The sequence below is a fragment of the Akebia trifoliata genome, chromosome 16, assembly GCF_017979445.1.
Source record: "Akebia trifoliata isolate Shusen 1 chromosome 16, ASM1797944v1, whole genome shotgun sequence".
In the NCBI taxonomy this organism is placed as follows: Eukaryota; Viridiplantae; Streptophyta; class Magnoliopsida; order Ranunculales; family Lardizabalaceae; genus Akebia; species Akebia trifoliata.
Window position 1 is genome coordinate 12,653,894 of NC_141390.1, and position 72,089 is coordinate 12,725,982.

Genomic DNA, 72,089 nt, shown 5'->3' on the forward strand with positions numbered 1-72,089 from the left:
AGAGAAGAAGTAAGTCTAAAGAATGCAAAGAATCTGAAGAAGAAGACTCAGTTTAATTGCTTGGAAATAGTTTCTCGAGTCCTCAGTTTGTAATCAAGCCTGTTGTGGGTAATTGTCTTTAGTTTTTTATGAGTCTTTAGTCCAGTTCTTTCTATCAATTTAGTAATTAAGTCTGTCTTTTTATTTCTTATTTTGTTCTAGTCAAGTTAGTTTGTCGAGTCTGCAATGGTGTCAGTCGCCCTATCTAAATTTAATTGAATAAAGAAAAATTTTGAATACCTTGAGCACATTAACGAGTTAACTAATAACTGACTTCAAAGAGAAATTCCTCTAATAAGGAACTCCCTCTTGAATGAGAAGATAAATGTTTTGCTCGAGGAATTAAAGGTCATTGACCTCGGAACAAAAATAATTCCCAAGAAATTCAGATTAGAACTAACTTATCCCTAAAGGAGCACAAAGAGATGATGAATTTATTCAGAATATTCAAAAGACTTACTTACATGGTCCTATGAGGATATGTCGATTAAATTTGGAGTGTTGTTTAACATGAAATATATACCCATCCTGTGAGAACACCACATATAAAAAACAGAATTGACTGACATAGTCAGAGGAGGGATTATAAAATGTATCAGTGCTGAAATTTTAAAATCGATGGAATAGTTGAAGTAGCCAGTAAAAATCTCAAGACAATCATCGTGAAAATGTGTCAATCACACATCACACCGGGATTGGCCAAAGAAGTTACCATTCGTATTATGGACATATTACACTTCAATACAGTCTTCTACTAGAGTCACTCTAGTATGATATGGAAGCAATCTTACCGGTTAAAAGGGAAAATCCTGTATCTCAAGGTCTTGATGGAAGTTAATTGTTAGAAACAGATTGGGCATGTCAATGGAGAGGAGTCACTCGCATGTTTGACAAGAAAGTCAAAGTTCATCACTTATAAGTCAAGGATCTAAGCATCAGACTACCTAAAAGAATTTTGAGTACTCTTCCTCGATCATAGAAAGTTTGAACTTAATTGAATATATTCAATCATTAAGGAAATATTATCTGGAAAAACTGTTAGACTTCAAGATCATGATGGAATCGAATTACCAGAGTCAACCAACCTTAACCGGATCAAATGGTACTACATTTAAGGAGGCCATCTTTGACCGAATCAATTTTCTTATTACCTAGTTCATTATCTCATTTCTCAGTCCTTTGCAGTCTTTTAAAAAAAATGATGTCTTTTTCTTTCTCAGCCCGATCACCTAACCTAGGGAAGGGAAAATTCGAACTACGTTTTGGTCTGATCCCAAAATTCTGTGGTACATAGGCAACCTGAGAAATTACTTCAGACCCGACTACATCAAAATAAAAAAAATAAAAAAAAGATTCCCCGACAAAGAAAAAATCTAAAAATAAAAAAATTCAAAAGAAAAAAATTGTCAAAGTGGGAAAGAAAATTCAAGGAAAAAGAAAATAATTTAAAAGAAAATGCCACACAAGGGGCATTTGGATTTTTGAGCCTCAAGATTCCTTTCTTTTTATACTCAGTCCTAAGCTTACCCATAAAAGTCCTCCTAAGTACCGTGCGAAAAGTCAAGGAAGATAGCAAAGCATGATCATACAGCAACTCCAGAAGTTCAGACAGGAAGAAAAAAAAAGAGCCTGCTAGGTTGAAAACCCAAAAGGGCAACTTAGGCAAAAATTAAGGTAAGCTTACACGGTTAAAAATCTGAAATGATGACCTTGGCAACAATTAAAGCAAGGAAAAATGAAAAAATTGTAAGCTCGCTAGATCGAAAATCTAAAAAGGCGATCTAGGCAAAAGTAAGAGCATGCTCGCTAAATTGAAAACCTGAATAGGCAATCTAGGCAAAACTTAGAGCTATCAAAAAATAAAAGAAAATCTCTATTGAGTTGAGAAGCTGAAAAGGTAGTCCGAGCCGAAATATCAGAAGTCCGAATGATCAAGTTTCAATACCTAGTTTGAACCAAATATAGATTCAGTGGATACAAGTATCTCGTCTATGATTGATCTGAAGAGTTTCATGTCCCTAAGCGAACCAACGGGGAGAAAGAACAAATTCTATGATGAATTTCAGAAAGAAATATTTTGTTCCAATTTCTTTGAGCCTGACTCAAAATCTTCAATATAAAAAGTCAAAATTAAAAGTTAAACCTTTATTGCGTTTGCAGTAATTAAGGATTTCAAACCTTCATAACAAGGACATTTCCTTTTTCTAAGAATACAGTTTCCCCCTTACACTAGGGGCATTTATTTTCAAATTATGTTCAATTATCCCTAGTGCAATGTTCCTTGTCAAATTAGGGGTCATTTTGTTATGATGCCTGGTCAATTTCAACCCCAAAGGATAAGGTTAACTTTGAATTAAAGGTTACTCTCTTGATAGCAATTTTGAAAACTCCTCATATTCAAAGAGAGTTAAAATGTTTACCGGACCTTCATAAAATCCAACTTTTTATTAAAAAAAAAAATCAAATGCGAGGTTAATCCCCCGTTTGTTTCCTCAAAGCTTAGTTCATTATTCTTGCACCCTGGGCAGATAGAATAGAACTTCCTAAAAAAGAAAAAAAATTAGTTCATTACTCTTTCACTCCGAGTAGGTAGAGTAGAACTTCCCAAAAAAATTTAGTTTATTACTCTTTCACCCTGGGCAGGTAGAGTAGGACTCCCAAAAAAATTAGTTCATTACTCTTTCACTCCGAGTAGATAGAGTAGAACTTCTAAAAAAAATTAGTTCATTACTCTTTCACCCTAGGCAGGTAGAGTAGAACTCCCAAAAAAATTAGTTCATTACTCTTTCACCCTGGGCAGGTAGAGTAGAACTCCCAAAAAAATTAGTTCATTACTTTTTCATTCCGAGTAGGTAGAGTAGAACTTCCCAAAATAATTAGTTCATTACTCTTTCACCCTAGGGAGGTAGAGTAGGACTCTCAAAAAGCTTAGTTCATTACTCTTTCACTCCGAGTAGGTAGAGTAGAACTTTCCCAAAAAAAATATATTAGTTTATTACTCTTTCACCCTAGGCAGTTAGAGTAGGACTCCTAAAAAATTAGTTCATTACTCTTTCACTCCGAATAGGTAAAGTAGAACTTCCCAAAAAAATTAGTTCATTACTCATTCACCCTGGACAGGTAGAGTAGGACTCTCAAAAAGCTTAGTTCATTACTCTTTCACTCAGAGTAGGTAGAGTAGAACTTTCCAAAAAAAAAAATTAGTTCATTACTCTTTCACCTTGGGTAGGTAGAATAGGACTCCCAAAAAAATTAGTTCATTACTCTTTCACTCCGAGTAGGTAGAGTAGAACTTCCCAAAAAAATTAGTTCATTACTCTTTCATCTTGGGCAGGTAGAGTAGGACTTTCAAAAAATTAGTTTATTACTCGTTCACCTAGGGTAGGTAGAGGAAGACATTCAAATTTTGCTCAGATTATGCTTAGTTTTTTTTCTCAATCTTTGCTCAGTTTCACATAATACATACACTCACACTTGCACTTTTTAGTCAGGGAGAATTCTCTAAAATTCAAGGATCTGACACTGTCAGTGAGAGCTCACGCTCAAGGACCCGATAACTTTTTAGTTCGGGGAGAGTTTTACGCTCAAGGATCTGAACATCCTGACGAATTGCTAAATCAGGCTGCAAAATGAACTGTCACTGACTTTGACATTCGGATATCGCACTATCTACCAAAATAGATTTGCTATCTAGTTTGCTTCAACCCTCTGTCAAAGAGGGACATCTGTAGACACCTCATTTTTGCACTCGCCTGATTAATCAACTCGTCAACCCGATCGCAACGGTTCCCAATGATGCATGTTTATTCCATTACTTTATTTTGTTACCAGAAATATTTCAGAAATCCAGATGAGGTATCTCGAACTGACAAAACTGTAGAAACCACACTACGCTAGGAAAATATAATCCCAGAAGCTTAGAAATCATCATTTTTCAGATAAAAAAGAAGTTTTACGATAAAAATCACTAAAAATGACTAAATTACCAAAATACCCCTAACATCAAAATGACCCTAGAGCCTACGTTACGCTTAAGAAAACTCTCTCAAACACATAAAACAACAAATCAAAACCAAATAAATCATTTCGTCAATTTTCATAAAATTTGACAAAATTATGAAAATACCCCTCATAAAGTTCACGACCATTTCACACAAAAAAATTCATAAATGACACAAATCAATATTTCCATCGAATTCCTTACAAAAAATTGATTCTAAAATATCCTAGAACATAAAAAATCGACTTAAAACGCGAAAGGTCCTCTCCAAGGGCAAAACGATAATTTCACAATTTTCATAATTAAAATTTTTTAAATTAATAAATAAAAATTAAATAATTAAAGTGAAACATAAATTAAATTAATTTAAAATTTTGAACTAAAAAAATTGATCAATCAGGATCTCAGGAAAAATTGTTGAGGGTTCGCAAGATATTTCTTTAAGGACCCCTCTATTTGGGGGTCCAAAGAATTAAAGATATAATAGAGGGGGGTTCTCCAAAAAATTAAAGTCAATCAAGAAAGACTAAAGTCAAAATCTTAAAGTCAATCTAGTAAGACTAAAGTCAAAATTAAAGTCAATTAAGTAAGACTAAAGTCAAGATATTAAAGTCAATCAATTAAGACTAAAGTCAAAATCTTAAAGTCAATCAAATAAGACCAAAAGTCAAAACCCTAATAGAGTTCCAATTAAATAATAACTCTATTTAGCTCAAAAGACACCTAGAAGTCCTTCAAAAATACCCAGAAACTCATAAATAAATCCGAAGAATTCAGATCTAAGAAAGAGATACCTTAACTTAGAGATCAGAAATCAGATCCGGTGAGAGAACGAAGCTAAGAATATTGTACAAGAAGTTATTCTATCAGATCTGAGGGAAACGAAAATCGTTGCGTTTGGAAAAGGTAAGTATTTTTATATTTTTATTGATTAGGTCTTTTTAGCAATGTAGTTCTACTTGAGAATTAGTAGAGATCGGTGTTTGCCGGGCGGGGTTGGTGCCTATAACCTTTCAATTCCGTAACATGATCCCCGGACTTAATTTTTTATTTTTAGTAGATTAATTTCTTTTGCCTTTTAGAGTCAATGTTCGGTTCCTAGACCGTAATAACTAGGTGGCGGCTCCCAAACCTCAAGAGTCAAAAGCGGATCCGCGCACCCCGCGGATCGAGGGCGCTTTCCAATTCAATATTTAAACATGAGATGCTTGGGTTGCGCGATACTCAACTCAAATATTACAAATGATTAAGGGCTATCGATAAAAAAAAATGGACTAGAGCTTACTTTCCTGTCAAACGATATTGCATTATGACGACGAACATATCTGAATGTATGAACAAGGTTCTAAAGTTAGAAAGGAAATTTTCAACTACAATTCTGTTCATACAGTACATACCAAGTTGTTTAAGTATTTCTTTGAGCGGTCTGAAGAATGCAAAACATTCAAAGATCAGTTGACTTCTTTTGTTCTACGTGAAATTAAGATATTTGATATTCATCAAATTATGTGGATGTTCGTCAAACTGGAACGCATATTTACGAGATTGGTGTACTTAAAAATAGATATGTTGTCGATCTGGAAAGCTGAGTTGCACATGTCGTCGTTATGACCAGCTTAGTCTCCTATGGCTTCATGCCATTTCTGTCATCGAGTAAGGAAAAATGTCACCGTATGATTTCTCAGATGATTGGTTTACAGTTGATCGATACCGAGAAACATACAAAGATTCTATCAATCCCACGGTTGATGAAAGTCAATGAATTGTTAGATGTGATGATGTGATCGTATCCCCTCCAGATGTCTTAATTCAGCCTGATAGGCCAAAGAAAAATAGGTTCAAAAGTCATTCTGAGAAGTATTTATATTATAGATGTGAAAATTGTGGATGTCGTGGCCACAATCATAGGAGATGTGTGTACCCTCCTGCTTCATAATTGAGGTTGATTTTTACTCAAAAAATAGTTATGAATATTTTTGTACAATCATATTATATAATGATATAGTGTCAAGAGGATCTTTCTGACATTGTATAAAAGATATTCTAATATAATGTCAAAAGGATCCTTCTAACATTGTATAAAAGATATTCTGATATAATGTTAAAAAAATCATTCTGACATTATATCAGAATAATTGTATTCAAGTGTCCATAGGATGAAATGTAAAAAGAGATATTTTTGAGAAATAATGATCTTTTTATTTTACTTGAGGTGTCCATATGAATCATTATGATAAAATTAGTTATTTTTTATGAATTCAATGTCAAGAAGATCTTTCTAGCATTGTATTTATTCATTGTATTCAATTGTCCATATGATCAAATATTTAAGAATTTATAAATGGCTAAACATCTATTTCTTTTCAATCAATGAACATGTTTAAACAAATTTATATGTTTTTTGATCAATGAACATGTCTAAATAATCACTTAGGTATATGATTTTGATTTATTTTGTAAAATTATAAAGATATTTAAACAATCAATTGGATTATGATGGTCCATCATTTTGTTATAGTATAAAGAATCACTTATAAGCGTTTTGCAAACATGAACTTATTACTATATTTATGTATATTTTGATGGTTTAAATTTTGAACATTGTTGTGTAGGTATATTTGAATAGCTAAATACTATGTTGTGTTCATTATAGGTAAGTTTGGAATATACTCTACTTGGAAAGAGTGTCATAGGTATGTCGATGGTTATTCCGGAGCATGTTATAAGTCATTTAAGACCTTAGAAGATGCTAAGAAACACTTTCTTAATGATCAAGTTCGTGGTATTATCTGAATCAAAAGAAAAATGATAAGTTGGAAGCTTGTATGATGTCTTGTGTTTTGGTTGGTATTAGTATGATTTTATTAGCAATTATGTTTTTAGGTTTTTATGTAATATGATGTTATTAGGAACAAACTTTTAAAATGGTTGTGAATGATATAAGTAGATGTTTTATCCCCCCCAATAGTTAAATAATATTCAGTGAGGTGCCTCTATAAAAGGTAATTTATAGAATTTTTTAAAATGATGATACGACCACCCTCTGTTTTACACAATTCTTGAGTTACTAGAATAGATCTTTATCTCTATAAACCATATTACATTATCTAAAGAGTGATTTTTGTCCGTTTCTCCATTCTTTCATTGCTATGACATTGTCACGTACCTTTCATAATGAAATAAACTTGAATTTAAATTTGAGTTATAGGCTTGCATTGTCACTATCACTTTATTAACAAGGAAAAATAATACGTAATTACAACAGTTGAAGTGAGTTATATTAATAAACTTTATCTCCCATTTCAATAGTTGGTTCGTGTTAGTGAAATAATAATTGAAAAGTATTTAACCATTTTTATTAATAAAAACAAAAACATTTTGATCCCATTCTTTAACACATAAATAACAAAAAAATCCACATTTATATCACGCTCATACATCCTCTTACAAACATACTAGTGATGAGACTATCGTTGTTCTTCTCACCGGAGTTAATAATAATCTTACTTTTACCTTACTTGTGGGGCAAGTAGGGGATCGAACCCAAGAGAAAGGAGGAATAGAGCTAACCTAAGAAGATAAAATCTAAATTAACTAAAAGGAATTAAAATTATTTTTCTTTGTATTTTTGAACTTATAAGAAGATGTAAAATTGCTTAGAAAATAAACTAAAGTAAATGAAATTAAAAGTAAGTAAACTTATGAATTAAAACACCATTGGAGGTGGATCTACCAAAAACATGGTAATGAGTAATCCTAGTCTCTAGCATTTTATAACTTAATCATAAGGGCTTGGTGTTAGCTCCTTAGATTGAAAAGTTTTGCAAATAAAATGAAATAAGGAAACAAAAATAAAGTAGAATTCTTTGAAAACTTCTTACTACAAATTATCTAATTTAAGCACATTTTATCTTGATCTAATCTAAGCATAAAGTATCTATATTAAGAATAAAATGTGCAAGAAACTTAAAGAGAATTCATAAGCATTTTAAATAAAAGAAAGGCATAAAATTAGAAATAACACAAGAACTTGCTCTAGATTTTTTCACTCTCCAATGGAGGGGAACTTAGCCTAATATCATTGCGAGAGAGGAAAGATAAGAGATGAAAGAACTTTTCTTCATTTCATGGAGAAAATTACAACTTCTTCTTTTTCTACTTCTTACAAGACTATTTAATCAAAAGAAAATAACTAGAAAATGAAAATACAAAAAATAAAAGAATAGGCTAAGAGCCTTAGATTAAAGGAGTCTTGGATAAGAGAACCAAGATGGGACCCTTTCTCTAGAAATGAAGGCTCTATTTATAGAGAAAATATGTGTAGAAAAGTCTAAAAGTAGCCTCCACTTTTCTTTACACAAAAAGACAAAAGAGGAGAATATGAGTTAAGGATTAGGGCATTCCAAAGTGGGCCCAAATGCTTTTGTCTTGAGATTGTGATTCCAATTTGTTGAGATTGTAAATGAATTTATTTATATATAATTAAGCCTAATTAATATGCAACGTGGTGATTTGAGGCTTATCATGATTATTATCTTAATATGGATAAATAGGTATAAAAATCAAGATAAATATCCAAAAAATGTGTGTATAATTAAGTGTTTGGAAACATTCATTAACTAGGGACTACTATCTTGATTAATGTCGTTCTCCATATAATATGGAGAACGAATATTGTTACTTTTTAATACCTCATCTATAAAATCAAAGTTCACATTTGGATGTTCCGCATAATCAGATCATAGAATTTGTTGTCTACTTTTTGGATAAACATCCGTATATTTACATCATACATCTTATTAATGACACTTTTATAGTTGTCTGGGTTCTCCCTACTCATATACTCTCCTATCATTTTCGGAATAAATATGTACAGACTTCTCATCGTACGCCTTAGTTTCTTACCATCATCGAGCAAATCTTGTCAGAATACATTTTTCCTAGCCTTCTCATTTTTATCGATTGATTCGATAAGTTTCGTGTACATCTCAGGCTCGTAATAATCAAGTTTGAGCTCATCAACCTCATTCGATGGCATATTTGCCATGTTAAAACTTATTTTCCTTTGTAAAAATAACTCTGAAGGTGTTTGTATTTTTTAGGTAAAAACACCTTCTTATTTATAGAATCTTAGGCCCGTTTATTGTAAAATCATATTTCCTTTAATACATGAAAAATATAAAAAATAAGATATAATGACTTGACTTGACATCCGTGACACATTAATTATTTTGCCTAGTTTTGCAAAAAAAATTTTACAAAAAATCTGTGTAAATCTAAGTGATTGAATGACTTAACTTGAAATCTGTGGCACATTGATTCTTTTGTAAAATTTTGAAAAATTAATTTTTGAAAGATGTGTAAATCTAAGTGAGTGAATGACTTGACTTGACATCAGTGACACATTGATTGAATGACTTGACTTGACATCAGTGACACATTGATTATTTTGTAAATTTTCAGGGAAAAAATATTTCTAAAGATCTATATAAATCTGAGTGAATGAGTTGAATTGACATCTGTGATACATTGATTTAGGCAATTGAAATTTATAAATTTTTTTAATAAAATTGAAACATGTAGCTCCAAGTTTGAAAAAAAGGCAATGTGATAAGTATCCTTCTAACATTAATTTTTAAAAAAATTTAATTTATTATATTGAAAGGATTTATATAAACATCTCAGGTACAATAGAAAGATGATCATTTCTCATATAGGTCCTTCGTACATTTCGAGAAATTTTTTAGTTTCTTTGGGATATTTTATCCCTGAACATTGATTTCCTGCAAATTTGTATCTAGTTGACCATCATCTATATCTGCACACAATACAATATGACAAGAATGTTATAAGTAGAAGACGTTAGGGATATTCAACATATCTACAAATATTACTTATATTGATAGAAATAGTAAAATTGACATTTGCTTTTGACATTAGATTAGAAGTATTTTATTAAATGTCAGAAGGATTATTTTGACATTAGATCAGAAGTAATTTAGTCAATGTCAGAAGGCGTCTTCTGACATTAGATCAGAAGTATTTTAGTCAAATGTTAGAAGGAGCTTTCTGACATTAGATCAAAAGTATTTTAGTCATTGTCAGAAGGTTCCTTCTAACATTAGATCATAACTATAATAAAATTGACACTTGTTTGTATTTGTACCGATGTATGCATATCAGAAATGAAAATCTTAATTTATCTTTATATCGGTAGAACTTATTTGGTCCGGTTATAGTCTTTTAGATTGGTGTTAAAATACAAAAAAATTAAAAAAAAAAGACTTATAGCAAAAGGATTCCTATGCACATTTATACTCCGTTTGGAAATGCCATGAAAGGCTAAATTCATATTCATAAATAGGTTTTGATTTTGGAATTTCAGTGTTTGGGATCGATAAGAACTCGTTTTAGTTACCGATTTGCTCGAAAAAAACACCCAATTCTCTCGATTACCAACACTTCAACGAGCCTCCTCAAAATCACACATTGATAAAACTCTACCCAACTCTCCAGCTCTAGTGTTTGCAATCCAAGATTTAGATTCTTCAAAAGAACTAGTCTCACAAGTTGTTCGAAAGATTTTGGAAGCTCATCTACTGATCTCTGCAATCCATTTGGGTAATTTTGTATTTTATTTGTTTCAATTTTCTTTATCTTTTGTTTAAAAGTTGTGTTTAGTTATTGAATGAGCTTGATTCATGAACACTGAGATCTAACATACAAGGAGATTTGACAGAAATTGTAGCCATTGTTGATGTGGTGGGCAAGTGTGAGGAGTTGTTACGATTAGGGGAAGTGTACTATAGAGACATTGACTATGGATTACCACAGAGGAGCTAGGGTTGAGGCGAGGATAGCTAGGATCTTTAAAACCTATGGACTTCGTATGTGCATCAACGATAGGTGCGTTGTTAGTCATTTTGTTGCTCAGATGAGTTCTAACTTTTATTTTGTTTATTGATAATTAAACAACATTTTAATATTCAGCAAGTTGTTTCAGCAATAGCAACTTTACATACAGTTTTTCCAAACAGAACATTAATCCTATAGAGAGTTGAATACAATAAAAATTATTGCTAAAATAATTACTACCTTGATGACTAAAATAATATCCACAAGTGCATTAGTCTGCTAATTATAGAGCTAGCCAGTATGAGTCATATGTTGACGGCTCAATGTTGGCCACTGAAAAAAGCTTGTACCTGCACTTTGTTTTTCTCTGAAAATTTTGAAGGCATGTTTTTAAGAAAATGTATGGAAATTGCTTGGCAAAAAGAATCGAGTGTCAGTACTGTTAATCGTGGTTTATTTATATACTAAATTGAGAAGAATTTTGATAGAGATGCTGAAATGCATTTTGTTATTTCACTTGATTTCTATTGGATTGTAACCTTCTTTTAGTAGGTACTTGTGTCCGAATGATCCTCACATTTTCTGTTGTCTATTACTTGCACAGATATAAATCATTCATTGAATGATAAGTTGCAATCTTATGACTTTTTTATCATTTTATGACACTTCTTTCCTTGAGAATTTGTTGAGTTGTATCAAAAGATGTTACGATAAGAGTTAGTTTTGGTTTGTGATGCTTGTGGTCATAATCTCTAGTAAGAATTTGTTGGGTTGGTTTCAGCATGGCATTGAGTTGTTCATTTGCAAGGTTGATTATGTCCAATGGTTATAGCCATCTGATCAATGGAATATTGGATTGTTATGCCCTCTTGCCTAGAATTTATATGAAGGTTCTTGTCTGAATGGTTATTATTTAGTCAATGATATGCATATTTTAAGCCTTTTGACATTAGATGAGAACTATTCATTAAATCTGAGGTACGTTATTCAATATTCAATTGTGTTGTTTGAGATTCAAGTCCTTTGTGGGATTTCATCTTTGTAATTGCTAATTATTTTCTATTAGACATTGATAAAATTGTTATATTAATAACTAGCAAAAGACTAAATGGTGTTCTTTGATCCTCTAAGTAGTTGATATTGATATTGAAAAGTGAATATCAATATAAAGATTTTGCTTAGTATACAAATCTTTTGTAGCTTCAAGTGAAATACTTTGTATATCTTCAAGTTTAAATGCTAACATTAACGCACTTTATATGACTCACGTTATTTATTGTAATAGCAGGTTCCAAAACAGGCAAAGATGAACATTAATTTTATTTTCGAAGGTAAGAGCTAAGGAGACCAGAGATATATAGGTGCATTTTAAAGGTTGCTCTTTGATCATCTAATCTATTACCCAAGTTACCAATACAACGTGAAGCAGATGAGGGGTGTTGTTGTAATTATCATTATAACAATTTTTTATATGTATATTAATCTACATATACTTGTTTTAAGGTTTGTAATAGATGGTAAAAATAGTCCCTTATTAAGTCCATTTGAAGGACTGGTTAGACCAATCAATATATTATTATGTTTTCTTTATTATTAGCTCTTAATTTTTCCCTTATTTTCTATGCATTTTATCTTTGAAAATTTACACGTCTTATTATATATTGGATAGTAAAGATGGGTAGACTAGTCATCTTCATTTTGTTCAATGCTTACCCGATTGGTGAATTGTTGATTTTCAGTAGTAAAAGTATGACATGCCATGGAAAATAATAAAAAATATGTTCTCCACCAAGTACGAGCTCAAAGATGGTATCAGTTATTACAAAAAATTAATTGTGTTTTCCATCAACTTATGTGGTGGTGCCCATAGGCTATTTGAGAATTTCCAAGAACTTGTGGGACAATCTGGGTCCAACTCGTTAGTAGGGAAAGTTGGTCTATATTTAAATATTCAATAACTATATGTATTCAATCTCATAGCTCTCATTTTATGCTTTGTAGTAGTCTATAAATATTGAGGAAAAAAATTTACAAAATTTCTTTGGAAGGTTTTTCAATATTTTTGCGAAAAAATATGTCAACTTCAAACTTTTATTGTCAAATTTGAAAATTGTGACATGAGTTCCTTTCTTTTTATTTTATTTAGATTAACTTTAAGAGAAGTTACTTAAAGATGATGCCTAACATAAAACTAATAGTACATTAGTTTAGAGTCCTTACAAATATAATCTTTAAAATTAGGTTAGAATACTTGTACAAGTTAAAATTTAAAACCGTGTAAGTGAATATGCCACATGAATAAACGACAATGGCTATAATCCTCAAAGGTATATGCAAAGAATGTTCCTCATTCCAAAAGATACTAAAAAATACTGTCATATATGGAATAAAGTTACATATTTATTTTCTTCATTAAAGGCGATAATCATTATAAAGTATCAATTAATAAATATTATCAACTGTACTAACGACCTCTCTCCGATGGTCTCAAATACAAAATAAAGGTAGTATATGCACATTGTAGCAAATATAAACAACTATATGTGCATAAATCCACTCATTTTTGATCTCACATAGAAGTATAAACAATAGTTATATATGAAAATTGAAGTTATGGATTCACATAGTACAAATCTGCATCAAACAATTAAAGAAGATGAGTCAGTTCACTTATAAAAATAAAAACATTAATAAGATGAGTGAGTTCTAACAATTGTCAAATAACACTATTTCATGTGCTTATCAAGTCATGTATTTTAGTCAATGTATGAAGGTGTCTTTTGACATTAGATCATACGCTATATATAATAAATTTATAATTATAATTTTTTAATTTTAAAAAAGTTTATAATCCTATAAAATACTTCTGATTCTATAAAAATTTCGGCGGCATCTTCTCTTAAATATAGACATATGAAATTTTTCTGATAAACATAATACGTGCATAGTAAAATTCAGAATGGTATATACATAATACATTCATATAATAAATATCTGACCGATCAGAAGGCACTTTTTGACATTAGATCAGAAGTATTATAGTCAATGTCATAGGGTGTCTTTTGACATTAGATCAAAAGTATTTTATAAAATGTCAGAAGGCAACTTTTGACATTAGATCAGAACCAGTTTAATCAATGTCATAAGGAGATTTTTGACATTAAATCAGAAGTATTTTAGTCAATATCAAAAGACTCCTTTTGACATTAAATCAGAAGTAAATTCTTCAATGGCAGAAGGCACCTTTTAACATTATATCAGAAGTATTATAGTCAATTTTAGAAGGCATATTTTGACATTATAGTGAATGTCATAATGTGTCTTTTGATATTGGATCATATCTATTTTGGGAGATGTCAAAAGGCTCCTTTTGACATTAGATCAGAATTATTTTATTAAATATCAAAAGCCTCATTTTGATGTTAGATCATAAGTATTTTAGTCAATGTCAAAAGGTTTCTTTTGACATTGGATCAGAACTATTTTAGTTAATGTCAAAAGGCTCTTTTGATATTAGTTAGATCAGAATTATTTTATTCAATGTCATAAGGTGCCTTTTAACATTAGATCAAAAGTATTTTATTCAATGTCAGAAGGTAACTTTTGACATTAGATCAAAATTATTTTAATCAATATCATAAGGAGCCTTTTGACATTAGATCAGAAGTATTTTAGTCAATGTCAAAAGGCTCCTTTTAACATTAAATCAGAAGTAAATTCTTGAATGTGAAAAGGTATCTTTTGACATTAGATCAGAAGTATTATAGTCAATGTCATAAGGTGCCTCTTGACATTAGATTAGAAGTAAATTCTTCAATATCAGAAGGCACCTTTTGACATTAGATCAGAAGTATTATAACTAATTTCAGAAGGCATTTTTTGACATTATATTCAATGTCATAATGTGCCTTTTGACATTAGATCAAAACTATTTTGGGACATGTCAAAAAGCTCCTTTTGACATTAGATTAGAACTATTTTATTCTATGTCAAAAGCCTCCTTTTGACATTAGATCATAACTATTTTATTCAAGGTCAAAAGCCTCCTTTTGACATTAGATCAGAAGTATTTTAGTTAATGTCAAAAGTAATATTTTATCATTAGATCAGAACTATTTTAGTCAATATCAAAAGGCACCTTTTGATATTAAATCAGAATTATTTAAGTTAATGTCAAAAGGAGTCTTTTTCATATTAGATTAGAACTATTTTAGTCAATGTCATAAAACTAGCATAAATTGAAAAACTGACATTTCATAAACAATTGCATGGAAGAAAAATTTAGCAACATCTTCGAATTATACATGCTAGAAATTTGAGGTAGAATGGACATTACATGTCAGGTGTACATTAGAAGGCACCATTCAAAGATTTTTAATTGTCTTCCTATGTCACTATTATTTGTATGTGATACACTTGTATGCAAAATATGTGCATTTTAACAAATCACTGAAACATAGAGCTGAATTATACATATTTTAAAAATCAGAAAATTGACATCTTACTTGGATATAGGAATATTACACGAACTTCGTAGGTAGGATTCTCCCTAGTAATTTGTAACCGTACGTCCATACTATGGGATGTTATATAATGAAAAAGATCATATATGGTCATACACAACTGGATCTCATATAGGGACACACAACTGAATCACATATTAAACAATGCAAGTGCCACCCAAAACAACAATAAATAGACAAAATCTAGAGCTATAGCAAAATAGAGTAGTTACAAAAAGAAAGGCCGAAAGCCATATCACGGAGTACCATCCACCAATGTTCCTCACGAACAGTACGTCAACTCTGTTATGTCTTTAAAGTGCATTCTTATAGGCCCCACCGATGGTGAGTAGATGGACATAAATCCACACTATCGCCACCGAGCAATTTCTCCACAAATCGGTCAAATGTATGCCATTTTGAGTGTAAAACATATGGTACGTACTGCAATTAAGCATTTGAAAATTGATGCAATTAGTATAATAAATATCAATCATGCTTACATAATATTATAAAAACACTTTCCATAACAACTTAGTAAACACATAAGTAGAATAACACATAATTAGCAATAGAGTTGACGTTTTCCTCGTTAATGGATGAAATATGGCTGTCATCAAAGTTGTACCACCTATTCTCATCTAGAAGCTGCAAGGTGAATAACATATAGATTAACATATAGAAAATAACAATATATCCATTTCCCTTCACAATTATTAAAGTACACGTATATTTCACCTCAACTTCTGGATCTGCAAAGTGAGGGACTACATTTATTCATAGTTTTAGAGTTGAGGTAAACTACTTTGGGAACCCGTATGAGAACCTTAAGCATGATACCAACTACAACAATCCATGCAAAAAAGTGTCCAAGATGTGAACTCGATACGATCTGAATTATCTAAGAAATATAAGGTTGAAATTAGGCACTCAGAGTAACCAGTCCACCAAAATGTTAAGGAAATATTAAGAACTGTATCACTTGCCAGTGTGACTTCCTATCTCAACAGGAAACTCCGAGAGACGATCAGATTGACAAAATCTCTTTAAGTTACCTAAACTGTACAGACCAAAGGTGCAAAGCGAAAGAGATTAGAAGCGAAACTCCTATGTTAGAACTTAGACTAATGATAAACTGACACTCTAAAACCTGACAATCTTTGTATGCTTTCTGACGTGGTGTACATAGAACCATAGATCTTTTCCTTATGTATCTCGAAGAAAAAGATCCATGGCTATGCACTGCTAGGACCTCAAACAGAGTCAAAGACTCCAAGCACTTTATGGCTTCTTGAAATCCATTAATGGCCACATTCGCATCTAAAGTCGGAAGCCACAGTACAACTTTCAAAAAAGGAGGGAGTTTTTTTTTTATTTTCTTTCTTTTTTAAAGCAAACAAGAGTGGGTAGCAATAAGTAGGGGAAGGTAGGTCTTGAACCCAGATCATGACTTTGGACCATGACTTAACCATTAATACAACATCCTTGGGTAGACTAGCACCTGCTCAGACTACTGGCAGACCAAGTGATCATGCTGGATCTGGTGGAGGGCATGGAGGTCGAGGTCCTTCCTGTATGAAATGCAATACGACAAATTGGAGTGGGAGATATGAGATCGAGGACTGTCTTGTATCAATCGACGGGTTGTTTATCTAAATAAGGAGCGTATAAGATGGGTGTTTTGAGTACTGTGGCAGCAACAAAATAACAAAAAGAGCAAGAGTGTTGTGTGCCAACAACATAATAAAAAGTAAAAAAAAAAAAAGGTTGTGTGAGTTGATATGCTACCAGCAACATATAAAAAAGGAAAAAAAAGGAAAGTTGAGTTGTGTGTGTCATGTGTTGTGGCAGCAATATATACCATTTATATTCATTTACAAAGAAAGGCATGCCAACCATGACAAGTAGTCTACGGTGTATCCAGAAAACTCAACTGTATGGAGCATTCTATACTTTGTTAAAAAAAATGGGCAGACTACTTCAAAATGGCATTCTAACCCAACTTCCACAAGTGCCCTCACACTTGTATGCATGCTCCACTTCTCAAACATTTTTCTTAACAAAAGCAACACTTGTGCTATTTACAGAAATTCTTCAAATCTTCAAAATAAATCATTCCGAACTAAAATGTATAATAACGACTATTTAAATTTTGGATGGAATCTGAAATGATGTGAACTATGTTTTTCTGATAAACTTGAGCATGAACAGAGCTGAAAACCAACTAAAATGGGGCTGAAATGATGCTTCAAATGCATTAAAACTGAATCTAAGATGCTTTCTAAAGCAAACAAAAACCCTCATATGCCCGTGCATGATTTAATAGAAGTATTTTGTATTATGCTTTCTAAAAATATACACTATACAGCTTTAATAATTAAGAGAACTTAGTTGTTAGTCTGTTTTAGACTGAATGTAACACACACAAACAAAAAAAATAGGCATTAAAGTAAGTGAAACTAACCATAAAACTATATCAGTTTCTTCAAGAGGGTGGTCCTTCTTAACCCATGTGGCCAATCCCTCACTGCTCGGTTCGATTCACAGTTCTTGTGTTCCTGACCTGAAAATATGTACAGCGTGCATCATCAATCAAACAATTACACTTCTGTCCCAAACACAAATAAAGAGCACGCATCTCATCGTTGAATAAATGGATGAAAGATAAAAAACATTGATCCGATCTATATGAATCCAAGAGGTTCATCTATGAAACATAAACAAACATTGATCATCAATGGAGTGATCTGCACCGAAGGCTATGGAACAAGGTGTAATGCAGCCATATCCAATCAGCATGAATGCAAATGGAAAGAACAACACAAAAACAAAATACAAGAAACGAAGCATACCTGGAAACCAAAAACAAGTGAACCAGCAAGAACCCCAACGAGAGTTTCCACCCCAAACCTACCTGCGAACCTCTTCCACCATCTTGAGAGTTGCACTTTCCACACTCTTCATCGTCATGGCTGAAAACTAGTATGGAAGCATGGTTCCCATGATTAGTCACAATTGAGTAGTGGAATATACCATAAGCATGATAGGCCAGTCTTCCAATCGAGGAATGTGTGTCACGCCATATACATGCCTGTAATACAAGATTAAAAACAAATAGGTATCCCCTTAAGATTAAAAACAAAAAGACACCAACAAATTATTATGAAATCCAAAAGAAATTTATGATAAAATCTTATTTATTAACATTCCCAAAATATGAATCAGATCCAATAAATTTATCTCAAATCAGGAATAGCATTCACCTTGAATTTCAGCAGAGGATAACATGAATATAGGTTGGAGTGAGGATTTTTCAACTTGTTTACACATTCTTGATACCTCAGCTCACAATCTTATAACTGCCGCTTGGAACGAATATAGGTTATGACGCGGCATCGAAATCGCACATCGTTTTGAGATAGGTACTTGCACGAGTTTGGATGCTTTAATCAATTTTTTAAATCCCTCACAAGTAGAATCCATTCGCGTTCCAGCATATGTTTTCTATATGCATCTCCCATCCGAAATTCACGACGTATATTCTCATCATGATTCATTGCAACTTCTAAGTAAGAATAAAATTTGGATTCATTCCCTGAATAAGACTATATAATGAAGGTGAAGTCGTATTACTTTTAATAGAGCTATTAAGTGCATTTACATTGAAATTTAATACTTACAAATGATATTTAATTCCTCATGAATGCTCATGTCACCATGTTTCCTTTTGCCCACCTAACTCCCTATACAAAAATTAATCAATTTATCACTTTATTTATTAGGGTTAATAAATGCAGATTAACACTGCTACATACATAATACATATCTCAAAAGGTGAATACTATGTTTAAGATTGATTGGACGTGAACTAATAGTTTCAAAGAATAGATATTGCTTACCAAACAACATTTAACTCATCATGAATGATAGTGTCACCATGCAATTATATTATACTATTTAATTTTACCAACACAGCTCCCTACCAAAGTTTTATGTAGAATCTATAATTTTAATAGGGTCAATATACGGAGATTAGGATTTCTACCTTAAACGTGAAGACCATAACTTTGCATTTTCCAACATCGACGGACCAACCACCTAATTGGTTATGACTTCCAAATCTTTAAATTCACGCACGATTACATTGTCGATAATAATGTAATGAACAAAAATAAGAACGAACAACTTTTAAGGTAATGCCATCTGTATAATCACCTCAAGAATAGTTCGCAACCTGAAATAGGACATATCTTCCTACAAAGAGTGATGTGTAAAATAATCATCAATCTTATTGATTTAATGTTTATAAAATAAGTTAAAAATAGATAAATGAGATATAGTAGTACCTGATTGAAATTAAATTCAAACCCGCGGCTTACGTAATCAATACATTTCAAAATAAACATTCCACAATCCCATGTATTAGATTGTTTGAAAATGTTTTTATGATCGTAACAAGGCCAATATGAGATGTCAATCTTCGCAGACTTTGTTCGAGCATTATCAGGAAGAATTCTTTCTACGCATTAACAAATTATAATGTGATAAGTACTCGTTGAAGTCCTAACTAAATTATCGTAATAATTATTAAAAAACTTATTAATACATACCAATACTTTAATTTCAACTTTATAGACTGACATACAGTCCTTAAAGAAGGAATCCAATTATTTTAATTACTTATTTTTTATATCCAATATTACAATGGCCCAATGAACATTTGCGTGAATGAGAAAAAATACCTATCGATTAATTACAATGTGAGAATGCTAGGTAATTTAACAACAACAAAAATATACGGAGGCACGAGACAAGAAAACAACATACCTTATCACAAGATGTTATATAATATTTAAGATAGTCAGGTCTGGTAAACGCTTTGAGGTTTTTATTTAGTTTGAATTTTTCGCCCGACACATTCTCAAAATTATTCAACAAGACCTTACCCACTGACCAGGTAAAGTAATCTTGTTGAGCTTCTTTAAGTAATCCCTATATCAATTAATACAAAATATATTATAAAGATATATAGATCTAACTTAAAGATATGTAGAGGATGTGTCTATGTCAATTGGACGTACAATATATATCGAACTAAAGAAATGACATTTGAGGAAATGATCTGGATGTTGCAACTCTCTCCTTTTAAGAAACTTGCAATATCCATCGATTATCTGTGTGTGACAACAAGGTTAGAGACATATTTGATCATTTTAGAATTGTTAAAACAATTAAAATTTAAATATAGAAAAATATTTCCTGATCATCCAACCACGCAACCCCCTTAAGTGAATCAATAAATGCACTCTGAATACAAAATCCGTCCTCCAAATTTATATCAACGTGATGTGAATTTATCAACGTTAATTCTTCATTGGAAAAGGGACGCTTAGGATCATGAAAACAGTTATGAACGCAGCTCTACAAATTAGTACGTAAAATAATTACATTTATTCATAATAATACTACAACAAACATAATCAAAATAAAATCTGAATCACGCATACATCCCATTTTAACTCCTTGCATATCTTTTTTTTTCATGTATCTAACGGTGCATAGGGTGGCTTCAAATATACTGAAGGTTTCACATCCCTCTTAGGCTTCCCAGGGTTCATGGAATACCTAGACTTCCCAGGATTCATGGAATATTCACCCTCCTACAAGAAATGACAACATTGCATAAATTACTAGTACTTGTATGGTACTTTACAACTTTAAAATATGAAGTTAACAATTGCGTATTACTAGCCGAAAGATTATATTTAAATTGATCATAACATAACATTTCAAATAATATATTTTTCAAAATTTATACACCTTATTCATTATAGAAACCAACCTATACGATAATTAAAAATTTCATTTCATCCTAACAATTTAAACGACATTTAATAAGAAATTGTAAATATACATAGATAAATATTTTAAACCAACGAAATTGATTAAAATTCTTACAGCATAATAAATATACCGGATAGATTTTAAAATGAAAAATTGTAAGATAAATGACGACACACCTTTTGATCAAAATCAGATGATAGCTAGAATGTCAATGTTGTGATGTCCCGCCAAACGCTAACACAAATCCCCATGTCAGATCTCGAGGTACTAGGTGGCATCTCAAAATTTTGGCATGGTCTCCTCTGTTTATATTAGTATTCCAAGGTGTTCAACCTGCACCTGATAAACGACATACAATCCTGCATATATATACAAAATATAATACTAGTGGAAGCCTATATACATCTAATAACGTACGATAGATCAGAGTACGAAGAAGTAAACAAAATACAACATTATACAAAATTCCTCACTCTAACAAAAGTCCTAACATTCAAAATAGAATCTATAAGACTACTTGGAGGAATTGACATCACTAGGGACAATAACCCCAATACTCATCAAGTGACAAACTCTGACTGTCTATCTGACTCACCAGATGATCCCCACTCACTGGTTCTATTCTCGTTTCGTCAACTACAGGCTCTGAAACTAAAAAAATAGGAAGGAACGGGTGAGTAACAATGATTATCCAGTAAAGAAATAAACAATTTCTACCAATAACCTCTTCTATCATAAACGAATAAGTATACTGAATCATTTTAACATATGCAAAGTCTTACAGATTAAACTACGATTAACTGGTACATATAGCCAGGGATGAGCAACTAAACATTTTAAAACTCACATTACATCGATTAGCAGTACTCACTATAACATTATCTTTTTATACAAATCTAATTGATCAAATGAAAACATTAAACATGCATTTCATTTTATATATCAAAATAAGACAATATATACATAATACACAATGGTGGAGTATTAGAATTAGAGAGTTGGAATTTACGACTGGATCGCTCCCAATAGTTCTTAATTTTGTGATCGATCGCTGTACTTACCACATTTGGTTGACCATTTCTCTGGTTCAGGCTGGTCATTTCATGTGACAGTAAACAATGGGTCTCTTTTCGATGTGTTAGAACGTTCGACTACTATAGATTGTTAGTGATCACTGACTAATCATCTTCGTCTATGCCTATCAGGCGTGCATGTGATTTCCAAATATACAAACCATTCGTATACAACCACCTTTTACATTACAAGTTCAGTAATAAAGATAGAGATGAATAAACCCAAATTCCAGTTGTGACTCCACTTTCATACGTGTCCCATACCACGTATGAGCTTGGTGGTCCCTACCATACATCCAAGGATAGTACACCACTCCGGATGATATGACGTACTATCCCTTCAAGCATTCACAGACTCTTTAACAACTCATAAAATAGCTACATATATAGATTATTTTCATTTTAAAATAAAAGAGAAATTAACAATACAAGGTTGAAAATGGATATCCAGTTTCCTACCAAGCAAGTGTGGCTAATCGACCTAAAATAAATTACACAACGGAAAAGTAAACAGCGCCTCGTACTAACAGAAATTTAAATAAATATGCAACTAGCAATATTATCCCTGGATATCTGTTCATCAACTTACACACAACACAACAACATAAAATGCAGACATCACCCTTCGGGTATGACTCTGACATTTTACCGTTTCATACCCTTTTTCTCTTTTTTCGATTTTTACAGTTTTCAATCTCTTCAATAAAATATCCATTTTCTGATATTCATCAACTCAATATGAGTTCATTGAATATTAAATCATATTTTTCAACTATAGAATTTATTTTTATCAATAATATTAAAAAAGAATACAAATTTTATATCAAAACGGGGTCCAAGCAGTGCACAAGACTCAATTGATGGAAATAACCGGTTAAAAATACTACCCATGTATAATTTGTTAAAAATACAATTAAACATATCAAATATGCAAGTTCTGACATGAATTTGAAAATAACAAAAGAATTTTATATTTTTGGAAATACATCAAAAAATTTTTGATAAAATCCTAAATGCAATTTTCACAATCTACGACTAATAGAAATTTAGAGTTCCTTACAATCTTTATGCAAGATGATCGAAGCAGGTGTGCGAAAATCGAGGTGAATGGCATGAAAATTAAGATGGATCAAACTTCGAGATGGATGATTTTTGAATATGACCCGGTGGTTTTGAAGATTTCGACGTCGTCGTCCTTTCTCCCTTCTGTGATGGAGGACGGTTTGACCCCAAAACCGATGAAATTCGAGGTCGAAATTTCAAAATCTCCGTATATAAACACGACTGATTTTTGACGATATCGGGTAGAAAAAAAGTGAAACGAAAAAAAGTTGGGTGGGTTTTGTAGAGAATGAGGCTACGGACGTTTCTTCCTTCTGCGTCGGTTGTCGACGGTGAGCCGTTTGCGAGAGATCTGAGGTGAAAGTTTTGAAAAAAAATAAATATTTTTTTAAAACGTTGGCTGTGTTTGGATGGGTTGGAGAAGATAAAGGAATAAAAAAAAATTAAAATTTTATTTATATAAAATTTGGGACGAAATCGATATTTTGCCCATTGTTTCGATCGACGATAATTTGATCGTCCGGACTCCAAAAATGACGAATGAATACTCTATTTCAACTAATTTTTCATTCTAGATCTAATGGTGTGATCAATTTTTATAAATTCTATTTCTAACAAAAATTTACATTTTTAGCCTGAGGTGACCCATAAAATTGATGTCATTTTCGTTTTTGACGATAATTCGACTTCCTGATCTCCAAAAATGACAAATAAATAATCCATGTTTAATAATTTTTAATTATAAATCTAATGGTGTTATCGAATCTTAATAATTTTTACTCTAGCAAAAAGTCACTATTTTAGCCTGATCCGACTCGATAATCAAGGATTTTGTAACTTTTATATTCGGACTCGTATTTGAACGTGCTTATAGACTAAAGTATATTTTTCAATTATTTTGAATCTAATGTTGAGGTCAGAATCTATTAAAAATGATTAGAAATATCCTAAAATTTTACCCCTAAGTCCCACTTTCAAGATTTTCTCAAAATTTTATTATTTATTTTTCCTCGATATATAAATTGAAAACTCGGGATTTTACATTCTTCCCTCCTTAATAAAAATTTCATCCTCGAAATTAAAATTATAGCTTATCGAGCTTTGTCGCGATTCTACTAATACGATATGTATAATAAACAACACTTATTTTCTATTACAATCTATTCTTAGTCCCAAACCAATCTGATTTATAACTCATAGACTTATGTCTCCCATACTTCGTCAACCCAACTCATTCAGTAATTAATCACTCTATTTGTATAACCCTAAGATAACAATCAATTTACCTTGTATCACTTCCCCACCAATGTCTATCAACAACAATCCTTTCACATCTTCTCTATTCTTTATATTTATTTCTCTCATCAATTACACCATCTATTATGTTTTACCCCTACTTACATGAATATTACTCCTCAATGCATAGTTTTACCGTATAACGAAAGGCATTTTGTGACTCGCCTATGAAAAGCCAATATTTAATCGAACCACACGTGTGTCTTTTATTTTTATTTTTATTTTTTTTATTATTATTTTTTCTTGTCTAAAAATTTCTCGTATAAACAAATGAACTTTACCTTATAAGAAGGGTATGTCTTGATTGTAGACCTTCTCTCTTTAGGATGGATATGGGCATAGGTAGGTGGCAGCCACTGCTTCTACGAAGTCATAATCTTTACTTATAGCGTTTCCGTTTCAAGGAGTGAAAATGAGCCACGATCGAAGTCTCGAAGTAAGCGCTTGTCTGTAGAAGGCATTGATCACGTAACGAGAACGAGAATAATAAATTCCTCTACTGGAAGGCAACCGTGAAAGGAGAAGACAAAGAAAAAATTAGAGCCGACACCGAGGATAGAAAGATGAAAGGGAAAGGATGATCTATCTTTTTAAAGGAGGAGAATCGATTCAAGAAGTCGTAAAGCAAGAGCTACTTCATCTAATAGTTCAGTCGTTAGGCCTCCCAAAATTAAACCATTTTCAATCGAAAGGAAAGATACGCGACTCCCTACGTTGATATTCGAGGAAGTAGCTCTCGACATGAAGGATATACAAGAAACACCTGCTTATCTACTAGTGTCACTTCGACTTTCCTTTACGTTGCCTACTGATACTATGCACTAACTAAGCTAATAAGCCGGAGTTATGAGTTCTCATCTCTTAGGAAGCAGTAGTTCTTATTCTATTCTAGTAGTTGTATGAGCTGTTTAGATGTTTTTTGTCTTATATCCACTTTAGCCTATTAACTATTAGCTGTAGTTAGCTTTTGTAGTTGTTGGACTAAATAATATGTGTCCCCCTACCCATAAGCGTACATGCTAACGATTTTGTCTTCGTAGATTTCTCTAGAGTAGGCAGTTGGTAAATTGGAGTCTACATGCTCTGAACCTGCCTGGTTAGTTCCTTTGGCCTGGTTGGCATCATTGAAGCTCCAATTGCTCTTTAACTCAATGATGGAAAACTCTACAACTCATTAGTGGAGGAGTTCTATATTATGGATACATTGATCTGGAGGAGATTGACCTCGAATATATCGACCTCTTACCCGAATTTGATCTGGGAGGAAAAGAAGTCTAAGGTCGACCAATTTGCCCTTTAGAAGTTTGTAACTCCATCTCTCATCGTTCTACCCTCTAAGCTCGATTCATCGTATCTCTATAATTGGTCGTCTCAATCATTGACCTCTTAGCCCTTAGGTAAGGTCATAGTCCTCTAAAGAATCTATAGTCTTCTACAGATCTGTTAGGATAAGCTTAGGTGCATATCGTGATAACCTAGTGAACATCATATCATAGTCTGTAATTGATAGATTATACTGCACTAATCTCAAAAACTCCTAGTGCTTTTCTTGAGCAATCTTGGATATAAATCTATCGAAAAATATCCTCTAAAAGTCTATCCACTCAAACGATCCATCTTCTAATACATTCCTCTCAAAACGTTACTAATGACTGGCATCCCCGGCCAACTGGAATGTAATCACTATCACCCACTGATCTCTTGGGCATTACATGTCACTCAAAATCTTTCAGGTCTTCAAAATCTACTCATTGACCTCAATCGGATCGAAAAAGTCCCCAAATCTTGGTAGACGTAATCGTTTGAAATTCTATAATCACATTCTTGATTTACCTATCCTTTAGGCTGGGGAGTTCTCTCATTCTTCAAAGGCACGACCTGTGGTAGTGGTCCCTCATTTCTTGGATTTAGTAGTGCACCTTGCAATTGTGGTAAGTCCTATGCCATTTCTCGTTTCTAACTATTAGTTTTGTCTGTTCGGGGTGGCACGAGTATGTTATCTGCTTTATTAAAATCTGGTGGCCTTATTGTTCCTTGAATTGCTTTGTCTCGCATCTTTCTGAGCCACGCATCCTTAATCGGTTGCCATCGACCCTTGCTCTCCTTTGTTCGGATTTGCCACATTCATAACATATCACAACTCTTTCTTTCGACTGATTTAGTAGTATATGTTAGTTTTTCTTATAAAATTATTTCTTCCATTGAGTTGGTATGTCTATAATTTCACTACTCATGTATAGTTATTTTCATATGAATTTGCTAGCTAGTTTCGTAATTGTTTGTCTCTTATTAAAAACTAATTATCTTCCTTCCATTTGACTTCGAAGTGGTGGTGGTTGTATTATTCATATTTTCTGTTTGAACTTAACATGAGACTCGGCCATCTGTTCTATGAATAACATTAGCCATGTTATCGGGTCAGTAGTCTAATACAGAACTTATCTCATCTCTATTACATTTCGGCCTTTGCCTCGCCTACTCCTCTCGCTTGTGTTTATCCGTAACAAGGCACTTATCAGAATAAAGTCAAAACTGCTCTTACGTAACTATGAATTCTACCGCAGCTTGCAACTTAATAATGGACTCCATTTCCATTACTAATAAAACAAACCTATAATCTTATCCTAAGCTTATTAGGCTCTATAGACTTCTAGACACGGAAGAACTCGTAATTCCAATACGAAACTACTAATGAGCTTAGATAATGAATTCTTAATAACACTCTATGATTATTGCTCTAATATCTGTGGTACCAGCCAACTCTTATAAACATAGCAGATCTGTATCTCATACGGATCTAATGCTATGCTCTGATACCATCTGTTGAGTCCCGTCAAATGCTAACACAAATCCCCATGTCAGATCTCGAGGTACTAGGTGGCATCTCGAAATTTTGGCATGGTCTCCTCTGTTTATGTTAGCATTCCAAGGCGTTCAACCTGTACCTGATAAACAACATACAATCCTGCATATATATACAAAATATAATACTAACGGAAGCCTATGTACATCTAATAACGTACGATAGATCAGAGTATGGAGGAGCAAACAAAATACAACATTATATAAAATTCCTTACTCTAAGAAGTCCTAACACTAAAGACAGAATCTATAAGACTACCTGGAGGAATTGACACCACTAGGGGCTATAATCCCAATACTCACAAAGTAACGAACTTTGGCTGTCTATCTGACCCATCAGATGATCCTCACTCGCTGGTTCTATGCCCGCCTCACCAACTACAGGCTCTGAAGTTAAAAAAAATAGGAAAGAACGGGTGAGTAACAATGGTTATTTAGTAAAGAAACAAACAATTTCTACCAATAACCTCTTCTAGCATGAACGAATAAGCATACTGAATCATTATAACATATACAAAATTTTACAGATTAAATTTCGATTAATTGGTACATATAGCAGGGGATGCGCAACTAAATATTTTAAAACTCACATTACATCGATTAGTAGTACTCACTATAACATTATCTTTTTATACAAATCTAATTGATCAAATGGAAACATTAAACATGAATTTCATTTTATATATCAAAATAAGACAATATATACATAATACACAATGGTCGAGTATTAGAATTAGAGAGTTGGGATTAACGACTGGATCGCTCCTAGTCTAGACATGATGTTACAATTCTTCTCTAGCTTTTAATTCCTGATTTTGTGGCCGGTCGCTGCACTTACCACGCTTGGTTGACTATTTATCTGGCTTAGGCTGGCCGTTTGACGTGACCGTAAGCAATGGGTCTCTTTTCGATGTGTCAGAACGTTTGACTACTATAAATTGTTAGTGATCACTGACTAATCATCTTCGTCTATGCCTATCAGGCGTGCATGTAATTCCCAAATATACAAACCATTCGTATACAACCACCTTTACATTACAAGTTCACTGGTAAAGATAGAGAGGAATAAACCTGGATTCCAGTTGTGACTCCACTCTCATACGGGTCCTATACCACATATGAGCTTGGTGGTCCCTACTATACATCCTAGGATAGTACACCACTCCGGATGATATAACGCACTATCCCTTTAGGCATTCACAGACTCTTTAACAGCTCATAAAATAGTTATATATAGATTATTTTCATTTTAAAATAAAAGAGAAATTAACAATACAAGGTTGAGAATAGATATCCACTTTCCTACCATGCAAGTGTGGCCAATCGGCCTAAAATAAATAACAAAATAGAAAAGTAAACAGCGCCTCGCGCTAACAGAAATTTAAATAAACATACAACTAGCAATATTATCCTTGGATATCTGTTCATCAACCTACACATAATACAACAACGTAAAATGCAGACATCACCCTTCGGGTGTGATTTTGACATTTTACCGTTTCATACCCTTTTTCTCTTTTTTCGATTTTTACAGTTTTCAATCTCTTCAATAAAATATCCATTTTCTGATATTCATCAACTCAATATAAGTTCATTGAATATTAAATCATATTTTTCAACTATAGAATTTATTTTTATCAATAATATTGAAAAAGAATACAAATTTTATATCAAAACAGGGTCCGAGCAGTGCACAAGACCCAATTGATGGAAATAACCCGTTAAAATATACTACCCATGTATAATTTGTTAAAAATACAATTAAACATATCAAATATGCATGTTCTGGTATGAATTTGAAAATAACAAAAGAATTCTATATTTTTGGAAATACATCAAAAAATTTTCGATAAAATCTAAAATGTAATTTTCATAATCTATGATTACTAATAGAAATTAAGAGTTCCTTACAATCTTTATGAAAGATGATCAAAGTAGGTGTGCGAAAATTGAGGTGAATGGCATGAAAATCGAGATGGATCAAACTTCGAGATGACTAATTTTTGAATATGGCCGGTGGTTTTGAAGATTTCGACGCCATCATCCTTTCTCCCTTCTGCGATAGAGGATGGTTTGACCCCGAAATCGATGAAATTCGAGATCGAAATTTCAAAATCTCCGCATATAAACACGACTGATTTTTGACGATATCGGGTAGAAAAAAAGTGAAATGAAAAAAGATTGGGTGGGTTTTGTAGAGAATGAGGCTGCCGACGTTTCTTCCTTCTTAGTCGGTCATCGACGGTGAGCCGTTTACGAGAAATCTGAGGTGAAAGTTTTGAAAAAAAATAAATATTTTTTTTAAACGTTGGCTGTATTTGGATGGGTTGGAGAAGATGAAGGAATAAAAAAAATTAAAATTTTATTTATATAAAATTTGGGACAAAATCGGGATGATAATTTGACCGTTCGGACTCCAAAAATGGCAAATGAATACTTTATTTCACCTAATTTTTCGTTCTGGATTTAATGGTATGGTCAATTTCTATAAATTCTATCTCTAACAAAAATTTACATTTTTAGCCTGAGGTGACCCCTAAAATTGGCGTCATTTTTGTTTTTGACGATAATTCGACTTCCTGATCTCCAAAAATGATAAATAAATAGTTCATGTTTAATAATTTTTCGTTACAATTCTAATGGTGTAATCAAATCTTAATAATTCTTGCTCTAGCAAAAAGTCACTATTTTAGCCTGATCCGACTCGATAATCGAGGATTTTGCAACTTTTATATTCGGACTCGCATTTGAGCGTGCTTACAGGTTAAAGTATATTTTTCGATCATTTTGAATCTAATGATGAGGTCAGATTCCATTAAAAATGATCAGAAATATCCTAAAATTTTATCCCTAAGTCCCACTTTCAAGATTTTCTCAAAATTTCACTATTTATGTTTTCTCGATATACGAATTGAAAACTCGGGGTTTTACATATGTCTTCAGTCTCTAACTTTATAGGAGGAGATGAGGGTCCAATCTATAGAAAATACAGGTTAGAGAGGTATTATTGAAGAGGTGTTTATTATATAGATAACTATTTTCAAACCAAAAACATATAAGTCTAAAAATTAAACAACACATGAAGCCGGATGTGAGTGCTTTTTTCTACATTAAATTTTTAAATATTAACTTTATACATACCTTATCAGTGTCGAATTTCAATTCTAAATTTTGGTCATTATTGAGATAATTAGATTTGAAAATATTAGGCGAACTACGCCCGTTATCAACCTTAGTAGACAGCTGAATAAGAAAAAATATGACATGATCATAAAAATCAAATCAAATGAAATTTTTAAAACCATTTTAAATGTTGTTCATGCAAGGTACCTTGTACTTCGTGGACGAAGAGAACGATACTTCAGGTGACTGGTTCATTATTATTGTTTCAGGTGTCTTTTTAGCATCGATTCCAACTTCCTCGCTGTTAGGTGGATACTCATTTGTGGAGGCATTTGTAGAGGAAGATGCCTTGTCTATACCAAAAAGAACACTAGAGGCCATTGTCGTAGGAGATAACTGCAATATACTTGAAGGATCGTCTAAGCCCTTCGTAGGGGTAGATGCCTTAAGTATATCCGAGGGATCGACGAAGGTTTTGGTATGGGGAGATGACTTGGTTTTGGAAGGCGCAAAGTCCGAGGCTTTATCAAATTTAACGTTGTACTGTTAGATATTAAAACAATCATTCATAATGATTTCTAAGTGGATGTAACCTATTATGTGGATATATCACATATGGTACAGAGACAATACCTTAACGCCAGATTCATTATATGATTTCAAACATTTGATGTTCTTTTTCAATTTTTGGATAACTTTATAATGATCTTTCAACTTCTGTTCCATCACCATTATTTTCTTCTTCAACTTATCAACCTTCTTTGAGTTTTTCTTTTTAGGCTGAAGACCATTTTTCTCTTTCCTCTTATAACCCTTGCAAAACGAAGCAAGGACGGCCTCACAAAGTTCATAATCGGTTAATTTCAACTTATTAATAATCTATTAAATATGATACATAATATCAAAAATTAGTATTAGATGGAAGTATATATATGTATATGATTGAAATCGTAGTTCAATGATTCATACCGGGCAATTGACAAACTTTTCGACGTAAAATTATCGTTCCTTATTAAAACAATAAGGATACTTCAGGTATCTTGGAAAATGATTGGGAAATATACTGGAGGCTATTACCGGGATATGTTCAAATGCCCATACCTACAAGTGCATAAGAATACATTATTAGTGTTTAAATAAACATTAATATTTTTAAAAGTACTACTTCGAATTAAGATTAAATTAATAACTCGAACTTTTATTTAACTACCTGAAGCACCAATGCATAACTAACGAAATGTATATGTTTACCTTAAACTTCTTCGCACAGATGCGCAAAGACTTTAACAGGTGGTTGTGTACTAATCTGTCCCATGGGATCGTATTGAAGATCTCATCGCGCCATACCATACTTAAAAGTTCTTTGCTAATCTTAAATGTGTCCTTAGGAAGTAAAAATGTAATAACTATGTACAATAAAAATATTCTTTTAAATTCAATAATATTTCTTTATTTTAAGACTGTATTAAGTACATTCTCAAAAGAATCTAAGGTTATCTCTACTGGCATGTCAAAGTACTTATTCCAAAATAATTGTACACAAAGCTCGTCTTCTTTTGATAGAGAACCGATTCCATCACTACTATACAAACCTCCCAAAGCTAATATCAATGCAACCTCACCTTCTGAAATAGAAATATTTTTAATTCCAAATGAAAAATAATCATTTTCAAGATTAAATTTCTCTCTGAGAAGAAAAAACAAATTGCTACACATTGGGACGCATGGCATAGATAGCAGTAGAGTAAAATAAGTAGAATTTAAACATGTCTTCTGCTCAAATATTAAATTTGAGAAGAATTGTACAAATCTTTTCACGTTACACACAACACGTGCCTGCAAATATATATTGCTATGTCATCTTATTTTTAAAAATGTATAAAAAATATGATACTTAATGTCATAAAAAGAGGATAACATACTATGTCAACGTAGATGAAAGACTATTTACAATACGATTGACCTAACGTAAATCCATTCAGAATAATTAATTAATTTCATAAGTAATACAATATAATATAAGAATGATAATTTTGACATAATATCATAATGTATTGTATATAATGTCGGAAGGAACCTTCTGACGTGAGATAAAAAAATATTTAGACAATGTCAAAAGGATCCTTTTGACATTATATTCATAACAAAAATAAATGATTCCCTATGTACAATTTACATTTGACTAGAATAGTTCCGATCTAATGTCAAAATGTGCATTTTAACATTGAATAAAATAGTTCTAATCTAATATCAAAAGGCATATTTTGACATTGACTAAAATAGTTCTGATATAATGTCAAAATACGCCTTATGATATTGAATAAAATACTTTTTGATCTATTGTCAAAGACACCTTTTGATATTGACTAAAATAGTTATGATCTAATGTCAAAAGGTGCATTTTGACATTGAATAAAATAGTTCTGATTTAATGTCAAAAGGCGTCTTTTGACATTGAATAAAATAGTTCTGATCTAATGTCAAAAGGCGTCTTTTAACATTGACTAAAATAATTTTGATCTAATGTCAAAAGGTGTCTTTTGACATTGAATAAAATAATTCTGATCTAATGTCAAAAGGCACCTTTTGACATTGACTAAAATAGTTCTGATATAATGTCAAAAGGTACATTTTAACATTAAATAAAATAGTTCTGATCTAATGTCAAAAGGTACTTTCTGACATTGATTATAATATTTCTGATCTAATGTCAAAAGGTGCCTTCTGACATTGACTAAAATAGTTCTAATCTAATGTCAAAAGGTATTTTCTTTTGAAATTGAATAAAATAATTTTGATCTAATGTCAAAAGAAACCTTTTGATATTAACTAAAATAATTCTAATCTAATGTCAAAAGGTACCTTCTTTTGACATTAAATAAAATAGTTCTGATATAATGTCAAAAGATGTCTTTGACATGGACTATAATACTTCTGATCTAATGTTAAAAGGTGCATTTTGACATTGAATAAAATAGTTCTGATCTAATGTGAAAGATGTCTTCTGACATGAATTATAATACTTCTGATCTAATGTCAAAAAACACCTTCTAACATTGAGTAAATTACGAGTTTTGATCTTTTGACATTGAGTAAATTATGAGTTTTGATCTAATGACAAAAGACCCATTTTGACATTAAGTAAAATAGTTTTGATCTAATGTCAAAAGGCGCCTTCTGACATTGACTATACTACTTCTAATCTAATGTCAAAAGGCGCCTTTGACATTGACTATAATACTTTTGATCTAATGTCAAAAGGCGCCTTCTAACATTGACTATACTACTTCTGATCTAATGTCAAAAGGCGTCTTTGACATTGACTATAATACTTTTGATCTAATGTCAAAAGGCGTCTTTGACATTGACTATAATACTTTTGATCTAATGTTAAAAGGCGCCTTTCGACATTGACTATAATACTTCTGATCTAATGTCAAAAGGTGCCTTTGGCATTAACTATAAGTGTCGCTTGTTACAGCCCTTTCACTATCCTGAAAATATCATGCTTTAATAATATGAAGACTACATCTTTTTTTCTTTAAACGTAATTAAATTCATTAATAATAAACTTTTACTATGAATAATTTGCATTCCATTGGTAGAAATAAAAAAATAAAAAAATAAAAAAAATTAAAATAAAATTGTCACCTTTAAGTATTCAATTTTTCCAAGGTTCTTGTTAAAAGAGATTTAACAACATGCAAATATGACAATAATTAATAAAAAATCAAAAAGAATTTGGACAAAATATTATGGAAAGTCTAGTAGCTTACCCTGTCAACTTTATTCCCAACAAGCATTTTCATACAATCCTGATTAGTGGAATAGAGTTCTACTTCCTTTGCCCATACATTTGACAAGTTTGTAAAGATTTTTCATCGTGTCACGTCGTAAACTAAAATAAGAAGTAAATATTGAAGTAGTTAAATTTCTAATCATCCATAAAAATGACAAAAATCATACCTATAAATACAACGATTTACACACATACATGATGACATTTGGTGCTCAGATTAACAAGAGAAACTTCCAAACAAACAAGTCAAGGAGAGCAATCAAGTTAATAAACATGAGGGAAACACACACACACACACACACACACATTGACACTAGTAAATTAGAATAATGAATCAAGAAACATCCAGATCCATCACACATCCAGCAGCCTGAATATATAAAAAATAGTTAGAAAGAGGTCTCTTGATATCTTGAAGTTTATCCGTTTCAACAACTAACATGTACATATAAGACCAATCACATGCATCACAAAATGACACACCATATTTGATTGGTTTATAAACAAAACACATGCCACTTTAATTTCTAATGTCGTTGCTTCTTCAAAGAGGACTCTGACTATTGCTCACCTTGCCAAGAAATTTTTTCATCAACTCATGTCATAAAAACAAATACAAGTTGAACCCAATAAAAATTAACATCTACGCTAGTTAGAAAAACTAAGGTGGAACTAATCAAAACTAGTTTTCTACTTTTTTTTATGCGACACTATCCCCACCCTCCCATTGGAAGTGGAATTAATCCCTAGGATATGCCTTGCCATATGTTAAACTAACACATTGCTAAAAAATCTTAGTCTTTCAATTTTTTAGACTTCCATGTTCAAATGGGTGGAGTAAACTGCACTAAAATAATTTTAATTAATAGAAGAAGTTTTAAATATGTAAAAAATTCAAAATTAACCTTAAACAAAATGGAATTTAGTTGAACTATTAATCAATCACAATGTATACAAAAATAGCCCTAAAACAAAATCCCATAATTTTGTTGGTTTAAATATGTAAAAAATCAAAAATAATTATTGCCTAAACCAATGTAAAGGGATTTAGTTGAGTCGTTAACAAGTACAAATGTAGATTAAAATATAAAAAAAATAAAACATAATAAGAAATTTAATTGAGCTATTAATCAATAAAAAAAAAGTTAAATATGTAAAAAGAGCAAAATTAATCATAAACAAAATAGAATTTAATTGAACTATTAATCAATCACAATGTATACAAAAATAACCCTAAAACTAAAAATAATGAAGTTGAAATTATAGTCAAACAAGTTTAGGTTTAAATATGTACAAAATCAAATTCCTTAAACAAAATAAAATTTAGTTGAACTATTAATCAATCACAATGTATACAAAAATAACCCTAAAACTATAAATAATGAAGTTGAACTTGTAGCCAAACCAGTTTAGGTTTAAATATGTAAAAAATCAAATTACCTAAACAAAATGGAATTTAGTTGAACTATTAATCAATTACAATGTATACAAAAATAACTCTAAAATAAAATCTCATAATTTTGTTGGTTTAAATATGTAAAAAATCAAAAATAATAATTGCCTAAACCAACGTGAAGAGATTTAGTTGAGTCGTCAACAAGTACAAATGTAGGTTAAAATATAAAAAAATAAAACATAATAAGAAATTTAATTGAGCTATTAATCAATAAAAAAGTTTTAAATATGTAAAAAGAGCAAAATTAACCCTAAACAAAATGGAATTTAGTTGAACTATTAATCAATCACAACGTATACAAAAATAACTCTAAAACTAAAAATAATGAAATTGAACTTGTAGCCAAACAAGTTTAGGTTTAAATATGAAAAAAATCAAATTACCTAAGAGAGAAGATCAATAGTTAATAGAGCAAGATTTTTCCTCTCTTAAATGATAAAAGGAAACGAAAATGCTTCACAACGAGAATTGGAAAAGACAAAGTGCAGCCAACCACTTTTTTTAGTGTGGAGTAAGAGAGTAATCCAAGGTTTACTTGAATTTGAAATATGGAGAAGACAAAGTTCAGAGTTTTCCCTATTCTTACCGTCAACCAAGAGAGAACCCCCTATTTCTTGGATTTTTTTATGGATTTGAGAGATGGAGAAGATGAAGTTTAGATTTTCCCCTATTTTTATAACAGAGTGAAACTTAAAATGTTGTTGGATTTTGAGTTATTGTGAAGGTCATACTTGTAATAGCATACTTAAAACAAAAAAGGGTATTTTCGATACAAAAATATACTATTTTACTATTTTGATAAAAAATAATAATTTCGAAAACGGTAAATTTACCGTTTTCAGAATTATTTGCTACAGTGTATTGTTTTAGTAAATAATTTCCAAAACTGTACTGTTTTGGTAATTTATTCTATTTTCTATTCACTTTTGTACGGGTGCTCAACGATTTTTCGTGTGGTTCTTCTTTTAGGCTAACGATTTAGGTGAAAAGGTGTTGGTAATCCAACTTGAGGAGGAACAATGGCTGAATTTCTGGTTTTCTTTAAAGCAAAAGTGTGTTGGAATTTTCAGAAAGAGCAAATAGCAAAACTGTTCTTCTAAGGGTCTTATTATAGGCAATTCTACAAACTAACCATGGTTAATCAACCAAGTGTGATTAACCATGGGTGATAAGCTGATGCAATAAAACTTGACACATGTCCTTAGCTTGTCTATGTGTTAGCCATGTGTCCCATGCAGCCTCCACCCCATGACACCTATGGGTGCTAGGTGTCAAGGTGGTAACTACTTACTTGACCTTAATCAAATCTTAATGCCCTAACAAGATTAATAATTTACCCTTCTATCTTCTTTGGGTATAGTTGTTCCAATTTAATCGCTACCGTCCACTTAGAATTCTACCTTTTGAGAAATTGTTTCTAAGTCCTAATATGTGAAACACCTATCGTAGATAATTTTTTTTCCGTCCAAGATCCTACTCGTTTCTGTAACCATAATGATAATACCTGATGGTAAATAAGGAAAAGAAAATTTCTTTTACTTCTAGGAGCCTCACCAGTTCATTCTTTCGGGACATGACATAGTCCGTTTGGGTCTTCACAAGTAAGGCCTCTATTGTGAAGATATAGGAAAACTTCCTTAACCTCAAGATATATTGCCAAGGGAGATGTCAGAGAATGTCAAGCTGTTGCTACAAGGGATTCCTCTTACCACAAACTTCTATTTGCTAATAGAATAGCAAGCATGCTTGATTGGGTATTTCCTAAGACGTTGAAGTCCTTAAAGAGGATTTTTGGGTCTTACCGGATACTACCGTAAATTCCTTAAAGACTATGGTAAAATTGCTCGGCTCTCACTGATATGTTGAAGAAAAATTCATTCACATGGTCAGAAGCAACTCACCCGTACTCTCGCCTTGCCTGATTTCAACAAGTCGATTACTGTAGAAGGTGATGCATCAGGCTCGGGCATCGGAGCTATTTTGACACAAGAAGGGAGACTAATAAACTTTTTAAGTCAAGCTTTGAAAAGAAAATCAATTTTTCTTTCAACTTATGGGAAGGAATTATTGATTTTAGTATCGGCAGTTTGAAAATGGTTGTGGCAGAAGTTTACTATCAAGATGGATCAACAAAGGCTTAAGTTTCTATTGGAGCAAATGTTGGGTGCCCTATCTTAGCAACAATGGGTCTCAAAATTACCGGGGTATGACTTTTTAGTAGAATATCGAAGTGGAAGGCTTAACACAGTTACAGATGCTCTATCCAAGAAAGATGAGCTAGCAACTATCTCCACTCCAATAGCCACGTGGCTTAATGAATTGAGGGATGAACACAATGGAGATTGTTCCATACAAGAAAAATTACAGCAGTTAAAACAGGGTTTATTGGATCCTACAAGATTCACTGAACATAATGGATTCTTGTTATTTGAAGGACGTTTCTATCTGAGTCCTACCTCTACTCTTAAAGAAAAGGTCCTCTAATAGTTGTATGGCAGTCCAATGGGTGGTGGGCATTTAGGTTTCCACAAGACTTGTTGATATATGTGGCTTATATTGAGTGAAACATGTATATAAAGAATATAAGCAGATGCCGGCATGAAGCCGAAGTGGAGAAAGGAGAGTTTTGTGTTTCGAGCGAAGCAAGGAACACATAATGTACCAAATGGAATGGAGCGAACGACGGCATCTGCTAAAATCATATGTTTGCCAGGGACGAATTTTGTAGGTTGGGGGTGATGGGGCAACTTCCCCAAGGTATGGTACAGGGGTATTATTGGAATTTTATAATACCTATTGTACGATTAGGGTTTATTATAAATTCTTATAATGTAACCCTAATTTGACATATAGTGAAAATTCAGTTTCTCGGTTTTGTGGATGTAGGCACATCGTCAAACCACGTTAAAGTCTGTGTGTTTGTTTCTATTTTTTTCTAGTTTCTCTTTCATATTATTCATCATTATTACCGCATCTAGCATAACAAGACTCGAGATTTTATTTGGTCAGAATGAGAGGAGACGTTAGAACCCATATTCGAAAGTGCGTGCAATACATGTCAACGTCACAAGGTAGAAAATAATGCATCCATTGGCCTTCTCCAGCCACTCCCTATTCCTTCAAATGTTTGGGCTGAAATCACCATGGATTTCATGGAAAGGTTGCCCACATCTCATGGGCAAAATTCTCTCATGGTAGTGGTGGACCATTTCTCAATGTTCGTACATTTCATTCCGCTTTCTCACCTGTATACAACTGCAGCAGTGGCTACATTATTTATGGACAACGTGTTTAAGTTTCAGGAAATGCCCCAATCCATCATCAGTGACTGGGACCCAACCTTCACCAGCAAATTTTGGAGAGAATTTTTCAAACTATAAGCTACTAATATCAATCACAGCTCTGCATATCATCCTCAAATAGATAGGGCAATCAGAAATCGTCAATAAGTGCCTGGAGCATTATTTGAGAAGTTTCTGTAGCTCCCAACCTAAAGAGTGGTCCAAATGGGTTGCATTGGCTGAATTCTGGTAAAATACAAATAACTATACAGCCACATGCCATATCCCATATGAGGTTTTTTATAGTGAAGCCCCATCTCAATTGATGTCGTATGTCAAGGGTACCACTAAGGTAGAATTAGTGGAGAAGGTCCTAAAGAGAAGAAACAATGTCCTTCAAACTCTAGAAGAGAATCTTCAGGTGGCTCACCAAGGAATGAAGTCCATGGTAGACAAGCATCGCACTAAAGATCATTTGAAGAATGTGATATGATTTTCCTCTGTTTGCAACCTTGTCATCAACAATCTATCATTGTAAGGAAGAAACTCAAGTTAGCTCCAAAATACTATGCCCCTTTTCAAATTCTAGAACGTATTAGGATGGTGCCATATCAACTCAAGCTACCGGAGGATGCAAAAACATAATTCAGTGTTTCATGTTTCATGCTTGAAGAAGCAGTTGGGTAATAAGATCTAGATTCGAACAACTCTTCTAGTTGCAAATGATGATGGTATTATGAAACCAAAACCTTAGACAATTCTGGACCGTCCGATTGTGAAGAGAGGAAATCATGTCACAACTGAAGTTCTAGTCCAATGGGAAGGGAATGGAGATGGATGATGCCACGTGGGAGTCATACTACAAGCTTCAGAACCAATTTCCAAATCTGAACCTTGATGACATGCTAAGGCGATGGGAATGTTATGTGATTAACAAGGGATGGCTCGATGTCCATTTCCTCCACACTCCTTGATTTTCTCCAAGATCAATTTTAGTTTTTATATTGTAGTTCCTTTCAGTTATTATGTGTGAAGTGTTATAGTGTACTGTTGTAATTTCGTTCAATTATTGTGTGTAGTTATAGGAGAAAGTTAGCATAGTGGGTGGTAGTTTTAGTTGCTACTGTTGTATTTAACAATTGGTTCTATTTCCAATGGAGGTATCCAAAATTTATGTTTACGAGGTGGGTTACCCTTGAATTAACTGTTGTAGTTTCAGAATTAGTAAGAAGAATCAAAAATCACGTAACAATTTGTTAAAGGTTTTCAAAGCTTGGCTAGTTTTTTTAGAACCAAAATCAATCAATATGCTTCAGTTTAAGTGTCCTATATTTATTTCTCCTCAAATATTAACAAATTTTAAGATTTTTCAATAGGAAAAATTATTTATAGGGCCTTAATGGGGGGGAGTTTTATCTAAATAATCCCTAAGTTTTGGGTGGTCTCTTAATAGTTCATTTAGTAAAATTTTATTTTCTTAATAGTCGATAGACCTCAACTCACATTTATAATGTCTTTCAAATACCGAAAGTACCATTTACTACAAGAAAAATGATTTATTGCGATAATTTTTAGTGACGATCAGATTTTGACCATCACTATAGAGTCGTTTAAGACGAAATCAGATCTCACTCTCTTTGTCTCTTCGTTTCAAACGAAAACATCTTTGTCTCTTCGTCTGAAACAAAAACATCTTTGTCTCTACGCCTGAAACGAAAACAACATCTTCATCTCTTCATCTTTTCGTCTGAAACAAAAACAACCTCTTCGTCTCAACCTTGATCTCTCTGTCTCTCTCTCATCTCAAACTCTATCTCTCTATCTTTCATTTCAAGCTCAAAAATGAATTCGATTATTTTTCAGTTGAATCGATAGAAAATGTATGTTTTCCTACATATTTTTCAGTTGAATCGATCCCTAAACCCTAGATTTTTCTGTTATAGGGTTTGAACTCTCTGTAATGTTGATTCAAATTTAGGTTCAATTGCAAACCCTAAACCTTTGATTTCATTTTCTAGTTTTTTAATTTCGAGGGGAGATTAACTCAGTTGAGCTTCATCACCGAAAGACGGGTTTGTCATGAATTTGAGTTATTTTTCATCTCTCAAATTGCATAGCTTGAATTATGATTTTCTGGTATTATTCTCCATCTATGTTGAGTTATTTCAATATTTTTTTGTTTCAAGATTTTCGAATTTAACTTATTTATGTCAGTTTTGCTGCTTAGTGTTAGAATTTTCCAAGTTCTCGAAGTAATTCAAGAGTTGAAAATTTATTTTTCACATCTTTCAAATAAGTTCTTGATTGTAATCTTTACTTTTCTAGAGTTCACTTCTTTGATAAAATTAGAGGTGTTGGATTTAAGTCTTAACTACTTCAAAGGGAGTATTCCTTCATCTATTGGGACTTTGACTTCTCTCAAGGCCTTATCTTTGCATGCAAATACACTCAGTGGTTCCTTACCAATTCGAGGTAAACAATTTAAATTGTTGTCAAGTTTCATTACTAAATAATTTTTGTATAAAAAAGATCTTTATTCATTGGATTACTCATTTCCCTATAGAAAATTGATATTTACTTTCATATGAAATTCTCTTAAGTCAACTATCATTTGTTGTTGTTGTTGTTATTTCTAGTAATGTTATATGAAAGATAAATATAGTTACTTTAAATTTAGTTATTTTAATAAATTGTTAATCACTTTAAAATCAATTTTAGAATATAAGCATCACATGCATCGATCTCACTTGTTTCACATATCAATTATCATGTGAATTGATAATTATATAGTCTTTGTATTCGGATGGAGCCTAAGACATACATCTTTTTATTTATCGTAGTATTTTTTAGACTCTTAAATCAATCATCTATATTTATATAGTCTTTGTATTCAGATGGAGAATTTTTATTGGGTTTGCAAAGTGGTATGCAATTTCCCATAGTTCTAAAGATGTATGACATGGTAAACGATAAATCTATTAAGTGACTTAGAAGGATAATGTCTTTAATGATAGAAGGGATTGTTTGATTTCCACATGTAAGCATGCCTCCATGATGAGGTACTACATGAGAGTAGGGGGGGCATGATCCCATTTTTTAAGGCTTGCTTTATGGGAGTCCCCCACATTCCTTTAGAATGTTTGGGTTGGACTTGAAAAATGTGTCCATCTTATTGAATAGATAGATATTAGGTCAACAAAAAGCTCAATAAAATTGTTCTCTGATCAAATATTTATGGAAATTTAATAAATTTCTGTTCTCTAATCAAATATTTCATCAATAGTTGACTAGTTGTTTCCTTAGTTTTAGTTGTATGTGACCATGTGCTTTTGGTTTAAAGGTGACATTGCCGTAAAGTGGATATGCCGATAGATAAAAGTTGGATTCAATTGCCTAGAGATACCCCTGGGTATGAAACATGAGTTAATAAGTTCTTGGATTTTCATTTTCTCATTCAAGGTTCGATAATGTGATCCAATGTCCTTGCGTTAAATGTCTCAATGTGCTGGTAAAGAATAAAGAAAACGTATATTGTGACTTATTATGGAATGGGATAGATAAGATATATATATATTGGACACGTCATGGTGAGACATTCAAATATGAATACAAAATTGATGAATTCAAAGAGGGTGATGATATGCAACAAATGTTACAAGATGCATTTGAAATCCCAAACTCTGATTATGATGATGTTAATGAGTCGAATGATGACGGTCCAGATGAGCCAAACGAAGATGTAAACAAGTTTTATGAGATGTTGAAAGCTACCGAGACTGAGTTATATCTGGGTTGCACTAAATTTTTGAAACTATCTTTCATTGTAAAGTTGTTACATCTGAAATATTTTAATGGACGGAGTAACAAATCATTTGATATGTTACTCGAATTGGGAATGACATCGATATGTATCTGTAACCATTGATAGAAGAATTGAATGAATTGTGGATAGATGGAGTTCAAACATACCATGCCTCAAGAAAATAAAATTTTAAGATGCATGCAGCCATTTTATGGACTATCAACGACTTTCCTGTATATGCGAACTCATCAGAATGGAGCACTAAAGGAAAACTTGCTTGTTCCTTTTGCCACAAAGACACTTGTTCAGTCAGATTGCAAAAAGAAAACAAAGAATTTTACTTGGGACATTGTCGATTCTTACCACTTGATTATAGACTCCAAAAAAATAAAAATTTACTTAATGAAAAAAGTAGTTGGAATTTACACCAAAATCGTTGAGTGATGTGCTTGATCAATTACGAGAATACGAGCAAATTATTTTTGGTAAGGCAAATAAAGATAGGATTGGGAGGAAGAGAAAAAAGAATGATTGTAAATTACCAAAAAAATAGAAGAAAAAAAGCATCTATTTCAATTTATCGTATTGGAAAGATCTTTTATTGTATCAGAATTTGGATGTTATACACATCAACAAAAATGTATGCGATAATTTGATTTGAACACTTTTAAATATTGAGGGTTCAACAAAAGACAATTTGAAAAGTTGTCTTGATATGTAATTAATGATTATAAAGAAAGAAGTTCACCCGATACCAGAAAGGGAAAAACTATTACCATCACCTACATGTTACACAATGTCGTCACTTGAAAAAAAAATTTGTGAATGCTTAAAGAGTGGAAATGGTCCAGATAGTTATTCTTCGAATTTCTCAAGGTGTGTTCAAGTTAAACAATGTAAGATCTTGAGACTGAAGAATTTTGATTTTCATGTACTGATTCATGTGTGTTCTATTTTGATTGTGTTGTTCACATTTTTCAAAAAATTATGTCGTAAGGTACTCAATGTAAGGAAATTAGAGTGTCTTGAATATCAAATTATTTTAACACTCTATAAAATGGAGATGATCTTTCCACTAGTATTCTTTGATAGTATGGTGCATCTACCAATTCATTTAGCTAGTAAAGCCAAGGTGGCTGGTCCAATGCACTATAGGTGGATGTATCCAATAGAGAGGTACTTACACAGGCTAAAGTCATATGTGCGTAATAAAAATTATCCAGAGGGTTCAATTGTAGAAGGTTATCTTTGTGAAGAATCGTTAACATTTTGCTCGAGGTACTTGCATAAGATAGAGATGAGATTTAATCGACTAGAGCGTAATAACGATGGTGTTGATGCTGGCTCGAGTGGAAAGTTATCAATTTTTATGAAAAGTAGTCGTGCTATTGGAAAGGCTATCCCACAAATATTGGAATCCAACGAGTGAAAACAAGCACGTGTCTACGTGTTGACCAACTGTAATGAAATTGCTCAATTTGTTCAGTAAGATAAATTTTTTCAAATCTACTTTTTATATATTATAATTTTCATTATTCACTTATTAATGGAATAATTTATTTTATAGACAACATAGACAGTTACTTAAATGCACTCATAATCACATGAGTACGAGGCATATGAAACGAAAACATATTAAAGAATTTTCCGAATGGTTTAAACATCACCTATGTATTCAATATCATGATTACACTTTTTTTTATTAAGCACATATCAATACACTTGTAACTTTAGCTATCCCATTTTCTAATCTTAAATATGTTACACTAATGCAATTACATGGTGAGCCTGTAGATGAACGTATCAAGAATCTAACTTTGGGCCCATCACATAATGTGATTTGTTTTAAAGAATACATTGTGAATGGCTTCAGATTTCACACAAAAGAGCGTGATGGACAACGAAAGACTCAAAATAGTTGTGTGTTCGTATCTGCATTGACATATAGCTTTGCAAGTGCGAGGGACATGAATCTAATGATAAACAATGTTGGATATTATGACATTTTAAATGATGTTTTAGAGTTAAAATATCCTAATGGATATCGAGTTTTATTATTCAAATGTCATTGATGGGATGTTTTGAGTCGTGGGGGATTTAAGCAAGATGAGTATGGGTTCAATTGTGTGAATATTACATGGGCATTATCTACCAATGAACCTTATATCTTTGCAAACCAGGCAGAACAAGTTTTTTATATTAAAGACAATACTGGCATATAGTAATAAATAAATATACAACCACGAAACCTATACAATATGATGTCTGAAGAGGATGTTGAAGAAGAGTCTTTCCAAGAGAATGAGAATGAGCATGAGTCATACCAAATCGAAGTCGACACTGATGACTATATTGTTACTTGGTATAGGAATGATATCCAAGGATTACATGTCGAAGGAAATGATGGTGATCATGACTTAATTAATGATGTTGTTTAGCCATTTTATTTTATTTATTTTTCTTATTGCTTGTTTTCCTCTTGAGGACTCCTTGTCTACTTTTCAATAAAATTTTTATTTATTGATAGTTTGCTAAGTGAAATTTCTTTCTAATTGACGAATATATTGATTTTCATTGTTTGAATTGCTTAGTTAGATATGTTTTGTGGAGAATCTTCTAGAGCTATACCATCTGAGGATGTTGGAGATAGTGTTAGTAGTACAGGTATGATACGTTGTATTAAATTATTTTGAATATCGTGTACTATCGTTAATGACATGTGCATCTAGATGATATATCATTGACATATTTTGTTTTGTTTTATTATATTTTATCTTTTTAGCTTCTACTAGCACGAGAAGGAGAGGCCCTATGCAAGAGTGGGTAATTTTGGCCAGAAGATAGGCCAAAAGATGTTATTGGATTGGAATAAATATGATTAACCAATAGGGGAGAATACTAGTCATTTTTCACAATTATTGGGGACTATTGTTAGGCATTCTGGTCATGCCCCTTTGCAATGCAAGAAATGGGTTGACATTCCAAAGTATTCAAAGGACTCACCATGACAAGAAGTCCAGGTAAATATAAATTAATGTGTTTGTCATTTTTCTAATAATATTATTTTTTATCTATTTCTTAAATTGTGTACTTTTGTAGAATAAGGTCGAAATTGATGATTCAAAGAAGAAGTGGGTGATGCGACGTATGTCGATGCGGTATAGATATTGGAAGAATGATTACAAAAAACATAAGATAGATGGGAGAGAGATTGCTACATATTCCTATTAGCGTCTCAAAGGCTGATTGGACTTGGCTTTTCCATTACTGGAGTTCCCCCGAGGCTCAGGTATAAATTATTACAAATTTCTTAATTAATCATTTTTGAAGAATGATATGTCTGTAATGTTATTAAATTTGTATAGGTTATCTAAAAAAGGAATAGCAAGAATAAGAAAAACTAAGTAATTAAACATACGGGGGAGGGGTGGATAAAGAGTTGTGCACAGTACCAGTCGGAGATGATGCGTAATTATATGTTAATTATATTATTTTCTTTTAATATTTAAGTGCCCTACGACATATACTAATTTTTTTTTCATGTAATTATAAGCCAAGGCTAAAGAAGATGGTACTTTACCTACCTAGGTTGAAGTTTTGAAGAAAATCCATATTAGGAAAAATGGGTCTTACAATGATCCTAAATCGATCGAGCTCATTATATGTAAGAAGTCAATTATAAGATAAATTATTCATTGTAAGATAATTACTAGTGTATTTTTTTATATAGAATAATATGATAAAAAACATAAAGATAGTGGCAGATCTGATTCTAAACCCATAAGCAAGAAGATATTTACTGAGAAGATGAGACTAGAGCGGCATGGTAGAATACGTACATTTGGCCTAGGCCCGATCCCAAGTTCGATCTTTACATCTACTTCTAACTCATTTCGTAGTAGTACTTATGCCGAGACGCAGTTCCAATTGAATGAGGTGCAAAGCACGCAAGTGGAACATGATCGACAACATGAGGAGATGATTGCTGAGTTACAAAACATGCAGGTGGAATGTGATTGACAACATGAGGAGTGGATTGCCGAGCTACAAAAGGAGATGCAGATGTAGATGGAAATGCAGATGTAGATGCAGATGATAGCCAAGTGCAGAGACAAGTCCAAGAGCATATAGGCTTATACTTCCGCACCATGTTTCCTAATGGTCACCCTCCCACTCAAAGACCTTGAAAGTCAACTAGATTCATCTTGTTTTTGGTATATTTAATTTCTCCACTTTAAAAAAATTTTATATACATATTGTTTAATTAATAACTATTTTTTTAGTAACTAACCCCTTTTTAACTCCGCCAATTTAAAATTAAATATTTTACATTATAGTCCGAAACCCAGATAAAAGAGGGGGAAAAGATAAGGTATTGTCAATTTTTAAATATTTTCTGTTTGTGTTTGCTAAATGCTTAAATGTACTTCATTAGATGTGAATGTAGTTTTTCTTTTTCTTGAGTTTCTCACATTTCTGGACAGAAATGATGAAAAGGTTGCATGCAAAAAGATTTTGGAGAAGAAGGGGCTTGTAGGGTTTTAGGTAAGGCTAGAACTGCATTTATCACTTGTATACACTTAGAATAACAATCATAAGTTCCTAACTCTATAAAACTATATGTTAAATTAGGTAGAGAAAGGATTAGAAAAGGTTGGGTTTGGATTCAGGTTGAAAAGCGGGGATTGAAAAGCTTCTAATCTTGACTCAAGGGTATTTTTTATACCGACTAGATATTTCAAGATCTCCTTCAGAATTGGAGATAGTCCTTGGGGTTATGAAGAGTTATGCCAAAGCACTGCTAGGGAAAGAGGGTATGTCAGCAGTTGCAAAGCAATTACTTCTTTTTGAGGTATAACTTTCCCTGTGCTCTTTTTGTATTGTGGGGTGTTATGCACTATTGCTTATATTGTCATAATCCTCTTTGCTAATTATTATATATATAACTAAATTATGTCAAATATTGAGAATATGTTACTCTACATAATTTCTTTGTACTTACCTTTTTGTATTTGATCATCCATTTTAAAGGTACTAATATGTATTCTTTCTCAACTTTTATTGAATACTTTGAACTTTCCTCAAAATACTACCATTATTAGTTGTTGCATATTGAGGATTGCTAAGGTATTCAGAGGATGACTACCAAATGGTTGTACCTAATAATTAGTGCAAAACATTGGCTACTTCTGTAGCAATTTGTCTTAAAGACTCTTGCCTTGACCATTATCTTTTTTTTTTTTTAATTCCTTATTAGTATTTTTTTTACAGTCGACTGGGGGTACATATGGGAGGGTGGAATCCACCATTCATTTGGTTGATCATAGGAGATTTCATGAGACAAAGATCTATCCAAAAATGAGTGTAAAATCATAAGTCTATTCAGGGAAAGTTATCTGTGTTTCTTTTAACTATTCAAACTTTTTTCTTTGTAGATTGGATGATTTGGATCATATGGTTGGGTGGATATCTAGTGTAGGGAGATCTCCTTAAGTGATGGGCCATCTTGCATTTGGATGTTTTGAATAGTCCTTTATGATCTACCTTGGGGAAACCTTAAGCTTACCTTTTATGCAGTAAGTTTTCTCAAAATAGTTCTTAAAATGTATGAACTTATTTTGGTGCATCTGGAGTACTTACAACAAATTCTTTCCAGGGACTGGTTCTTTCTAAACAAAAAGCACTTGTGGACAAACCTAATTCATCCATGTATATAGATACAGATAACTCATCAGCTACTTCTCTTATGAGAAAGCAAGGTGAATACATGTATAAGGCTAATGATGAGACCTACCCAGTTTATCATGAAAGTCTCAACAACGAGAAGATGGTATTTCAGTGTAGGCATGTTATTTGCTGTAGATGTAAGTTCCTTGAACACATTAAAATTATTTTTCTATCTTTTGTTGCTAATCCCAAATGCCAAGTATTTGAAGCTAGGTGTCCATTTTATAGACTATGAAGAACTAGTAGCAGCAACCTTGTATGACCTAGCATTCAATGAGACCCACCAACCTTGGTTGTAGTAATAGTGGGGATTAGATGTTAAAATTTAGATATCCAATCTATCTCATCCTTATGGATGAGCTGAAGAAATATAATGGAGGATGAACATTTAAGTCTATGAGTTAGTTTTGCTCAATTTTAGGTTAGCTGTAGGAAATATCCTAGGTAGGATCCTTGAAGTGATGAAAACTGCCTTGCATGTGCAGCATGTGTATTGCAATGCTGTTTTAGACCATCCTTACAACATTTTGGTAATACTCTATCTCCCCTTACATGTATGCATAAGTGGGTGAAGTGGAATTTAATATGTGACATTAACTTTGTACCTTCATGTCATTAACCACTAGGACACTAGATCAACCCCACTATTATACTAACAATTACTTGTTGACAAGAAGGGATTTGTACCATCTTCTTCATTCTGATGATCTCTAATTACTGCACTGCAGATTTGGTTGCATTGACAGAGAAGAGATTTTTTTCTCATGGAAAGTCTCAAGATAAATGGGTTATGTGCCCAACGTGCTGACACCTACATGTGTTGGGAATATTGGCTATGTTGATGATAGACAAAATAAAGCCTATAATTCTGTTATGCCAAGTACATTCCAAGGTCATGAAAAGCCTGAAGCTTCTATAGATGTTGAAGGTTCATATGGAACGAAGGTTTGTCTTCCCATTTGAACCTTTTGTTTAACTTATCACTGAAAATAATAAGTTTGATTGAAATGAACAACAACTTTTATATACGTACATATATATATATATATACATACTTTCGAAATGATATTTCACGTTAGTTCCTAAATTATAGTCTTCACAAAAGTCTTGTGTTTAGTGGCCTTGAACATAGATGCAAGCATTTCCAAATAGAAGAAGAACAATTACTTCCAAATGTATTTGCTATGTTGTTGGTTGGTTGGAATCTACTTAATCTGTCCATCTTGGAGATCGTTACAATTTGATACACTAAAGGATTTTTACTTAGTTTTCAATTTGCGTAGGCACCAAACAGGTTTGTTGCAACGGATGTGAGAAATCCAATTTGTAATCTTGGATCGATGGCTGACACATCTGGTATCCCTGATTGGTGTTATGTGGGGGCCTATGGTAGTGAAGGAAAATCTCTACTTACAGAGGCACCTTTAGTAGAACACCTCCACCACTTTTACAACAAGTCACCTATTTCACACATCTCGAAGGTGCAATATAACATTTCTAACTTAGCTAAGTTGGCATCTTCATCTCTACATATAGGCCCTATATAACATAATTGTTGGTCCTTTTATTTCAAACAAGTAATTATAACTTTGATGATCAGATTGATTGAAAATAGGATCTTGTGATTATTTTCAATGATTAACTTTGTTTTATTTGATGGTATCTACAGGTCAAAACACCGATCATTTTCCTTTTAAGTGCCAAGGATATCCGTGTTCTATTTTCCAATGGGTTGCAAGTAAGTCATGCTTTTACTTTGTATTCGCTTTTAAAGTATTAGATACCTATTATTTAGTGGGACACCTGTTAAACCACATTTGATAGACTTTATGGCTTGCTTGGACAGGAATTGAACATAAGTGATTTCTAAAATTTGTGTGGTTTCTAAAATTTGTGATTTTGATTTGTCATTATATGATTCTTTTAGTTCACATTGATGGATTTAAAACTCTACGGTATGCACGAGCGTTGAAGGAGAAAAGAATTGACACCAAAGTCAGTGTATTTCCCAATGATTCCCATGCAATAGGCAGGTTGGCATTTTTTTTCTTGCCCCTTTTTTCCATGTGATTTTCACGTATGAAGGGGTCATTTGGTGACAATTATTATGATCTCTTGGGTGACCAACATCAATTATGTTGCTTCATAATTCATTATGACAGCTTTTTCATGTGTTTGGCAATCACATATGAATTACTTTTGGTGACAGTTTTGTAAAGTTATTGTAATAAGTAGTGATAATATATTTTGTAGTTTCAAATTTTAGACTAGAATTTGGATTGACAATTAGATTTATGAAAGTTGAAGATGAGGCGCATTTGGGTCTTTCCATGTTGGTAGTTGGGGTTTAGGTCATCAATTTCAAAACAAAAGGGTATTTCCAATATTCAACAGCATGTGAGGGGAGCAGGTGTAAAATCAAATTTTGTTTTCAAAAGTTCTTATAGCGACGGCCGTGACCAAAGCTAAAGACCAAATATTTTTTCTAAGAAAAAACCCTATAGCGATGGTCGGCGGCCGTTGCTAAATGCCTAATATATATTTTTTTAAATATAAAAATACCCTATAGCGATGGCTAATAGCGGCTGTCGCTATAAGTCCTATATATAAAAATAATTGGCCGTCGATAATACATATAGCGTAAGAAGTTTTAGTGTGATCACCGAGGGCCCGAGTGGCTGTCGTTATATGTATTTGCGATGGTTTATTCCCCTATAGCGACAATCGGCGACCATCGCTATATCCCTATGTTATTGTAGTGATTTTCTCATTTGCATTACTTAGGATTTCCAATGGTGATTGTGATCATTTTCAACGATCTTTGATCATGAATGACGAATGGAGAAATGATATTCTCTTGATTTTAAACGTTTAGACATTTTTTTATTATTTATTTTGATGTTTCACTAAAAAAAATGAAGAACAAAGTTGAGATTCTAAATTTTTTCCTGATTAAATCGTAGCTCTTTATTTGCAACTATGATATATGCATTATGGGTATTTTGAGGAGATTTACCAAGTATCGAAGTCGAAAAAATAAAAATATCTGGTTCACATTACAATTTCAAGTTTACCACACTACAAGAAAGTTGGTTTTTAGTGGCAAATTTTTTAATTACAGTTTATATATTGTTACTAAAGAACAAGTTTTAGTGATAAAATTAATATGTTCCCATTAAAAATATTATAGCATCACCATTTAGTGAGAACTCAAAAGTATGTGCCAATAATGCCATGGATATAAATTTTGGCATGCTGGTGACCACATCAAGATTTGGTGTTGTTTTCTTAAAAGAGGGGCATATGTAATGATAGATGTGGTTCATAAATATACTTGTAGATAATGTTGCTTTTGTCTCACCACCAACTGTTCTCACTTATTATTATTCAAGCATGTATGTTTAATAGTATAAGTATAGTTGCTCTCATTTTCTTCCTAAAACCTACCAAATTAACTACCTAAGAACTCATCGTTTAAAGATCTGTAGTTTCCTTATCTTCTGTCAAAACTTAATTAGTTGTCTTATTATGTGTAATAAAATAATTGGAACCACATCCATACACGATAGAAGCGACAATATCATTCAAATCAATGTACAATAGTTTTTGAATTCAAGGCTATGTTTGGAGTTACAAATACCGATTTGGAAAGACTCAGAAGCAATACAGGGGATGAAAAGAAAAAATTAAGTCAAAATCTGTGCGGTCAGAATCCAGTAGGCGGCTTTGATGGACTCTGCCACATTGATCGGAATTCGTTCCGAGCATCTCCCTCCTCTCAACAGCGTGGTACCTGCCAAAATCACTCCGACACTCAAGTTAGATAAGTAGAGGAATAGTCTCAGAAAACTAGTTAGACTTCTGATCCTCTCTAAAAGATCCCTTCAATAGTGCTTATTTTACTATTTATAATCCCTGGCAATAGACCAGGGTTTCCCCTTTTTAGGACGGCAATCCTGGGATCTCCCCTGACTCTACGGGGTTGTTTACTTAACGGGGATCTTCTAGATTGATCGTATTATTTTGTAGAGATCTCCTCCGAGATCACTAGGATTGACATGCACGTATCAGACTTATGGTTACTTTATGACCTGGCTTGTCCTGCTTGGCTCGCTTGGTTTCATTTAATGCTGTGCTGCCCTTTTAGCTAGGCTAGGGAGGTCTATGCTTTGACTTGCCCTACATGAAGGGCAGCACCCATATGCTGATTTGCGCTTGGCACTTAATTGGTTTGACATGTGTAAGGCTTAGATTACTGCACAATTTTTTCCCTCTGCAATTACTCCCTCTCAAGGAGGCCTAAAGTCTCTTCGTCTCCTTGAGACACATTTCTACTTTTTTATTGGTTGCATTGATCTTCATAATTATGTTTGCTTTTTCTTAATCAATATATTCAATGCAACGAGGCTTCAAATCTCTTCAAACGGCTGAGATAGATCACTACTTATTTGTGTCTGTTCACATATCATACTACTTTCTACACTACTCCCAAATTGTGATGCTTAAGCTAGACTCAAGCTGTCATTTCAGGCGTACGTGCTCCTCTGTCTATTCTTATAAATAGGGGACTTAGTACTTATTTATCTTCTTACTATGCTAAAACTCTAAAATTCTATCTCTTTGCTTCCTGTGAAAAGCTTTCTTTCTCTCTTTCTCTCTCTTACTTCGTTGCCGTTGTTACCTCTCTCAAATCGAGGTAATCTTTTTCCCTTGTATTATCTTTTTCCTACACACTTGCTTTCTTCATGGATCTTAGTACAACCCAACTTCGGTGGAGTCTCTACATTCCTGCCTCTGCACATATTCAGGTTAGCGAGGACCTTGACACCCCTGGCGAATGCCGTCAAGGAGAAATTTGGTCTATATTGGCCAAATTAAAGTTGGCCTCAATTTCCTTCTCTCTCCTACCTTAGAGAGGTATTAAGTAAGATAAACTGTACCCCAGGCCAAATATCTAGGAACTTTTATTGTTTGGTGGAGATTGTAGAAAAGATGGGTATATCATCCAAGAACTTTTTTTCTAGATACAATCTGAATGCCATCCCCCAATGCCCGGGTTACTACTTGTTGTCTTCTAAGAGTGCAACAGTGGAACTGGTTTCTTTTCTCCCCAATTCTGACAAAGGGTGGCACAAGAACCCCCTATTCATCATTGGGGACTGAGAATTTTCCCTTAGCACTACTCATGAGGGATTTAGGGTCCCTTAGTTGTGCCTTAATCTTGTACTTGGTTTTGCATCTTTATTTTGCTTTTGACTTTTACTTTCTTCATAGATTCTTCTGCCCTTGTTGCTACTAAGGCTAGGAATGAGCAACACAGTATCCAAAGATCGTAGGCTTGTGGCAGTAGACCTCCAAACCATAGCTACTGAGGGGGCGATGGTGGAAGACCTACTTTCTACAATGTCATGGCCACCTGCACGATGAGTTCCCTCTGGTCTGGCCAAGCAGACCGTGGTCCATTCCCCCTTGCCTTTAGTCCCTTTCGGTCTCCTCCATAACGAAGGGCTTTATCTAGTTAGGCTTCCTTTTCATTGGCCAAATAGGATCTGAAATATTTTGATCCATTCCATGCCACTATTTCTAACTTTCTTTCATCACAACTTTGCCAGGGTCTTCCGACATCATGTACATTGAACTCTCAGAGTTCCCGTTCTCATGTTCTCCTGCCATTAGGGCCGCTCTTCCCATTGGCCCAACCAAGAAGAGGAATAAAAAGATGAGTCATACCTCTCGAGGCTCCACCCTTACTAGAGAGGTTGGCCAACTGGCTATAGTGCTTGGGGGACTGGTTGCCCCTACTTCTATCTCTACTTCTATTGCAATTTCTATTGATGCTACTACTGTAAATGTTACTGTCTCTACTGAGCTTCCCAAGAATATTTAGACTCGGGTAGGTGTAGACACCCCATTTTTGCACTCGCCTGATTAATCAACTCGTTAACCCGATTGCAACAGTTCCCAATGATGGATGATTATTCCATTACTATATTTTGTTGCTAGATATGTTTCATAAATTCGGATGAGGTATCTCAAACTAACAAAACTGTAGAAACCATGTTACACTAGGAAAATATAACCCCAAAAATATAGAAATCATCATTTTCAGACAAAAAGAAGCTTCACGATAAAAATCACTAAAAAATAATCGAATTACCAAAATACCCCTAATCTCAAAACACCCCTAGAGCCTACATTACGTTTAGGAAAATCCTTTTAAACACATAAAACAACAAATCGAAATCAAAAAAACCATTTCGCCAATTTTCACAAAAATTCAACAAAATTACGAAAATGCCCCTCATAAAGTTCACGACCATTTCGCACAAAAAATTTCATAAATGACACAAACCAATATTCCCATTAAATTCCTTATGAAAAATCGATTCTAAAATATCTTGGAACATTGAAAAACGACTTAAAACGTAAAAAGTCATCTCCGATGGCAAAATGATAATTTTATAATTTTAATAATTAAAAATTATGAAATTAATAATTAAAACATTAATTAATATAAAGTGAAATCCTAATTAAAATTAAATTTTTAAGTCAAGTCAATCAAGTAAAACTTAAGTCAAAATCCTAAAGTCAAATCAATCAAGTAAGACTTAAGTCAAAACCCTAAATTCTAGTCAACTAAGTAAGACTTAAGTCAAAATCCTAATAGAATTCTAATTAAACTCTAAAACTATCTAATAGAATTCTAATTCTAATTCTACACTAACTCTATCTAATATAATTCTAATTAAACACTAATTCTATATAAAATAATTATAATTAAAAAATTAAACACTAATTCTATATAAAATAATTCTAATTAAGCACTAACTCTATCTAAAAAGCACTTAAAAAAATCTATAAATAAGGGTCCCTACAACTTATTTTCGTATGAAAAAATAAACCCTAGGAAAAGTAGGTCAATGAGTCTCTTCAACCTTTCCAAAACCTTAATTTTGAAGTCCTAACTCCTTACCTAACATTCATACCCCAATTTTAGCTCAAAAAACACTTAGAAACCCTTCAAAAAACACCTAGAAATTCATAAATAAATCAGAAAATTTCAGATTTAAGAAGGAGGTACTTTGTCTTGGAGGTCTGAAGCGAATCCGGTAATAGAACGAAGTGAGGAGTGTTGTACGAGGAGTTGTTCTATCAGATCTGAGGAAACAAAATCATTGTGTTCGTAAAGGTAAATAATTTTATTTATTTTTTATTATTTAGGTCTTTTTAGCAATGTAATCATTTTCGAGAATTCGTAGAGACCGACGTTTGTCGGGCGGGATTGGTGCCTAACACTTTCCAACCCCGTAGTGTGATCCCCGGATTCAGTCTTTTTTTTAGTAGATTAGTTATTGTTTATCAGTTTCGAGTCAATGTTTAGTTCCTAGACCATAATAACTAGGTGGCGACTCCCAAACCTCAAAGGTCAAAAGCGAATCCGCGCACCCCGCAGATCGAGGGCGCTTTCATTGGCGACTCCGTTGGGGACTATTTAGGATCAAACTTGAAAAGCCCCAAGTATGGGAACATTGCCATTTAGACCTAAATTTTTATTTATTTATTTTATTTTGCTTATTTTTAGTTTATTTGATTCGTTTATTTTTTGGGATTGTATTATATTCTCTCGGCATTGTTTTTTTGAGCATATTATTTTGGTTCAATCAAGTATTATTTCTATGGTTCAATTGAGGGTCGTTTAAGATGACCCAAAATAATACGAGATTGCAAAGAGGTGGTTTTTGTTGATGGTAGAATAATGATTATAGGATCAGGTTTTTTTTAATTTATTTATTTGTTTTTTTTTATTTTCTATTTTTTTATTTTTTTTATCTAGATCTATCCTTTAAAAAAAAAAAGTTTTGGGTATGCCGATTTGTTCCTTGATGGTATACATAAGAGAAGAAAATTTTATTGGTTGTTCATTAGGTACATGTCGATTTGACCTTTAGTAGCATATTGTTTTTCTTTCTTTCTTTCTTCTAAAAAAAAAAAAAAAAAAATTTAGGCTTATGTCCATTGACAGTAGGCAAATAAAGAGAAACGAACAGTTTTTTTTTAAAGTGCTGACAGCAGCAAGAATAATGCAGTAGCGTCAAATTGATTTTGTAAGGGATGTGTTTCTAGTAAAAAAGAGGTTTGATTTTTTAAACCCTTATGTTTTAAATCACCTCTTATACCCTGTTCATCGTCTCTAACCAAGAGACCATCGTGTCAAATCATTTTTTTACATAGTTCCATCGTTTTTAGCGGAGATCAATCAGTTTAACCTCTCAATTCCGATCGTTTTAAACTTTACATCCCAATTGGTTTACGACCCTAATACTCGAAGAAATTTCTGATTCTTTCTCATGTAAACCTAGAATTTTGGAGTCATCGGCTCCATCTTCATCACCCAAACCAGCAACCCTTTCAACCTTTTATTTTAGATCTAAACCAATCTCCATCCTCCCTTCATTTAAGCACCCAAAAACCAGTCCAAGGATCACCTTGTTGAACCGTTAAAACCAGTGCCAAAATCGAGCTGAATCGCATCTTCTTCTTCATTGGGTTGCAGCCCCAAAACTGAACAAAAATGTGTTTCCCTCCTCCACGTTTGCAGCCCTTGACGATCTCAGCCCCTATTATCCATCTCTTGCAAACGTAGGAGCAGTCAAATTCAAACTCTTTCACACTTTGTGCTTGAACCAACGAATGGTTCTATGACAACTCTCGGGTCTACGACTTTCTCTTGAATTTGTGATCTAATTACTCAAGAATTAAAATCGATGAAAAAATTGCAGTAAAAAGAGAATTTCAAATCGAATGAGCCCTAATTCCTTCTCATGGGTCGATTTCACTAACCATCAATTTTCTTTGGATGAAACTTGGATTATTTGATTACAAATCTATGTTGTTTTTCAAAATCGATTTCATTTCTGATAACGGAGGTCATGAAATTTTTTGAAGATAGCCACTTATATGATTACGAATATTTTGGCTTATGAAGGAAAGGGTTTTAAATTCTACTTAATTTAGGTATTTTTCTAGTGCATGTGTCACTGATGATCTTGATGTTAACTTGCTTGTCTTAGTTTGTCGTTAACATAATTCATTTGGTTTTTTTAAAACATCTGTAAATGGGTTGGTTCAAGTCTGATTCTAGAATTTTTTTTTCCGAGAAAAGGACTCACTGGGAGCCCCCTCTTTATTGCAATGGTGTTGAAGAAGGGTTTTTTTTGCCACACCAACTTTTTACCTGTGGTACTTGTAGACACCCCAATTTGAACGGGCCCTCACTCGAAAGGGCCCAAAAACAGTAATTTTCCAATAAACTTGGCCAACGGGCCTCAAAGGCCCGAATCGTTAAAATGTGGCATTTTTATCAAATCGAAGCCCCTAAGACTCCTTAAGGGTCTAATGGGCTCACATGAAAATGACTCAGCATGCTCCCATCTACCCCGTCCCACTCAAAACATCGATTTTTCGACAAAATTGGCTAACGGGCCTCAAGGGCCCAAATCTTTGAAAAATGACATTTTAATTAAACCGAGACCCCTAAGACCTCCCAATGGTCTAAGGGACCCACCAAAGGGGTTTAAGCTATCCTACACTTGTCCAACCTTCACCGCTCTGCCTTTGTATCCAAAAACACCCGAATGCTCGATAAAATTCTCCAACGGGCCCAAAAAGCCCGATTTGCCAACACGTGGCATTTTTGATCAAATCAATGATTTCAAAAAATGCAAAAAAATTAAAAAATTAAAAAAATGTGAGACTTGGGACGTCTACTCCTCCTCTACCTTCACCACTCCACCTCCAAATCCGCAAACACCCTAAGCCCATTCAAGGCCCATGAACCCTCAATTCTCTAAAAAACCAACTTCTCACCTTACTCTTAACCTAAAATCAATCCCCCTAAAACAAACCTACCCTCAAAAACCCAATCCAAAAAAAACCATATCCAAGCTAAAATAACCCATAACCCTCCTAAACCCAAGCCCAATACACTAAAAACCCACCAACTACTATCCATGCCCAATTCATTATCCAACCCACAACCCCTACCCATTAACCACTACCCACATCAACCAATCACCCTCTCAACATCAAAAGATGACACATCTCACATCCCTTTTCACCTCCCTCATCTAATCACCTACCCCCATCATCATTCTCTAAACAATCCATCTAACCCACATCACTTCCCTCCAAAATCACCTCAACCCATACCCTACTCTAACCTAACCTATCCCCATTCTCTAACATCATCAACCACCCACATCACAACCCATACCCTACACACCCTAACCTATCATCATTCTCTAACACCATCAACCACCCACATCACAACCCATATTTCTACCCATCACTTTCCTTTAAACACTCCAACAAAATCATCTCAACTCATACCCCCCCATCATCAACTAACTAACCCATACATTCTCTCTAATCAAACAACCACCATCAACCAATCTCATCACTTCACTCTCTCATCATAATTGCCACATGTCTTCATCCCCTTAATCCTCTCAAAAATCAATCTACCAACCTCTTACATAACCCATTCTCCTAAATCTATACACATCATCTCTTCAACCAACCTAACACTCATTTTCCAAACAACTCCCTTACACCCCCATTTTCTCTATCAACTATCACTCATCTCACCCTACTAAACACTACCCAAATGGATTTGGGTAGGATCCAAACCATTTGAATCAAAACCTCACCCACTTTCATTCATTACAAAACTACCCTCAATCCCACTCCAAATTTCATACCCCTATCTTTAAAAAAGAATGTCATTACGCATTCTCCTAACTTTTAACCCTATTATACTCCTAAACATCCTCCCAACACCTATAAATACCCCTCTCCTCCTTCCAAAAATGATTATCCACTCTCACTAAGAAAAATCTTACCAATTCTCTCTCACTAATCCACCCTAAGTCTCACACAAAAAATCACATACTACACTCATCTCTCATCATCTCTTCTCTACTCCTACAATCATACAAGAGTTGTATTTTCTTTAATTACTAAGGACTCAAGAAGACTCAAAGAAGAAGAAGAAAAGAAGATTAAAGATACAAGGTAGGTACAACAAAAATAACCCCCCCTTTCTTCTATACCCTCTCATCTTCCCTCTTCTATTATCCCCTTTCCTCTTCATTTTGTTAGAATGGGCATAGGATGACTGGACCTCAAGCCGAAAGTGAACCCCTATCTAGGGTACAAATGTACCCACGTAGCACTTAATTTTTCATTTTCTTTTAAAAATTAAAATGATCAAGTTCTTTAAGGTTACCGCCACTTGACGGGGAGAAAATGGTGCCTAATACCTTCCTTTTTCTCCAATCGAGCCGCATACCCGAATCTCAAGGTTTGATTATCCCTTATCAATCGTGAGTCACTAAAATGTCAAAAATGTCATTTTTTTAAAAATGTACATCGAGTAACCATTCACACCTACTTACAACATGAATGGTAGCGACTCCAATCCTTAGTAGATGTAACCGTCGTAATGACGAAAATCACGTATCTACAGCTACTACGACTCCATTGGAGAGGAATGGCTCATCCCTTGTGGGCAACTCGGTCATTTGAAAAAAAAAAATAAAAAAATAGATTTTTATTTTACTAATGTTGTTTGTTGTGTGTAAAGTGTTTTGCTTTTGTTCTCATTCCTATGTTCGCAATGTAATATTTACTTACATTTTTGTTCAAGATATTTGTAAGGGGATCGATGAAAAAAATATATATATATAATAAATGAAAATGCATGTGTGCACTTGCGAGCATTACCCCACTTCACAAGCCACCCCACCCTCAATATACTTAGCCCCGATGCTTAGTACTTCTATGGCTTGAGATCGTTATTTCAAGTGTCGGGGATGAACACATCAAATCCGATCACTAACCAACGACTTGCGTACTTCGATATGCATCGAGGTTTGAAGATCGGGCAGCCGTGAAGCCACCTACTAGCCGTATGCATATGCCCGATTAGACAATGCTAAGACAAGCTTTCAATTTTATATCGACCCTCGAAGCAACGTTGTAAATGTTTAGTGTATTTGGGCCTCGAAGCCCAAGTTGTAAGCCCACAGTGGCAAGTTGAATAAGCTTAGGTGTATGTCTTTTCTTTGCTTATTCCCTTGGTAAGAGGGAAAAAATCAGTTTTTTTTTATCATGCATATCATTAAAAATAAAAACATAAAAAAAAATGAAAAAATGTAATTTTTTTTTTGCCCAAGCCAAAAACTAGAGGCAATGTGCCTCATTTTGGACTAACAAACTTATAAAAAAAAGTTTTAATCAAAATTTTGTACTGGTCCGTATTTCAAGCACGGATGGGTATGAGATATACTCATCTGTACTTGAAATACGGATGTAAAAAAAAAAAAAAAAAATTTTTGCTCAATTTATTCCTGACGCAAGTCTTGACAAGTTTTGTTCTCAGGTTTATTTTTATTTTGACGTTTAAGGCCTAAAAATGCTTAAATGGATCATATTTTTAAACTTAGGGCCTACTCATCATCGCCCTTCTTTGTTTGATCAAAACAGAACTCGCATGCAGTCTATCGATCAAAGTTGACCCCACCTCACGTGGTACACTATCAATCTCGCCTACAATCAAACCCATTACCATCCATCACCAATTAGCAAAAATGGATCCACGACCCATATCCATTTCAATAGGGGTCCACGACCTAGATCCATCTACAACTGGGTCCACGACCCAGATCCATTACAACTGGGTCCCCGACCCAAATCCATTACAACTGGGTCCCAGACCCAGATCCATTTACAACTAGGTCCACGACCCAGATCCACTTCAGCTGGGTCCACGATCCAGATCCATCTACAACTGGGTCCACGACCAAGATCCATTTCAACTAGGTTTATGACCCAGATCCAATCAAACTAGGTTCACGACCCAGATCTAATCCAACTGGGTCCCTGACCTAGATCACTACTATTGGGTTCCCGACCTAGATCTACAACAACTGGGTTCCCGACCCCGATCCATTTCAACGGTCCAAGACCCAGATCCATTTCAAATGGGTTCACGACCCAGATCCAGTTCAACTGGGTTTACAATCTAGATCCAAACCCATGTCAACTGGGTCCACAACCCAGATCCGTTTCAACTGGGTCTACGATCCAGATCCATTTTCAATTGGGTTTACGACCCAGATCCAATCCAACTAGGTCCATGACCCAAATCCATTATCAACTAGGTTCACGACCCAAATCCATTCTCAACGGGGTTTACGACCCGGATCCAATCCAACTAAGTCCACGACCCAGATCCAATCCAATTGGGTCCATGACCCAGATCCATTTCATCTGGGTTCATGATCCAGATCCAATTCAATTGGGTCCACAACCCAGATCCAATCAAACTGGGTACATGACCCAAATCCGTTTCAACTGGGTCCATGACCCAGATCCATTTTTTAACTGGGTTTACAACCTAGATCTATTTCAACTAGGTCTAAGACCCAGATCTACTACAAACTGGATCCATATCCAATTTCGAACCAAGTCCATGATCTAACAAAGATAACAACCGATCAATCAACTCAAGTGAATTCAATCTTTTTCAAAAAAAACAAAACAAAAAAAAAGTTTAAGTGCCAATTGTAGTCCTTGATCAAAGTTGGTGCCTAGAAAGATCTTACCCTGTTGATACGAGGGGGATAGACTACGTCTATTGGGGGAAATGAGGTGATTTAAGAGTGCCATTGTGCGTCGCCTCTTCCCTGGAGATCTGCCGGGCCGGCGTTGATTTCAAATAACTGAATTGGAGGCTACGAAAAACATGGGTTATTCCACCTTGATTTATCTCGGAAACTACTCTTTTAAAATATTTTACTGACTCCGTGTCGATGCCAACTCCGTGCTGATGAAACTATATTTTTCAAAATATTTTATCGACTCCGTGTCGATGCCAGCTCCATGTTGATGTTGACTCCGTGTCGATGCCAGCTCCGTGTTGATGCCAGATCCGTGTTGAGATAACTTTATTTTCAAAAATATGTTATTGACTCCGTGTCGATGTCAGTCCCGTGCTGATGCCAACTCCATGTTGATGCTGATTCCATGTCGATGCTTGCTCCATGCTGATGTCGACTCCGTGTCGATGCTAGCTTTGTGCTGAGATAATTCTTTTAAAATATATATATATATATATATATATATATATATATCTGTGTCGATGCCAGCTCCGTGCTGATGAAATTCCCCTTTTCAAAATGTTTTTTTGACTCCGTGTCGATGCCAGCTCCGTGCTGATGAAATTATCTTTTTCAAAATGTTTTCTCGGCTCCGTGTCAATGCCTGCTCCATGTTGATGAAATTACATTTTTTAAAATATTTTCCCGACTCCGTGTCGATGCCAGCTCCGTGCTGATGAAAGTACCATTTTCAAAATATTTTTTCGACTCCGTGTCCATGTCAATTCCGTGTTGATGAAATTACCGTTTTAAAATATTTTCCCGACTCAGTGTCGATGCCGGCTCCGTTCTGATGAAATTACCTTTTCAAAATATTTATCGACTCCGTGTCGATGCCAACTCCGTGCTGATGCCAACATCATGTTGATGCTGACTCCGTGTCGATGCCAGCTTCATGCTGAGTTAATTCTGTTTTCAAAACATTTTACCGACTTCGTGTCGATGCCAGCTCCGTGTTGATGAAATCGCTTTTCTAAAATATTTTCTTGACTCCATGTCGATACCAGCTCCGTGCTGATAACATTATCCTTTCAAAATGTTTATCGACTCCGTGTCAATGCCAGCTCTGTGCTGATGCCAACTCCGTGTTGATGCCAGCTCCGCGTTGAGTTAATTTCGTTTTCAAAAATATTTTACCGACTCCGTGTCGATGCCAGCTCTATGTTGATGTAATTCTTTTTTAAAAACACTTCACCAACTCTGTATTGATGCCGGCTCCGCGTCGAGAAATTACTTTTTTCATTAAAACTCATAATAAACAACTTTACCCGACCTAATAAAACATCATGCATCTTCATTTTTTGTAAACAAGATAGTAACGCTTGGTCTTCTGTACCCACAGGTGGCCAAACGAAAGAAATATAAGCAGCCAGAGGTGCCTCATATTCTCAGGTTGTCTACCGTCACCATGAGTTCGTCTGAACCAGTGCAACCCTCAATAACCAAAATGTCAGGTATCGATCCACAAATAGCAGCACTATTGAAAAGAATCGAGAGGCAAGAAAAGATAGTAATTGTTGTGTTAGCCAACGCCAACATCATACAAGCCCAAACAATACAGTAATATGCGTCTAGATCAAATCATGATTTACCTGAGCAACCTTCCCAGGGACCACAGACCACCATGCCTCCTGCAATGCCTGAATACCAAGGGCCCCCGCTCTATATTCCACAGAATCGACAACCCCCTATGGTCATTCCTGATGACAAATGTGAGTACAGGGCCACAGAGGCCAAAAGCGCAACAGATGAAAAACTGGCTCAGCAAATCAAGTCTCTACAATAAGAAATGAGGAGGATGAAGGGTCTCAACACTATGAATGGAACTCGATCCAAGGACCTTTGTTTCTATCCCAATGCTCAATTACCAGCCAAGTTCAAGTGCCTAGAATTTGAAAAATAAAATGGGGTGGGGTATCCGTTGTCACATCTGAAGTTGTATTGTGGATCTATGTGCCAATATGGCGATGATGACAGATTGCTAGTGCAGTTGTTTCAGAGGAGTTTAACGGGGCCAACACTCAAATGGTTCTCTGGATTGGACCACATACTCATTAAGAATTGGCAGGACGTAGCTAAGATGCTCTGGCAAAATTATCGGTTCAATACAGATGTTGGTCTAGATCGGAATGACATGGCTAAAATGATAAGAAAGCATAGGAAAACGGTGAAAGAGTATGCACAGAGGTGGCGAGATTCAACCTCACAAGTAAGGCCTATAATGACTGAACAAGAGATGAATACCACGTTCATCTCAACACTAGGGCATGCGTTTTAGACTCATCTGGTGGGACACACTATGGGCACCTTTTCAAACCTAGTACAGGTAGTAGATCGGATCGAGGACGGGATCCAAACCGGTCTGATATTTGATTTCACAAGCCTAGGGACAATAGTAGGAATGCCTCCACAGAGAAAATCGATACCTATGGCAAAGAAGAGAGAATAAATACAGGTCGACAATGTACAACCGAATCGACCCCTCTTCATCCCTGCACCAGTACTAAGACCACAAGCTCCGTCTACTTCATGGGCCCCAGCGCTACCACCAACCTGGAACCCTACACCTCAGAACCAATTCTAAGCAAATCCTCTACCTATTGTACCACAAGCACCACAGTACAGGCAGGGTCAGCAAGCACGGCCTAACAGAGTTAACAGGGTGTTTACCAGGTTACCCATGTCGTTGTCAGAGTTGCTTCTAATACTGCTCAGGGGAGAGTATCTCACGAAAAGAACACCAAATCGGGAAGCTATGAGGGGACCAGGGTACAATCGTAGTTTGTTCTATGAATTTCACATGGGTGCACCAGGGCATTCTACAGACCAATGTTGGAACCTCAAGCATCAGGTACAAAATCTGATAGACAAGAAGGCACTTATATTGGATGGGCCGATAAATCCCACTTAGCAACAAAACATCAATCAAAATCCTCTACCAACCCACAATGGAGGGGAAAATGGGCACGAAGTGCATGTCATCTGTGAAGAACTCGACTTCAATCCATCAGATTTGATAGTCCTTATAGGGGTAAAAATCAGGGTCTACCAAACAAAGAAAGCAAGGGCATCCATGGTTAATACAGTCAACCACTACACATCAAATTCGTCATAAAATTCACAATTGCCTCTCAGATTAGCTGACCTCACCATCTATACCACTCACCAAAATACTACTACCCGATCACCTTTGGTTTTACCTTACGGATCACCAAGCCATCAAAATTCAACTCGACCTCCTCTTGTTATACCCTACACATTGTCAAATTCTCAAGGATCAACCCGACCCCCTTTTCATATACCATATACTTCATCTTCACGTCTACCACTCGTCATTCCATATACTTCATCAACTCCTCACGTAACTCCGCCTACCACCACTACATCCAAATTATCACCACCACCCCTAATTCTCAATGTAAAACCTGATCCACCTCCCATGACCATATGCTCACCTAAACCATTCCCCTATAGCTTCGACTAGGCAGTTTCCTGGAGTTACGAGACCAACATCACCACAACCATATGAGTCGAAACAATGAAGAAAGCAATGGTGGCTGATATCAATCGTATGACAAGGGCAGGGAAATACCAGAAATTGTCAGAAAATGGGGTAAACATCAGGGAAGAAAAAAAAGAGACTACAAAAGAAGTGACAGATGAAGAGAAAAGGAAAGCAAAGGGAAAGGGTAAGTTGTACAAAGATGACAAGACAAAAGAGAAGGTGAAGGTGACGAATAAGGAAGCTGCAGATTTCATTAAGATCGTTCGCAAGAGTGAGTATAATATAATAGACCAATTGAACAAACAGCCAGCTCAAATCAGTATTCTGGGCCTGATGCAAAAATCAGAGGAACACCAAGAGGCATTACTGAAAGTTTTGCAAAAATCACATGTAACTGCAACTATCTCACCGGCATAGTTGGAGCAAACGGTTGACCAGATCATGGCCCCCAATCCCATTATTTTTACTAAAAGTGAATTCGTACCAGAAGGGTGGGGGCACGTCGAGCCATTAAACATCATGGTCATGTGTAAGGCATGATGGTTGCCAGGGTGCTGATCGATAACGGCTCAGCGCTTAATGTTTGTCCACTTGAAACCTTCCGGAAACTCAACGCTGATTGGTCACATGTCAAGCCTAACAACAAGGTTGTATGAGGCTTCGACAGTTCAAAAAGGGATTCCCTAGGAGAGGTGGATTTACTAATCACAATAGGTCCTTGCACCTTCGAGGTAATGTTTGAGGTCATGGAGATATCGACAAACTTCAATTTATTACTGGGCAGGCCGTGGATCCACATAATAGGGGTTGTGTTGTCCTCGTTGCACCAAAGAGTCAAATTTATCATGGGACAAAGGATGATATCTGTGCTGATAGAAAAGCTTATCCCGGCTGAGAGAGGCCCCGGATGTGCCGTTTATCGATATCGAAATGACGAAGGACAAAGCACTCTACCATTCATATCAATTTGCTACTATCAATCATATTGAGAAAGGAAAAGAGAAGGTAAAGGTAGAACTATCGAAAACGAATCTAATGATTGGGCTGGTTTTGAAAAAAATAGGTTACCGACCTAAACAAGGGTTGGGACCAGGAGGAAAGGGGAAAGTGAAAGCGCCCTCGATCCGCGGGGTGCGTGGATCCGCTTTTGACCCTTGAGGTTTGGGAGTCGCCACCTAATTATTACGGTCTAGGAACCGATCAATGACTCTAAACAGATAAAGAACTAATCTAAAACAGAAAAAATTGAATTCGAGGATCATGTTATGGGGTTGGAAGGTGTTAGGCACCAACCCCGCCCGACCAAGGCCGATCTCTACTAACTTCCCAAATAGGTTACACTGTTAAAAAACCTAGATAATAATAAAATAAGAAGTTATACCTTTCCGATAGCAAAGACTTTGTTCCCTCAGATCCGACAAAAATTGCTTCTTCTACTGTACTTCTTACTTCGTTCTATTTTCGGATTTGATTTCCGATGTTCGAGGCAGGGTATCTCTTCTTTCTTGGGTTTGAATTCTTTGAGTTTGTTAATGGATTTTGAAGTGTTTTTGGAGGGCTTTTAGGTCTTCTTTAGGCTAAAATCGAAGGAGGGATATTAGGTAAGGAGTTGGGACTCCAAAACTAGGGTTTAGGGGAGGCTAGGGGGGCTTTTAGACCTACTTCTCTTAGGATTTTTGATTTTATACGAAAATAGGGTGTGGAGAACTCTATTTATAGATTTTTTTAAGGGTTGATTTTGATAGAGTTAGTGTTTAATTAGAGTTATGTTTTAGTTAGACTTGTTTTAAGTAGAGTTGTGTTTTAATTAGAATTGTTTTAGGTGGAGTTGTGTTTTAGTTAGAACTCTGTTAGATTGAGTTATTATTTAATTAGAACTCTATTATGATTTTTGACTTTTGATCTTATTTGATTGACTTTTAATATCTTGACTTCAATCTTGCTTAATTGACTTTAATTTTGACTTTAGTCTTACTTGATTGACTTTAATACCTTGACTTTAGTCTTACTTGGTTGACTTTGATTTTTTGGAGAACCCCTCTCTATTATATATTTAATTCTTTGGACCATCAAATGGAGGGGTCCTTAAAGAAATATCTCACGAACCCTCAATAATTTTGCCTGAGAGTCCGATTGATCGATTTCTTTGGTTCAAAATTTTAAATTAATTTCATTAATATTTTAATTTAATTATTTAATATTTTATTTATTAATTTCAAAATTTTTAATTATAAAAATTGTGAAATTATCGTTTTGCCCCCGGAGATGACTTTTCACGTTTTAAGTCAGTTTTTAATGTTCTAGGATGTTTCAGAATCGATTTTTCGTAAGGAATTCAATGGAAATATTAGTTTATGTCATTTATAAATTTTTTTGTGTGAAATGTTCATGACCTTTATGAGGGGCATTTTCGTAATTTTGTCGAATTCTATTAAAATTGGTGAAATGATTTATTTGATTTCGATTTGTTGTTTTATGTGTTCGAGAGGATTTTTCTAATCGTAACGTAGGCTCTAAGGTTGTTTTGATGTTAGGGGTATTTTGATAATTTGGTCAATTTTTAGTGATTTTTATCGTGAAGCTTCGTTTTGGGTCTGCAAGATGATGATTTCTATGTTCCTGGAGTCATATTTTCCTAGCGTAGCGTGGTTTCTAAGGTTTTGTCAGTTCGAGATACCTAATCCGGATTTCTAAAACATATCTAGTAACAAAATAAAGCAATAGAAATAACATCCATCATTGGGAATCATTGCAATCGGGTTGACGAGTTGATTAATCAGGGAGTGTGAAAATGAGGTATCTACAGATGCCCCTCTTTGGCAGAGGGTTGAAGCAAACTAGATAGCAAATCTATTTTGGTAGATAGTGCGATATCTGAATGACAAAGCTAGTGACAGTTCATTTTGCAGCCTGATTTAGTAATTCATCGAGGTGTTCGGATCCTTGAGGGTAAAGCTCTCCCTGAATTAAAAAATTGTTAGGTCCTTGAGTGCAAACTCTCACTAACAGTGTCAGATCCTTGAATTTTAGAAAATTCTCCTTGACTGATGTAACAACTGTGCAAGTGTGTGATTTAAAATCTGAGCATAATTTGAGCATAATCTGAGTATAAACTGAGCATAATTTGAATATAAATCGAGCATAATTCCTAGAAAACCCTCGGGGGTAACTGAGCATAATTTTGAGAATACCCTCGATAGTAACTGAGCATAGTTCCGAGAAAACCCTCGGCGGCCTCTGAGCATAATTCCGAGAAAACCCTTGGCGGCATCTGAGCATAGTTCCGAGAAAACCCTCGACGACAACTGAGCATAGTTCCGAGAAAACCCTCGGCGGTAACTGAGCATAGTTTCGAGAAAACCCTCAGTGGCATCTAAGCATAGTTCTGAGAAAACCCTCGGCGATAACTGAGATAGTTCCGAGAAAACCCTCGGCGGCATTTGAGCATAGTTCCGAGAAAACCCTCGACGGTAATTGAGCATAATTCGTAAAAAACCCTCGGCGGTATCTGAGCATAGTTTCGAGAAAACCCTCGGCGGCAATTGAGCAAAATCCAAGATAGCCCTTGGCGGCATCTGAGCAAAACTGGCAAAGGAATGAAGGAATTTTGGAAATAAAGAATGAATCTGGAGAAGACTGATTAGAATGAATCGAATAAATCTGGAAGATAATGAATCTGGAAGAGAAATGATCGAATCCAAGAATGATTGGATCTAGAAGAGAAACTGGGAATGAAAGAATGCCATATTTCCTAATGAGTTATTAGTTGATCTCTGGACATAGTCAAATGTGAGATCCAAAGTGCTTTTCTTTGAACCCCAAGGTTTTTATCCAAAAAATTTTATGAATTTAAAAACCTTAGTTTTTTATTTCTTTTGAACCTCAAAAGTTTTTTGAAAAACTGTTATCAAGAGGGTAACCTTAAATTTGGGATTCTCATTATCTCTTAGGATTAACATTGCTCAAAAACAAAATGCCCCTAATTTGACAATGTACGTGGCATTGAAGATAATTGAACACTTCATGCAAAGATTTAAAAAAAATGCCCCTAGTATAAGGGGGAAAAGTTACATTAAAGAAAATGCTCCTTGTAATAAGGTTTGAAATATTTAATTACCACAAGCTCAATAAATACTCAACTTTTAATTTTGATTAGTTTTATTGAAAGTTTTGAGTCAAGCTCAAGAGAACAAAATTATTTTCTTTTGAGACTCATCATAAAATTCACCCTTATCTCCCTTGGTCCACTTGGGGAAGTAAAAAATTTCAGATCGATCGTAGACAAGATACTTGTGGCTTCTGAGTCTATGCCTGGTTTAAGTTGAGTATTGAACTTGATTATTCAGACTTCTGATGTTTCAGCTCAGACCGCTTTCAGCTTGGGATCTTCTTCTATTTTTCTTTGTTACTCTAACTTTTGCCTAGATCGCCTTTTTAGGTTTTCAATCTATCGAGCTTGCTCTAGCTTTTGCGTAAATCGCCTTTTCAGGTTTTCGATCTAGCGAGCTTTTTTTTTTTTTCTTGGCTCTGATTGTTTCAAAAGTTGTCCTTTCAGATTTTCAACCTTGCGAGCTTGCCTTAATTTTTGCCTAAGTCGTCCTTTTCGGGTTTTCAACTTAGCAGGCTTCATCATTTTTTATTTTTTATTTCTTCTCCTCTGAACTTCTAGACTTACTGTCTGATCATGCTTTGGTATCTTCCTTGACTTTTTGTACGGTACTTAGGAGGACTTTTATAGGTAAGCTTAGGACTGGGTATAAAAAGAAAGGAATTTTGAGGCTCAAAAATCCGAATGCCACTTGTGTAGCATTTATTCTATTCTACTTTGAATTTTCTTCCCCATTTTGATAATATTTCTTTTTCTTTTGAATATTTCTCTTTTTAGATTTTTTCTTTGTCGAGGAATCTATTTTTTTATTTTGATGTGGTCGGGCCTGAAGTAACTTCTCAGGTTTCCTATGTACCCCAGAATTTTGGGATCAGACCAAAACGTAGTTCAAAGTTTTCCCTCCCCTAGGTTAGGTGATCGGACTGAGAAAGAAAAAGGCATAATTTTTATTTTTGAAAAGACTGCAAAGGGGTTGAGAAAGGATATGTTGAACTGAGTAATAGGAGAATTGATTCGGCCAAAGATAGCCTCCTTAAATGTAGTACCGTTGGATTTGGTCAAGATTGGTTGGTTCTGGTAATTCGATTCCATCATGATCTTGAAGCCTGACAGTTTTTCCTGGTAATATTTCCTTGACGATGAACGGACCTCCCCAATTTGGTTTGAACTTCCCCCTGGGATCAAAAATAGGTGCCCTGTTCTCTTTGAGTACTAAATCCCCGATTTGTAAGTGACGAACCTTGATTTTCTTGTCAAACGCACGGGCGACTCTTCTTTGATAAGCTTGCATGTGATACAACGCTCTTAGTCATTTTTCCTCGATCAAATTCAACTCTTCATACCATTGGCGAATCCAATCTGCTTCTGACAACTGACTTTCTAACAAGACCCTGAGAGACAGAATCTCCATTTCAACTGGCAAGACTGCTTCAATGCCATACATTAAGGAGTAAGGAGTAGCTCTAGTTGAGGATCGAATTAAAGTTCGATATGCCCATAATGCATATGGCAGTGTTTCTGACCAATCTCGATGTGATTGACACATTTTTCTGATAATAGTCTTGAGATTCTTATTGGCTGCTTGGACTGCTCCATTAGTCTGAGGGCGGTAAAGAGATGATTTGTGGTGTGAGATTTTGAACTTTGAACACAATTTGATAACCTCAGCTTTGAAGTGTGACCCGTTATCAGAGATCAATTCCAAAGGTACCCCGTATCGACTGATGATGTTCTTTTGAATAAACTTTGCAACTCGAGACGTAGTGAAGACAGCATAAGAGGCAGCTTCGACCCATTTGGTAAAATAATCGATGGCAACCAGAATGTATTCATGCCCGTTTCATGCCTTAGGTGATATTTTACCAATAATGTCAATTCCCCAGACTGAGAATGGCCATGGTGAAGTCAGACCCACTAATTGAGATGGCGACACATGTATAAGGTTCGCATGTATTTGGCACTTATGACAGGTTTTGACCATGTGATGACAATCTATTTCCATTGTGGGCCAATAGATCCTTGTTTCATAATCTT

At 34.2% G+C, this 72,089-nt stretch overlaps 1 protein-coding gene and 1 long non-coding RNA gene across 25 annotated transcripts; one reads left to right on the forward strand and one right to left on the reverse strand.

Moving 5' to 3' along the window:
* Positions 1-15,349: 15,349 nt before the first annotated feature.
* On the reverse strand, positions 15,350-38,293 carry LOC147382591 (uncharacterized). 14 transcript variants are annotated; one of them, XR_015173792.1, is made up of 13 exons: positions 37,813-38,293; positions 34,433-34,554; positions 31,734-31,757; positions 27,793-27,920; positions 21,417-21,891; positions 20,478-21,056; positions 19,743-20,388; positions 19,612-19,650; positions 19,442-19,494; positions 18,660-19,139; positions 18,249-18,487; positions 17,861-17,959; positions 15,350-15,840 (listed from the first exon to the last, which is right to left on the reverse strand). It is a non-coding gene; the product is annotated as an uncharacterized LOC147382591 (long non-coding RNA). The 14 variants fall into 14 exon arrangements; XR_015173798.1 differs by having other exon boundaries at positions 18,660-20,388; positions 21,417-21,599; positions 21,836-21,891; XR_015173791.1 differs by having other exon boundaries at positions 19,442-20,388.
* Positions 38,294-40,953: 2,660 nt separating this feature from the next.
* LOC147382592 (acylamino-acid-releasing enzyme 2-like) lies at positions 40,954-51,037 on the forward strand. Of its 11 annotated transcripts, none has more exons than XR_015174056.1 (13): positions 40,954-41,664; positions 45,586-45,658; positions 45,777-46,014; positions 46,094-46,283; positions 47,000-47,208; positions 47,332-47,539; positions 47,627-47,846; positions 48,430-48,570; positions 48,651-48,858; positions 49,450-49,666; positions 50,005-50,202; positions 50,391-50,459; positions 50,649-51,037. XR_015174056.1 is itself a non-coding variant. In XM_086429437.1 (13 exons), the coding sequence occupies exons 10-13, from the start codon at positions 49,505-49,507 to the stop codon at positions 50,691-50,693; spliced, it is 474 nt and encodes a 157-aa protein (XP_086285563.1). In that variant the 5' UTR covers positions 40,954-41,328; positions 41,518-41,664; positions 45,586-45,658; positions 45,777-46,014; positions 46,094-46,283; positions 47,000-47,539; positions 47,627-47,846; positions 48,430-48,570; positions 48,651-48,858; positions 49,450-49,504; the 3' UTR covers positions 50,694-51,037. The 11 variants fall into 11 exon arrangements, 1 of the variants encoding a protein (XP_086285563.1); XR_015174058.1 differs by having other exon boundaries at positions 47,479-47,539; XR_015174060.1 differs by having other exon boundaries at positions 47,479-47,539; positions 47,631-47,846.
* Positions 51,038-72,089: the final 21,052 nt, after the last annotated feature.

Bases quoted from the DNA above. Each gene is read 5' to 3' on its own strand.
- LOC147382592 (XM_086429437.1), top strand. From the start codon at position 49,505: ATGGGTTATGTGCCCAACGTGCTGACACCTACATGTGTTGGGAATATT. The intron at 49,667-50,004 runs GTTTGTCTTCCC...CAATTTGCGTAG, and splicing joins AAGGTTCATATGGAACGAAG to GCACCAAACAGGTTTGTTGC. The intron at 50,203-50,390 runs GTGCAATATAAC...TGGTATCTACAG, and splicing joins CTATTTCACACATCTCGAAG to GTCAAAACACCGATCATTTT.